Source organism: Artemia sp. Qi Xiang Cuo, chromosome 10 (assembly GCF_049724085.1).
Source record: "Artemia sp. Qi Xiang Cuo chromosome 10, ASM4972408v1, whole genome shotgun sequence".
Taxonomy (NCBI): Eukaryota; Metazoa; Arthropoda; class Branchiopoda; order Anostraca; family Artemiidae; genus Artemia; species Artemia sp. Qi Xiang Cuo.
In genome coordinates, this window is record NC_142803.1 from 38406622 (window position 1) to 38472446 (window position 65825).

At 36.8% G+C, this 65825-nt stretch overlaps 1 protein-coding gene and 1 pseudogene across 2 annotated transcripts; one reads left to right on the forward strand and one right to left on the reverse strand.

The window, feature by feature from the left end:
* Positions 1-15339: 15339 nt before the first annotated feature.
* On the reverse strand, positions 15340-60072 carry LOC148947729 (uncharacterized). Of its 2 annotated transcripts, XM_089096231.1 has the most exons (3): positions 59907-59944; positions 59666-59856; positions 15340-16083 (listed from the first exon to the last, which is right to left on the reverse strand). In XM_089096231.1, the coding sequence occupies exons 2-3, from the start codon at positions 59825-59827 to the stop codon at positions 15463-15465; spliced, it is 783 nt and encodes a 260-aa protein (XP_088952357.1). In that variant the 5' UTR covers positions 59828-59856; positions 59907-59944; the 3' UTR covers positions 15340-15462. The 2 variants fall into 2 exon arrangements, with proteins under 2 accessions (XP_088952357.1, XP_088952356.1); XM_089096230.1 differs by having other exon boundaries at positions 59666-60072.
* LOC148947730 (uncharacterized) lies at positions 53617-54946 on the forward strand (annotated as a pseudogene).
* Positions 60073-65825: the final 5753 nt, after the last annotated feature.

The window sequence follows — 65825 nt, forward strand, 5'->3', positions numbered from 1 at the left end:
GAAAACCTTAGCTAATGTTGCTATGTGCTGACCTACGTTTTCTCCCATGCTTAAACTATCATAAATAAAATGAATGATATTTTTTAATCCTCTTAATAGATACAATAGGGGTCTACATAGTGCGCTTGAACTTGTCTTAAGTCCAAAATGGTTCTCTTAAATATTCGTAGGAACCACATTCCGTCATAGAAAACGCAGCTTTATAGACATCTTTTTCGGCTATTTTCACTTGGTGGTAGCTTTGGGTAAGATCCAAAGAAGTAAAGATTTTGTTTTTGCTTGAAATAGAGTCAAGAATTTCATCTATTCTGGGTAAAGGAGATTTATCACTAACTACTTGTTTGTTAAGGGCTCTATAATCTACAATAAGTCTAAGATCACCATTTTTCTTTGGTACCAGGACCACTGTTGCAGAGTACGGACTCATACTGGGGCGTATAATTTCATTTTTTTTATCTAATTCATGAATTTTATTTTTTTACCATTCCTTATGCTTATACGGCACACGATATGAATGTTTTGCGACAGGATTACCAGTTGTTAAAATTTAACTTTAGTAAAATTGTATCAGTCCGATGTCATCTTCAGATGCGGAAAATACATCTTTAAAAGTCCATAATAATTCGCACATTTTTTCTTAACTTCTAAGTCCGTAATATGATCCATATTAAATTTGTTTAAGAATTGCGATTTAGTTAGGGGGTATTTGTTAGTTGAGGTTTTAATGCCGTTAACTAGGTTTCTTTTGGAATTTCCCCATCTATCTAAATCATTGCCCGAGATAACTTGGATTTGAACTAAACAAGTCCCCTTTTTTATTGTAATTGTATCATTTTCGTGGTTATTAGTTACCCAAATAAAACTTTCTCGTAAGATATAATCTGTTCCTCATATAAAAGATTTTCGGGAATTTCATTTGACGGGATCGTGAGCCATATTTCGGATATGCTATCCACTGGTTCAATCATCTGTGATATTTGAATTCTTTGCATCGTTTTGGGAGAGATCTCTGTTTTCCGTCTTGCGGACCCCTAATATTTTTCTTTTTTTTCATTGTTTATTAAACTTAGACTGGCGCTATGCTGCGTCATTGCGGCATCTTGCGACGTCACATTGGGTTTTACTATGTTTTTCCATAATTCCGCTATTTTCTTGATTTCGTTCGACCTATACTGTCGCATATCTCCTATTTTTATTTTTGCAGATTCAATACACTTATTATTTAAATTTACTTCATTTCTGCAATGTCTCTCAGAATAATTGAACAAATTTCTGATTATGCCATGTCCTCCTTGCGAGACATGAGGTTCAAAAGATTGCGACCTTATACCGCCAGAAATTTTGTTTACTGTTATGTTTTCTTCGTAACCTCTGTTACAATTTCTTAAGGTAGAAATTCCTTTCCCTTCCTTCGCCGGGTAGACAAGCCTTTCGTTTGCCACGTCTAATAGTACTCTATTAGACCTTAAAAAGTTCGCGCCGATAATGGCTTCATACGGAAAGTTATCGCATATTATAAAATTTGTCGGAAAAATTATATTTTTCGTACTTACATTCAGGCAAATTAAACCTTTAGCATCTAATTTATGCCCTGTCAGATTAGTTAAATTGGGATTATTTAAATTTTTTTGTTGCCAACTATATAGGGGCAACATATTAAATGCGCATGAGTTTTTGATGTTCGTCGTAGCACCAGAATCAATTAAGGCTTTAAAGTAAACATTTGCTACACAAAAACCATTAAATATAGGTAACTTATTATTAATATCACTACAAGACAGTACTACTATCGGTTTGGACCTATAAGACATTCTGGGCGCCCTCCGGGTCCAATTTATTTTTCTGAAGGGCATAAATATTTCCCTGAGGATTTGTTTCATGCGTCGGTGCCTGTAATAGATATTCAGACATTTGATATTCCGTAGGCATATCGAATTGGTTTCCATTTTTCTGCTTTCGCCGTATATTATTACGGTAGTTTGGATTTTATGCGTCAGTGTTGGCTGGTGTTGACTACCAATGCCATCGACTTGAAAAATGTTCATTTCCTGTGGACCAATTAATTATTTGTTGTCAGATTGAAAAATGTGTATTTCCCGTCGGCAATTTTTGGGATTTCTATAAACCATTCTCACATTATATTGGCTTTGGCGAGTATTTGGGTTTTTAAATCGGTAATTAACTTGTCTATTGGGGGAGGATCGTATAAATTTTGCTGGTATATGTCATAAGGTACCGCTTGTTGCAATCTTCTCTGGCTATAATCTAATGAACTACTTGTGCCAAAATTTGTTCTTCCGGACAAATGATTGCCATAATTTGGCGTGTTACCGACAGCAATATCTGGTGTGCGATTGGGGACATAAAAGCACTCCTTCGCGATGTACCCATGTCAATTAAAAACATATCAACTTATTATAGTAAGGTTATTTTTACAAGTAAATTGTTTGACAGGCTGAAAACGCACTGGTTTTGACTAATAGGCTCTTGCTTTATATTTCTGTGTGGCACTGGAAATTAATCCCCTGGAAAGAAATTGGGAGATGCCTAATCGCCTTTGAAGGTCAGGCTTGCGTTTGGTTCGCCTAGGCTGTTTATTTTCGTTTTACTGTGATTTGCCACCATCGTATCAACTTCGATCAATCGCCCTATCTCCTGAACTACCAAATCCAAAGTCTGAATGTTTTTGGATGCTACCGTTCGATATAGGTTTGGGGGTAACGCTTGCAAAAACTTATTTAGTATGACTTTTTCTATCAGTTCTTTCTAAAATATTTCGTATTTCGCATTCACCGGAATCTGTCTACTATCACTATATGCCCTTACATGGGTTAATTTTTCAAAGCACACCACCGCTTGCTTTAATTTGTGTTTGGGAATAATTTCGAGAAATCTGTCTTTAACTGCTGTTAACGATTTGGCCGTCGTAATTGTTAGTAGGCTGGTGTCGTTACCCATAGTTAGTTCAATCTTCTATAGGAAGGTTATGACCTGTCCATTTAATCTTAGTAAAAGCATGCCGACTAACGTGTTTAGCTTTGTTTTTGTTGATTCTACAAACTAGAACATTGGGATATTAAATTTATCGATTTCTGCTTATCCATTGTATTGTGCAAAAGACTTTGCTATTTCTACATTTTTCGCGACTAACTTTTGCACCATTAATAGTTCGCTTAATTCTTCTGACATTTTTGCTTTTGAATTAACTCAAAATGAATTTATTGTTTCACTTAACCTATTTTAGGGGAGGCTATTATCTCCTATGAGATATTTTAAAGGGTTTTCCTATAATAGCTTAGCGGTTATAGGCCTAATTACTTTTCTAATATGTCTGTATCTCTCCAATGATTAAATTTAAATTACAAAGTTTGTAGCATAATTAGTTCGCATGCAGTTCCTCCAAGTTTACGACCGTGCCATATGTAGCGGTAAGAAATTTATGACTGGTGTTAATTGTGGTTATAAGGATTTACCGCGTTAAATTAAATATTATACTTTAAAGTTGTGAACTTACACCATATAAGGTTTCTGATACCGCCACGCATAGCGCTAAAGACTGTGCCATCGAGGACTGCGTCAGTTCTTCCGGGGTGACTTTTCTTAAGCTACTTAATAGGCTAGGCAAGCTATAAGAATAATGAGAAAATTAAAAGGTTCCGCCGGGGAATTTTACGATCGCATCATCTGAGCCTCTATAGCTTATCTCGTGCCGTTGAGGGCTAAAACGACTACTATAGTTCTCCTCCAACTTTATGATCGCGCCACAGCAATGAGGGGTAAAGTTAATTTATGACCGTGCCACTCTCAATCTTTGAGAGAAAATAAAATATGTAGCTATATAAAAGTAACCTCTTTTCCTTGGGTTATCTCGAAATCAATTACCTCTAATGTTGTGTAGAAATCAGATTCCTGGAAGCGCTACCGATGAAGACATACGAAATAATTACCTGCCGTGCGATTAGATACAGACATATAAAATAAAATAAACACAAGTAGAAAAACAATAGTTTTATTGTGACTTACATATTAGGTGTACAGCAGTGGTTCACTTCAACTGGCAACAATAGTGACTGAGATAACAATACCATAATAATGACTGAATTGCAATGCCTGAACGCCGAAATGATTTTGATCACAATAATGAGAGCGCGAAAAACACTTTTCTTCGGTATATATCCTAAGTCCTGATCATGTGCCGTGAGAGCTACCCCACGATTGGTCCAAGTCCTGTGGAGGGGGCCGCTATTTTTTAATTATGTTCGCAAACTCACTACATTATGCGAAATACCTATCCAATCATTTGTTTTAAATATTTCGATGATTTAAACGTTCACACTGCTCTTATAAATAAAACTTCATGAGAAAACATTGTATCTAGCATTTTTTTCATTACAAAATATCTTAGCGAAATTCAAAACCGTCTCCCGTGATTAGCGCCAAGGTTTGGCTGAAACTTAACATGCAATTTTTCTTTTTGCTGACTAAGAATTTAGACTCTTGGAAACGGTATTTGAACTCAATTAGGGGACGTTTAATTTATGTCGGAATTATCTTTAGAAAAAAGGAATTTTATTTTTTGTATTTTAAATATATCACGTTTTACTCACGGTACACAGTAAAATCCTTAGAAACCAAGCAGTGAGGTATTTATGGGTTTGAACCAGTAAGAACACCAACCAAAAAGAACCCCAACCATCAAGGACCCCAAACCACCAAGGACCCCAACCTTCAAGCGTCCTAATACCCCCTCCCCCAACTTTTTAGCCCCTTCCTCCATTTTGTATACTTTTTTTGAAGTTTTTTTTTATTTTTCATGTTTTTAACAGAAATTTTTTTTAACATTTTTTATGTCTTAAAGTGACATGAAATATACTTAAAACAAAAAAATTTATATTTAATATATTGTAAATACAAAATGAGAATGATACAGATATGTTAGTCGTGATTTTTACTATTAGAAAAATAGTGTTTGTAGTAGCACTTTTCTTTTTTTTGAACTGAATTTTTTTGGACGGAAAATATTCAACTTTTATTTCTTATATTTATTCGGCTGTACCAATGGTGGTCTATGACTGTCATTGACACTACGCAGCTGTACCAGTGGAAATATATGGCTGGTCATCGACACTATCTAGTTTATTGTATGTATAATATCAGAACTTCTCGTACAGTGGAAGGATAAACACTTGCATAACATTTTTAAAAAAGTGAAGATGAATTATTCGAAAAAAGTGTCTAAACAAGATAAAGTCATCGTTTCGTTGAATGCTGACAAAGACAAATATTTGAACTACGAAACAAGCCCTAGGGGTAACACTATTGGAAACGTATGCGTGCGTTGTCTTGCCAGTGAATTTAGATTTCTTTGGACTACCGAAAGTATTCAACATTGCTGATGGTGGATATGCGAGAGTGAGATCTCCAGAGATGATAGTGATCAAAGAGTAATAAAAAAAGGTTGAAAATGAGGATCAACTTCTTGCTCTTGGTTCTGGTAACACGTTACCTATTATAGATCCTATAGCCCTTTTTCTGGTATTAATATTCAAATGAAAGGAAAGGGAAAAAAGAAAGGCCTACTGCTGCACCAATGTTACAAACCATATCTTGTCTACGTGTCGGAACTGTTACCTGTGCACAAATGATGTGATACTAGACAGCGAAATCGAAGTTAAAATAAAAAGGACAATTGTAGACAATATCACTAATGAATATAAGGATGATTTGATCGAAAATAAAGCACATGTGAACATTATTACTATCATTGATCACATACCGACAGATATAGTAAATGAAGCCACTATACCGAAGACGAAACGTATATTGAACCTGTAGCTGACACCACAGTAAATATTGTGAATAACTCGAAATGGATTAATGGTTAATCTAGTGGTTATGAACTAAGAGAATAGAATAACTACACTATCAAGAAAGAATATTTTGAATTATTTTATGGAACAGATTCAAAATGTTCAAAGTTGTTCAATGATATTAATAATGTATAATAATAAATGTAACATATTTATTATGTTAATATTCTACATGTCGTTATTTCAATAAAACATTTTATACATTACTTTGCTATTTTTTATTATTTTTAGGGCACGCTAGCACGTCAAATGTTTAGATTGTTTATTAAAAAGTCTGAGATGTAAGAAAGGAATTTTCAGAGACATAAATACTACTACCATCGATTATATTCAGATTTTTTTTAATTATATTAGAAATTGAGATAAATTAATAGAAATTAATCATTTTTCCAAGGTATTTTTTTCAATGATGTATTTTTCAATGGTTAATTATTTTTCATGAGGATCTTGTTAATCTATCGAAAAACATAGGTCTACTGCCAAGTTATTTTGGGCATATTTTTCAAATTAATCCCTTTTCCAAAGGTATATTTATTTTTCATGGATATATTTTTCCATGGATAATTCTTTTTCATGAGGATATTTTTAATATATCGATATACAGAGATCTACTTCCTAGCTGTTTTGGGTATATTTTTTCAAATAAATCATTTTTCCAAGGTATATTTTTTTTTCAAGGATATATGCTTCCATGGGTAAATATTTTTCATGAGGATTTTTTTAGTATAACGATAAAAAGAGGTCTACTTCCAAGCTATTTAGGGTACCATTTCAAACTGAATCATTTTTCCATGGTATATTTTTTCATGTATATATTTCTCCATGGGTAAATATTCTTCATGAGGATATTCTTTCATATATCGATAAACAGAGGTCTACTTCCAAGTTGTTTTGGGTATATTTTCAAATGAATAATTTTTCCAAGGTATATTTTTTCATGGATATATTTTTCCATAAGTAATTATTTTTCATGTGGTTACTTTTAATATATCGATAAGCAAAGATCTACTTCCAAGTAGTTTTTGGCATATTTTTCAGATGAATCATTTATCCAAGGTATATTTTTCTATGGATGTATTTTCCATGGATAATTATTTTTCATGAGGATATTTTTAATATAAAGCTTTTAGGCTCTTCTTATAGATGACAGCAAGCACGCTCAGACACACAATCATAGTGAGAGAGACGTGCAAAAAGTTAGGTTCATTTAGGCTTATTTAGAGTGGAGCACCATTTGAAGTGAACCTAACTGAAACTAACTTTTTGCACGTTTCTCAAGACTATGATTGTGTACCTGAGAGTGCGTGCTGCCATCTATAAGAAAATCCAAAAAGCTGTATATTAATAATATCCTCATGAAAAATAATTATCACTGGAAAAATATATCCATGAAAAATATATACCATGGAAAAATGGTTCATTTGGAAAATATAACCAAAACAACTTGGAAGTAGACCAGTGTTTATCGATATATTAAAAATAACCTCATGAAAAATAATTACCCATGGAAAAATTTATTCATGAAAACAATATACCTTGGAAAATGATTCATTTGAAAAATATAACAAGCACGACCTGTAATTAGAACTTCTTTAATAGAAATAATAAATAATATACTCATAAAAACGATCACCCATGGAAAAAATGTATTCATTAAAAAATATACCTTTGAAAAAAGATTTATTTGAAAAACATATACCAACCATAAATTCTACGTAGAACTGCGTGAATAGATATATTAAAAATATCCTCATGAAAAACTATTATCCATGGAAAAAATATATTCATGAAAAGAATATACCATGGAAAAATGATTCATTTGAAAAACATATACCCAAAATAACTTGGAAGTAGACCTCTGTTTATCGATATATTAAAAATATCCTCATGAAAAATAATTATCTATGGACATATATACCCGTGAAAAAAATATTTAAAAAAAATGATTCATTTGAAAAATATACCCAAAATAACTCGGAAGTAGACCTCTGTTTATCGATATATTAAAAATATTCTCAAGAAAAATAATTACCCATGGAAAAATATATCCATAAAACAACTATACCTTGGAAAAAGGATTAATTTGAAAAATATACCAAAAACAACTTGGAAGTAGGCCTTTGTTTATCAATATATTAAAAATATCCTCGTAAAAAATATTTATCCATGAGCAAATATATCCATGAAAGAAATACCATGGACAAAATGATTTATTTGAAAAATATACCCAAAACAAATTGGAAGTACACCTCTGTTTTTCAATATATTAAAAATATACTCATGAAAAATAATTATCCACGGAAAAATTTATCCATGAAAAATAATTACCCATGGAAAAGTATATCCACGAAAAATAAATATAACTTTGGAAAAATGATTCATTTGAAAAATATACCCAAAACAACTTGAAAGTACACCTCTGTTTATCGATATGTTAATAATATTCTCATGAAAACTAATCATCCATGGAAAAATATATCCATGAAAAAAATTTGCCTTGGAAAAATGATTCATTTCTGTTAATCTTTCTCAGTTTCTAATAAAATCGCTAAATCGCTAGTATAAATCGCTAGTAGTAATATCTATCCGACATTTTATTGAACAATCTAAAAGTTTGACGTGCTAGCGTACCGTAAAAATAATGGAAACATGGAAACGTAACAAAATAATGCATAAAATATTTTTATTGAAATAAAGACATGTAGAATATTAACATAAAAAATATGTTACACATATTATTATGCATATTAAAATCATTAAACAACTTTGAAAATTTTGAATCTGTTCCAAAACATAATTTATCACGTTCTCTCTTGATAGTGTAGTTTTTTTCTTCTCTTAATTCATAACCAGTAGAATAATCATTAATCCATTTTGAGTCATTCGCAATTTTTACTGTGGTGTCAGCTACAAGTTCAATATGCGTTTCGTCTTTGGTATTAGTAGGTTTAATTACTTTATCTGCTGGTATGTGATCAATGGTAGTAATAATGTTCACTTACGCTTTATTTTCCATCATTTCATCTATATATTTATTAGTAATATTGTCTACCAATGCTCTTTTTATTTTGCTTACGATTTTATTGTCTATTATCACATTATTTTTATACACGCGAAAATTCTGGCATGTAGACAAGTTATGGTTTATGACCTTAATGCACCAGCAGGTCTTTCTTTTTCCCTTTTCTTTCGTTTGAATACTAATACCAGGACGAGGGTTATAGGATCTATAATAGGTAACGTGTTACCAGAACCAAGAGCAAGAAGTTGACCCTCATCGTCAACTATTAGTTTTAGGTTGGCATTTTCTATTAGCACTATCATTTCTGTAGGCTTCCCTATCGCAAATGCACAATGAGTAATGTTGAATGGTTTCGGTAGTCCAAAGAAATCTAAACTCTCACTGTCATGACAACGCACGAATACGTTTCCAATAGTGCTACCACTAGTGCTTGTTTCGTAGTTCAATTATATATCTTTGTCAGCATTCAATGCAGCGATGACTTTGTCATGTGTACACACTTTCTTCGAATAATTTATCTTCACTTTTTTTAAAATGTGATGCAAGTATTTATCCTTCCAATTTACAGAAACATACTGATTTAATACATACAATAAATTAGGTAGTGTCGATAACCAGCCACAATGTAGTACTGGTACAGCCACGTAGTGTCAATGAGCAGTCATAGTGTACCATTGGTACAGCCGAATAGATAATAAAAAGTTAGATAATTTCCGTCCGAAAAATTCAGTCCAAAAAAAAGAAAAGTGCTACTACAAACATTATTTTTCTAATGGTCAAAATCACGACTAATATATCTATACCATTCTCATTTTGTATTTCGAAAATATTTAATATGATTATTTTGTTTTAAGTATATTTCATGTCATTTTAAGGCATTTAAAAAAGTTGAAAAATTTCTACGTTAAAAAAATAAATAAAAAATATAAGGAAAAAAAATAAAAAATATTAAAAAAAGGGGGGAAGGGCCAAAAAGTTAGGAAAGGGGGTTTTGGGACTCTTGAAGGTTGGGGTCCTTGATGGTTGGGGTCTTTGTTTGTTCAAATCCATAGCCACCTCACTACTTGATTTCTAAGGATTGTACTGGATTTCTAAGGATTGTACAGGATTTCTATATCAAAATTCTTTTCTGAACGCCTACGACTTTATTAAAATACTCCATACTCCAATAGCAAAACTCCAATACTCCAATAGTAAACGATATTTTATATTAGCCGCACTGCTCACTTGGTACTTGTGTATTATAGCGACCACAGACCAGAAGTGAAGCTAGGTCAATCGACTCAATGGACTTGTGAAAGGATGAATATATTTTAATCATGTTCTGACATTTATGTAATGTGGCATGGGAGTCACCATTCCCTCAAACGTCCCTTTAGTTGAAAAGCGATTAAAATTTCAGCCCTTTGAGTGTACTTGAATCAAATGACTTCTGAAGGTTGAATATATCCTTATATTCTTGCTCAGGTATGAATTATTCAAATGAGATACCTTTCTGTATTACAGAATAAATTATGTACTGGGTGTACATTATAATTTGGGTCATCTCATTTGCACAAAGGTATCTCATTTGCACAATGCTTATCTGTATTGTATATCATTTTGGTCGGTTTATACGATGTGCCAGTCGCTTTATACGATGTCCCAATCGCTTTAAACGATGTCCCAGTAGGATCTAAAGGGTCATTACTACTCATGGCCAGTGATAGACCTTTGAGAGCCTCATAAATCAATCTTTTATTTTCCGCAGGTAATTTCCGCAGGTTTTCAATGAAGTGCCGGTTTTTATAATTCCAGAAATATAGCAAACTATCAGGATTCAATTTATTTGAGCTAGTCTTGAAGCAATTATTTGTATTCACTTTAAGTTTAAACTTCACTGTTTGGTTCCTTAAAAAAAAACTTTGGATTTAATAAATTAAAGTTGAGATTCTCCTTTAAATGCCCACAAATCAAAAAGTGAGCTTTATGACACTTTCTACGGTCATAATAAAAGAAATGCCGGGATGTCTAGGTTCTGTTTTATCAATGAAGTATGACACGCTACCAAAAGTCATGCTTTTTGATAATTCAGTGGGGACCAAATGAAAACCAGAAACTTTCGGATGGGATGAGTACAGCTTATGAAATAGGATTGAGAGGAAATAGAAACTTTATGAAATAGTTAGGTACTGAACAGATTGCGTTCGAGGAGGACGAGTGGTCGGAGGAACTCCGATCACTTTCGATTATTAAAAAGAGCACTAGCCCGCTCAATTTCCAATAAAATGAGCCCTTTTGGAAGTTTCTACGACAGGGCTTTCTATAAAAACCTTCCAAGAGCATAACTTACAACCCTTGCCCTGACGGCTGTGGGGGGAGGGGGGTTGTCATTCTTAAAGACATAATTTCCAGACCTTTCAACTACGTTGAACAAAATGGCTATATCAAAATTTTGATCGGAAGTATGTGCGGAAATGATGGGAATGGGGGAGGGGGCATTTCCCTCCAATCACTTTCAACTGTTGAAAAGGGCACTAGCCCTCTCAATTTCCAATCGAATGAGTCCTTTTCGAAGTTTCTATGGCAGCGCTTTCTATGAAAACCTTATATACCCCCAGCAGGGGCGCCAATTAGGGGGGGCAGGGGGGGGGGGCCATGGCCCCCCTCTAGAATTTGAAAATTACCTTCTTATTTATATTTCACAGCTATTTTCTATTTTAGCTATGTGCTATATTAAACCAGCAACTGGTCCAATAAATACGACCAACAAACTGGTGCCCTAATTATAGAATCTTGTTTTGAAATGTCTAAGAGCGAGCGCGTCTACACTATTTTATTTCCGAGTAGGGTTCAATCAAAACTAAGCTTCATGTGGTCAGTACCCGTTTCGTTCTTGTTCTTGTGAAGAATTCGTTGTAAACTTTCAGTTTTGTATATTGCCTTTTTTAGTAGCTGGGAAAGGAAATGTGTTCTAGGGTTTCAAGGGGTTTTGGTCAGCAGATTCTTGACGTTGTTGAATAGTTTATGGGATGACTAGTCCCAGTGGAGTGTATGGGACTGTCGTGAACAGGAAATGTAAGTGATTGGTTTATGGGGTTTCTAAGCGGGGTAGTTTCATTTTAGTAGCTGGGAAAGGAAATGTGTTCTAGGGTTTCAAGGGGTTTTGGTCAGCAGATTCTTGACGTTGTTGAATAGTTTATGGGATGACTAGTCCTAGTGGAGAGTATGGGACTGTCGTGAACAGGAAATGTAAGTGATTGGTTTATAGGGTTTCTAAGCGGGGTAGTTTCACCGTGGAGTATGGGAGTGATTTTCTACGTGTTTCTTCAGTTCTTCTCTTGCCGTGTCTGAGTGAAGTCATTGTCTACTACTCGTTTAACTATGAGTAAAAAGCGACAACAAACTTTGGATTTTTTTTTCGGTGAAAATTCGGAAGAAAAATGAAGAAACTTTAGTGCAAGAAACTGGCAATAGTGTCAGTGCCCAAAGTCTCGGGTTAGTTGAGATAAATTCCCCCACCTGTGACAGAATTTCGGAAACAAGCGGAACAATAAATGGCTCAGATCAACATGAAAGTTCGGTCTGCATCGCTGAACCCCTTGCGGGTTCCAGTAGCAGTCAAGAAACTCTCTCAGATATCTCTAGGACGCGTCACGACAAACCAGCTCAACCTATTCTTGAGAGATATCCGGCTTCCACTTCTAACGGAAGGGAAATTCAGTGCACATTACTATAAGACTTATGAATGGATTGAATACTCAAAAAACTTAAATTCCGTGTTTTGTTTTGCTTGCCGCCATTTTTCTATGGTGATTCTAAGGGCTGGAGAAACTGCCGGAAAAGGGGCTTTCATTGAGTTCGGATTCTGCAAGTGGAAAGACAGTTCTGCTCTATCAAAGCAACATGATGGTTCTGAAAGACACAGACATTGTATGTCAGCATGGACGGAATTTAAGACAATGAGTACTGATACCTCGAAATCTATAGCGAATGCCTTAATTCAATCCAGATCTCAAGAGGTTCAGGAAAATAGAGATCATGTGAAGTACATTTTTAGCGCTATTTGCTTTCTTGGCCGCCAGGGTCTTGCTTTGAGGGGTCATGACGAATCAGAAACATCTGCAAACCGGGGTAATTTGGTTGAATTGATGGAGGAAATGTCTAAGGGCGACGAAAAGCTGAAGGCCAAGTTACAGCGCCGATATGGTTACTATTGCAGCCATCAGTACCAAAATGACGCAGGTACACTGATAGGAAATGCCTTGCTCCAAGATATTATTTCAGAAGTAAAATCAGCTAATTACTTTGCTATTCTTGTCGACGAGACAAAAGACGTTTCTAGAAAAGAACAATTAGCGATCCTACTCAGGTACATATCAAATGGAAAAGTAGTGGAGCGACCAATCGGCTGCTATCACATGCACAAATTAGACGCCGAGAGCTTATCCACCTCAATTTGTGAAACTATAGAAAAGCTTGGTGTAGATTCGATGCTGTGTTATGATGGCGCATCCGTTATGAGTGTGGAATTTAACGGAGTTCAAGCAAAGTTTAGGGAGAAGGTGCCTCATGCAGTTTATGTACACTGTCACGCCCACAGATTAAACTTGGTTTTGACTGACTGCCTAAAAAATATCAGCGAACTTTCTGAATTTTTCTCTGTGGTGTCACAGAGGTTTTGTTTTTTCTCTGTGGTTTCTCTGTTACGCATTTATATCATGCAGCAATACTCTTCACGAGATATTTGTGGAATCCCAACGTATTAGCAGGCAAACATTCTTGGAGCTAGAGAGGACTGTCCAGGCTCGCTGGTTTTACACAGTCCGCTCTATTTCGAAGGTGAAGGCCAGATTTGATTGTATTGTTGCTGTGCTAGCCGCAGTCTCTGATAGTTCCAACGGCGAGGCAGCGCGTGAAGCAAAAGGACTACTGGACAAAAGCAACTCTGCCTCTTTTGTTTCAACTTTACAAATAATGGAAAAAGTATTAGTCATTGTAAATTGTTTATCAGAGCAACTTCAATCCGGAAGTTTGTTGATTTATAAGGCACTTGCACTGATTTCTGGGACATATGAGACACTCTAAAAGCTGAGAAATGATAACGAATGGAACAACTTAAGCAAAAACATATCTGAATTCTTAGCCTTAAACAATATCCAGGAATCAAAATCTCCACAATCTAAAACCAGTGCTGGAAACAAGAGAAGTCAAGCCATTTCCATTCGTCTCAAAGCCTTTCTTTCAAACTCAACAACCGGTAAACACAATATCAGTCAGCCAGTTGAATCAGACTGCGGTAAACTTCTGTACTTTGAGGTAATAAATTGTTTCACGAGTGAGATGGACCAACGTTTCATGCAGAATATGCCTCTGCTCGATGCTTTATCTGCCTTCGACCCCTCAAGCTCCAATTTTCTCGAACTTTTGAAAGTGGAAAGAGTTATGTGTCATTATTAAGAGATTCTCGGTGTCGACGACCATGCCATAGAATCCCAGCTTTCTATTGCACAGCTGCGTCTATCAAAAGTGATATTTCAAAAATAGATCTTCTCCGAGCTATCAAAATCTCATACGACCTCCCATTTGCTTATTCTTCAGTTCTAAAACTGATGAAGCTAGTTGCTACTTTGCCTTTGACCACTGCCAGTAATGAACGATTCTTCTTGGCATTAGGGCGTGTGAAAGACTATCTGCAATCGACGATGAGAAACGACATACTCAGTGCTCTCATGATAATGGCCGTTGAAAAAGAGGAGGCCAAGAAACTGGATTTGGATAGATTAGTCGTCGATTTTGCCAAGCAGCGACCTCGCCGCTACCCCCTGTTTTAGGTGTGTTTGCTAAATGTTGTTCTTTTTTTGCATCTTAATTTTAAAAAAAATCGAAAAAAAATCCTTGCCCCCCCCTACATTTTCGTGAATTGGCGCCACTGACCCCCAGGGCATAACTTAAAACCCTTGCCCTGAGGGCTGATGGGGGTTGTCATCCTCAAAGACATAATGTTGGACCTTCCACTACTTTGAACAAAATGGCTATCTTAACATTTTGATTGTATGTTTTTGGGGAAATGGTGGGTGTGGGTGTGGGGTTAGTTGCCCTCCAATCATTTTCAACTACCAAAAATGGCACTAACCCTTTCAATTTCCAATCGAATGAGCCCTTTTTGAAGTTTCTATGATAAATCCTTCGATACGAAGTGCCCTGGTCTAAGAGCAAAAAATAAAGAATATATTGTGCCGACATCGTTCTTTACTTAAGCAGAGCTATTGCGCTGCGTATGATAGAGTGAGGTTGACTGATTGGTCAATGTCTCAAAGACTCTATTTTATATTTAGATTTACAATAATGTTTCAAACGTAAAAAAAAAACGTCACCTTGTGTTAGACCTTTTTCCTCAGCTGGGTTCTATTGTTTTACCTTTTCAACAACTTCTAGCACAACTCCTCTCTTGATTCTAATTTATCAGGGTTTGATTTATTAATGCCAAACACTAATACAACAAATAGGTTTCCCAAAATTATATGCAGTTGCAAAATCACGATAAATACTTTTATACACACTTTTCGACTAATTTGCACTATTATTCTGTTACATATAAGAAGAGGAGTAATTATCCTTTTCATTTTTTAGGACATCAAATGAATGATTACCGTTCGTGCCAAACTGGGATTTGTGACAACCGTCTACTATATCCTTTCTATTCGCTGATGACTGAGTAGATGAGGAAGACTGGACATACGGCATTGGTGCAACTGCACTGCTAACACTACCACGTGAATTTGGCCTCGAATAATCGAGAGACAGCGGCATCAACAAATGGGATCCATAACTCCCTGTTTCGGCTTTGAAAATGATTTCTCCGATTTCTTTCTTAACATAGGCACGAGTGATCTTATCCATCGATCGAAGTGTATTCACAATGTATACCCCATAGGATTCTAGGTCATCTCTATTTTCGCGAACACCTGTACGTAAAGTAGCATATCTCTCTTCCATACTGCAATGTTCGTTTTTTGCACGTCTATTATAAGGACTTTCTTTAATAGATGCAATCTCCTTCTTTCTTTTCATTGAGGAATGTGTCATAATCACATTATCTTCTGCATCAGCACCATCAATGGCTTCTTGACTACCAGCAAGAAGCGAATCTGCTTCATCGCTGTATTCGTCAATATCATTTCTCTCGTCAATACTTATTCCTAATCCACCCTGAAAGGAAATTATTATTTTAAAAACTATGTGATAGTAAGGTATTTGTTATCCATTGAATAGTAAACTGTATAAACAAAAACAAGTTAATTCAAACGATAGAAAATAGCAGCATTTAAGCTTTACGCTAAAGTTTGATCAGTCCTTTCTTGAAAGCATTTTAAAGAGAGAAAAAAGTATCAAGTTTAAAACTATATTCATTTTATCTGCCGATCGACTTACAAAACATTAGAACTGAAAATTATTAATGAGTGAGCCCTTTGGCGAGGAAAAGCTAAAATTAAGCCCTTTTATTCTTGAAGCAGCGTGATAAAAAAAGATCAATTTTCTTATTACTTTGCTTTTGCGCAAGAGGATTCATTCTTGAATCATTGAGAGAAATAAAAGCTACATTTTAACGTAGAGAGAGGAGGATTGACTAGGCGGCGATTGATTAGGGGAATAGGCGGCAACCGAGAAACTGAGGAAGTCAGATAGCAAATTGAAAGATTGTAGAGTCCCAGGAGGTGACAGGACATCAGCATGAACGATCAAAACCTTACCTGGTTCCGACATAACTGTGTGGATTCCATCCTTTGTGCGTATTAAGTTAAAAAAACACAGTTTTTCAACTGAAAGTAAGGACTTAAAACGAACAGAAATTATTATGAATATAAGGGGGGTTGCCTCCTCCTCAACAGCTCCCTCTTCACGATAAGATTTTTTTCAGTACTTTCAAAAAGCTTCTTATTGTTCTAATTAAAAGAGCCTTGTGTTTCAGGAGTCGTTCTTAAAGAATTGGGAAAAAATCTAAACTTTAGCGCAAAGAGTGAGGTGTTGAGGAGGGGGTGATCCTCCTCATATACGCAATAGTTTCTGTTTGTTTTAAGTTTTAATTTTGCACCTTACTTTCAGTTGAAAAAACTTGTGTTTTAAATTTAATTCCTGATCGATTTTTAAATAATTCTGGGAAATCCGGATCCCCTTCCACGGAAAATTTCCATCCCCCATGAAAATTTCATCCATGGAAAGATCCTCCCACGTAGCCCCCCCCCCCCCCGACAGGAAAATCCCTCCTGAAAACGTCTGTATACTTCCCAATAATCAATACTATATGTAAATAATGGGCAAAGTTCATAATTTGCAGCCCTTCCCCCAGGGACTGTGGGGGGTGTGGGCTAGCTGCCCTCCAATATTTTAGGCCACTTCAAAAGGGCACTACAACTTTTGCTTTCCGATCAAATGAGCCCTCTCCCAATCTTCTACGATCACTGATTCACTGGTTCGATATGCTCACTCCTGGGGAAAAAAAATAAACACGTATGCGTGATCTTTCTTCTGGTAAAAAATGCAAAATTCCACATTTTTGTACTTCGGAGTTTGAAATCTCTAGAGTAGGGTTCTCTGGTATGCAGAATCTGATGGAGTAATTTTCATTCAGATCACTTGATGTTTTGGGGGCGTTTTCCCCCTTTTTCAAAAATAAGGCAAATTTTCTCAGGCTCGTAACTTTTGATGGGTAGCATTAAATTTGATGAATTTTACATATTTTGAATAAGCATCAAAATTCGATTCTTTTGATTACCTATTGTTATCAAGACTCTGTTCCTTAAAGCTTTGGTTACTATTGAGCCGCATCGCTCCTTACTTACACTTCGTTACCACGAACTGTATGATCTGGTAATTAGAGGTCGTTCCCAAAGAAAATAAAAATGCATTCACCAAGCTTTTTATGAAAGGAGGCGCATCAGAATTCGATAACTAGAGGGGAATCCATCTCCTTTCTATATTTTGAAACTATTCTCACAGATAGGCCTTTATCACATCCACACACCTACAATAAGCACCTGCAAGAAGAACAACATGGCTTCCAGCTAACATTAAAATCAGTTCAGTACCGTTCAGTTTTCAATTGAAACTAAGGAGTGACATTAAAATTTAAAGCGAACAGAAATTATTCCGTATAGATAAAATCGATCATGGAAGCGTTGTTTCTACATCAAATTTGAATCAAAAATAAGCAAAGATTAATTTCAAAAAACAAAGTTTTTCCGAGGGAAGTAGAGCGAAGTTGAAACTTAAAACGGACAAAAATTATTTCCTCACAGCCTATCTAATATATATCAATAAAGCTAGTACAAATAAATCAACTAATTGTGTTTCCCTATGTTTCTAGGATTATAGAAACTAGTGCTTTACTGAAGCTACAAAGTCAAGTACAAAAAACAGGAATATTGGTTTGGGAGTCAAAAGTGAGTATGTAGCCTGAGCTTTTTGTTCATTGAAAAACAAACGTTCCTGAAAAATATGTATTGTTTTGTGAAGTATCGATAATGAACTTTATGTGAAAGTTTTTCATAACTGTCACGGTTGTCTACACTATTTTCTAGAGGTATCTTATGTCCCTAGATCGGTGATGATTAGAAATTATACTAAAAATAAGTTTTCAACTGAAACTAAGGAGTGACATTAAAACTCAAAGCGAACAGAAATTATTCCGTATAAATAAAAAAGATCATGGCAGCTTTGTTTCTACATTAAATTTGAATAAAAAACGAGCAAAGATTAATTTAAAAAAAACCAAAGTTTTTCCGAGGGAAGTAGAGAGCGAAGTTGAAACTTAAAACGAACAAAAATTATTTCCTCACAGCCTATCAAATATATATCAATAAAACTTGTGCAAATAAACCAACTAATTATGTTTCCCGATGTTTCTAGGATTATAGAAAACTATCGCTTTATCTGGCTAGCTGTAAGAGTCTTTCTCCATTGATGCATCAGCCACCAACGGCGTGGCGGCCAATAACTGCTGCTGTGTCGGGGTCTACTTTGCCGAGCCGGGCGAGTAGGAGAAGGGGTCCGACTCCGAGGATAAGTGACGTCACAGCAACAAGCCCATTGAATACTACCGGGTGTTACATCAGACCAGACTTCTGCGAATTACTAGCATTGGATTTGCGCAATAGCCCCAAGAGGTCTTAGCAACCACATTTGTCAGTATACTTGATATTAATGTGAGAATAGAATTCAAGGAGTGAAAACAGTTTGACTATACTCGTTTATTTATTTGGCAAAATATATATTTGCAATAATGAGCGGAATGTTTACACTATTAGAAGTCGATAGTGGAGCTGGTAGCAGCAGCAGCAATGATACAAGAGCACCAAACGTTGTGGTAGAAACCACGAGAGGATCTCGACTTTGTCTCCAGTGGGAAGAAGTGTATGCAAGATACGTGTTATCTTTCGGTAAATCTAAATTGGAGGACCAATTATGCTTCGCTGCGAAAGTTGATATAGTACATATACATAGACTTCAAAGTGCTTTAAATGCAATAGTGAAGTATATTGAGGACAATAAGTTATATTGGTAATTGTATATGTGTAATATATTATTGTTGTAATTGTGCTCACACACACAATAAAATTGTTTCGAAATAAAAAATGCTTTCTTTTTGTGAGATTTTTATTTAAAGCATGTTATCGAATATTCTTGAAGTAGAACGAATCGTGGTTAGTCTAGAGTCAGCAGTGAGTGTTAGGATTGAAAATTGAATGAATTTGAGAAAGAGAGAATTAAGTCGAATTCTGGGATTATGGAAAAACGTTTGATTCTAGATGACGATGTTTTCGAGTTATCTCTTCAACGGAAGATATTTTCTCAAAGAAAACTTGATATTATAATGGGGAATGTTTTTCCCCCGTTCGATTATTGTATGAAGCTTTTACAATGTTGCTCCTCTCCAGTGTTACCAACACCTCAAAACAAAATGTACCACAAATTGCATGAAAAATGTATCAAAGACAAAAAAAATTGTTCCATATCCAAAATTTTTTTCCGCGTGTTACGCTTCGCGTAACACGCGGATCGTCTGTGATGTAAAGTACTATCTATGAAAATTCTGTAAAAAGCAGTTTTATTCACTTCATATCTTCATTTCTTTGTTTTTCTTTCTCTTCTAATACAGTAAATTACTCCTGCCTGCACAACGTTGTTCGGAGTAACATATATTATTACAGAAACATTTTACTACAGGAAAACAAAAGTAGTTTCGGCCTTTTACAACCATTTATAGCACCGCTTGAAATTGATCCCAAATGACGATTTTAATACACATCAGGGGCTAAAATTGCATTTTAACCTTGTATTCTTACATATTGCGGAAAAGGAGTTGCTGAGACCTGATTTTTCATTTAATAGTTTGCATAAAAATCCCCTTTTCCCTTTTATGAAGATCTCGATAGAGGGGAGGATTGTTCCCGTAGGCCTCCCTAATATAAGCTACCGCCTACAAACAATACCGGAAAAAATTATTTTTAAATTGAGACTTACTAAAGAAATGACTGGGGGTTATGGTGGTCTAACACGTACTGGAGATTTTAATGCTGAAACAATATTTTTCTCCAAAATGCAATTAAAAGATACTCCACTCACCTTGTAAGGTCGAGTCTGATATATCCCCACAAATGGTACAATAGAGGCCATGTCTTTCACTATTTTTTAAATCACCTTAAATCATCTTTTATTTGTAAGACTGGAACTGGATTTATAAACTTTGTGATATCTGAGGTTCCAACTCGTCTATACTACAAAAGCTAAACATCCGAAAAGATTAAAAACAAGAGATTAAACATCACTATCTGAGTCAGAAGCCATGGCGGCACTTACAGTTGCAGATTTTCTGTACCCTTTTCCAGTCGTTAGAACCACCCAACGATTTTAGTAAAACCATAATTAATCCACTTTATAAGAAAGGTGATAAAATTGAGTGTGGTAATTATTGAGGCATTAGTCTCGTCTCTGTAGGTAGTGAATTACTTAGTAATATGATACTTCTGAAACTGAGAGATGCCGTAGACAAAGTTTTAAGAGAAGAACAGTGCGGTTTTAGAAAAAGAAGAGGATGTGTCGACCAAATTTTCACTCTTAGGCTAATTATTGAAAAATGCCCGAGTTTTCAAACACCTTTGGTCTTCAGTATTGTAGATTACGAGCAAGCATTCGATTCCGTTGATACAAGAGCTTTAGTAAAGGTTTTTATCCTTGAATGGTATACCCGACAAATACATTAAAGTGATTAGTGTTATGTACGAGAATAACACTGTTGTGGTTAAGGTAGGAAATGAGGTTGGCAGCTGGTTTTGTATTAAATCAGGAGTTAAGCTGGGTTGTGTGCTGTCCGCCTTTATATGGATTATTTTGATGGACTTTGTCTTAAGGAGCACAGGAAAGGCAATGGGAGATCACGGAATCAACTGGGGAAGAAAAATTCTTCTGAACTTTTCCAAATCCTGGAAATATTTTAATTTTAAATTTTGAAAATTTTCCGATCCTCTTGAAAAGAGTTTATCATTAAAACAATGCATTGTATTCTCTGTTTTTAAACAGGTTTTTTTTACGATTTAGCCAACATGCTTCAATAAAAAACTCTTTTAGTCATCAATGCTGATCTTCAAAATTCAGAAATTTTACAAATACAAGTACCAAACAAGAACTTCACTGGTCAAGAGATAATTTTTTTTTTTAATTACATTATCAAACAGTTCGTGGTAACGAGTTGTAGGTAAGGAGCGAACCGGCTCAATAGCAACCGAATCTCTAAAAAACGGGATTTGTGACCATAGTACCAGATCATCAGCATATTGTAGATTCGTGTGGGGGAGGTTAGTATCCCAGAGATATAGGGCAAAGAGGAGGCAGCTGAGGACTCCTCCCTGAGGAAGGCCTTTGGTTATTGTCTTTTGGAGTGAAGAGGCTGAATCTACACAAACAATGAAACTTCGCAATTCTATGAAAGATTTTATAAAAGATACTATCTTGGGGGGTAGTCCAAGGTTTGCAAGTTTAATTAAAAGGATTTTGTGGTTCAGATTGTCATATGCCCCTTCAAAATCTAGAAAAGCTTCAACTAGGACATTATTTTTTGAGAATGATTCATTTATTGCATTTATTAACAATATGAAAGCATCTGTTGAGGAATGGTGTTTCCTGAATCCAGCTTGATTGTGAGGGATCATATTATTTTTTTCAACAAACCAGAGGAGTCAGTAATAGATAATTTTCTCCATTATTTTCCCCATCACAGGAGTAATCATTATGGGCCTATAAGACTCAGGGTTATTTTTGGGTTTATTTTTCTTTAGGATTGGTAGGAGGGACAAACATTTCCAAATATTGGGGAACATAGACGAAGCCCAAGCATGATTATAACAATTTAGAAGATCCTGTTGTTATGAAGGGGTGAGATTTTTTATCCATGTAGGGTGTATATTGTCATAGCTACTGCTAGTCTTGGTCCTAACATTATGTATTGCATTATTCATTTCATGGGCTAAAAATGGGCTTGTTATATGCTCAGCTCTTGGGTCAGGTTGGTGTTTTGGGTTCACGGGAATTGAGGACAGTTTGATACAATTCTTTGATGCTAGTCTATTAACAAAAAGAGTGACAAATAGCTTAGATTTTTCCTTACCATTGTCATAATGGATATTAATATGTATAAGCTCATACAGGAGTGGCTTGGGGGAAGTCTTTTTCCCATAGATGTGGCTTATGAATTTATGTATAATTGGCTCATGTGTTTCTCTGCAGAGATTATTTTCAAAATTATTCCAGTAGTTATATTTAGCATTTATTATCGTCCTTTTCAGATTAGATTCTACTTGTAATTTTTTAAAATATATAGTAGGTGATGGTTTTTTAAGAATGCCTTTATTGCTTTCCATTTATGTTGGCACTCATTTGTCCACCATACTTTGGGAATATGTTTAGGGAAGGTTTTCCTGAGTGTGGTCCTGGGGAAAGCATGATTAGCTGTATTTATTAGTAAAGATGCCAAAACTTCAGCTTGTGTGTCAACTGTTGCGTTTGAAATGCATGAATTTCGGGTAAAACTTGTAATTTCATCATTTAGATTATTTTAGAACATAGGCCAATTTGCTTTAGTGTTGATATATTTGGAGGTATGTGATAGGATTTCAGCAGGTTCGTTTAGGGAGCAAAGTATGGCAAAGTGGTCAGCACATAGTGTATCAATTTGATTTATATAAATTTTGTTCAAAATATTTAATGACACAATTTTTAGGTCAATTGTAGAGAAACTGCCACTTTTGGGGTTGAAATATTTATTCAGGTTTGGAGGGGTAGCAACAGCTAATTCATTATTATTTGAAATCATACGCTCAATGAACTTACCAGCTTTATTTGCTGGTTTAATCCCCCACAAAAGGCTTTGGGTATTAAAGTCTCCACAAATAATGGTATTATTCAACATATTAGAATTATTTATATAGCTGAAGAAATCCATGGCATCTGTAGTTTGGCCATTAGGGTTATAAAAGCTTAATATATAAGTTTTTGTATTATTCAGCGAAACACTGATACCAATTTCATCGACATCATTTACAAAATCTGGAAAGTTGATGCCACAGAATTTTATATTATTTTTAACTATTAAAGCTACTCCACCTCCTTTTTTCTCTGATGATCTATCCTTTCTAAGGATAGTGTATCCCAGAGATTTAATTTGTTGATTTTGGGTTAAATGAGTTTCCTGGAGGCAAGCAATATTGATGGAATTATTATTCATAAAAGATATTAATTCATTTAACTTATTTTCTGTAAGTGATCTTACGTTCCACTGGAGTATTGATATGTGTCGTGTTGTTGATTTATTTTTCATATGACTGTGTATCAATTTTCACCTTTGTTAATAGTAAAACAAGATCTTTTTTTGCTTGAATGAGCATATGATTAGGGATGTAGATTTTTGCCAATTCAGCAATGATTTTTGTTTTCTGTTGTTGTTGTATATTCATGGCCTGACATGCCATTGCAGTTTAGAGTGAATAAGCATATATTTGGGGGTTGCATGTTTGGTTGTGCATCCAGTTTGTCAGTTAAGGGATTAATTTCTGGCAGTGTTTCTGGTTTGTTTCTTGTTGGGAGGGGGTGCCAGGCCAACCTCATCTCACTAGGCAAGGAGGCTTGTTGGCTTGGTGATTCTTTTTGATAGAAATTTGAGCTAGGGGGTTTGATGGATGGTTTTTTGTAAGGAGTACTTCATGTATTGGAGGCGTTTGAATTTAGAGTTCTATTTAGTTTCAATGTGGGTTTTATTTTGTGTGATTGTGAAGCATTTGACTCCATTGCTGCAAAATGGTATGATCTTGCCTTCTCTCTTGCTATGTAGACCGTTAGTACTTGTTTCTTATATGAAGGATATTGTGATTTATTGGTGGATTCATGTGGGCCTTTACAATTGATACATGTAGGCTGAGTGTTGTTGCAAGTTGTCAACTCTTTAGGATAGGACCCTTTACAATTACTACAGGCAAGGAGAATTTCATTGCATTTATTTGTTGTGTGTCCCAGTTTCAGACCCTTCTGACACTGGATAGGTTTTGGCTTCGATTTCTTGTGCGGTTCGATTTGCCCAACTAGGAATAAATTTTCTGGGATATTAATTTTTCCTTAAGTGTAAAAAAGAAAGATCCACTTGTTTTTAGGCCATTAGAGTTGGGTTTACCCAGTTGAGTGACATCTTCTACAGGGATTGCGTTACCAGCCCTATCTGAGAGCTCTTCTTTTAACTCCTGAATTGGTATTTCTAGGGGAACATTATATACTACTATTTTTGTTGGGGATTGTTTTGGGTTCCGTTTAGATAAATTAATTGGGGTATTCAGAAGAAATTTTAGATTAAGTAGTATATCTGCTGATTTCTGATCATGGAGAGCTATTAGGAAAGATCCATCACGGTGAATGTTAAGAGAAAACATTAATTTTAACATTTTGAAAATTGCAACCCTTATTGTAGTAATCTTTGTCATTTCAAAGGGGGTATTAGGAGTAATTTTGAGGTAAATGCCTAAGTTTTTGGAAGGAGAAACTTGGACAGGGGGAGGGGAAATACTTTTGATTAGGGACGTTTTTTTCTTTTTTTTGGAGCTCCTAGAAAGGACCTCTTGAAATCCATTATCAGCTCTAACACTGATCATTGTCTTATTCTTAGAATTTGAGTTTTCATGTGAGCTTTGTGATAGAGAGCTTGACCAGCCAAGATGGGGCAAAAATGGATCAATTTCATTAGTATTTAGGGTGGGATCCGGAGGGACTTTTTTTAGGGGGAGTTCTTTGCATTGCCTATTGGAATAAGCTTTAAGCTAAACAGGAAAAGATAGTAATATTATACAAGACCGTCTGTACTCTACTGTGGGGAAAACTTCACCATCCATAAAAGAAAACACCACAGTTTGGCCCTGAGGAGGATTTTGAGCACGATGGGTTCGGTACAACTACTAATAAGTCGAGACAATAATTCACAAGAAATTCATTTTTAAATTTCATAAAATGTTGCTGTTGTGTGTTGCTGTAGATCTAAAGATTCTCTTCCTGGGTCTTCTTCTTCTTCTGCTTATTGTACTTTTTGTTTTTTTCCTTCTTTTCTTTGACAGGAGTGATATCTTTAGTTTCTGAGCTGAGTAGACTGATGAGTGGTGTACTGTTTCTCAACCTTTTTAAACCTTTTCTATTTTGTCGAGATTTCAATTGCTCACCAAGGCTTTGCGCACTAAACCTAAGATTGTCCGAAGCCCTTTTTTAAATCATTGCCAAAGCTCCAATCGTATAGTGTAGAGAATGCAAAATCTGTAGCAGCCGGTACAATATATTTTTAGCCAGAGATAGTGCAGAGCGAAACAGCTTAGCAAACCAACAATCAAGACCATAGCCAGATATTGATGAACGACCTTTTTAATAGTCCATTCCATTGCCCAGTTGTCTTGGTCCAAGAGTATTAACATAGCAGTCTATATCAGGACAAATGAATACCACTTTTCTATTATACATCTTGTTTTGGAACACCGACAACGATGGGTCAAAAATGGAATGTAACCACAGCCAAACCTTTTGATATTGCTATAGGATCACCTAATGCAGTTGTGAGTGTTAACTGGTAGAGTTCCAAATAGGAAGTGTTTACGGGGATATAGTGAAGATGCTTCATATTGTAATGATGAATATGATATTGATTGGTTTTTGTCCAAGAACTCGTAGAAGGGTGAACATTGCTATTACCAAGTCTGAATCTTTCAACAAATGAAGCATATAGAAATATACAAGTGTCCGAGGAGAAGGCAGGCGGGTAGTCAGCAAAACTGACATAAGTGTTTCAAACACTTTTACCATTGATTATATTAAGTTTAAAGCCAAGAACATCTTTTAGATTATCATTGAGAATAACCTTTTCACTGGCAATGGGTGAACTAATGTAGACCTTGCCCTCTTCCTTTGAATAGTTGAAATGAAAGGCTCCTTTTTTACGAGCGAAAATTCTTTTATTGATAGGACGACATAAATCATTCATACAACTGAGTTCCTCGTATGGTCATTCAACACATGGATAATCCAACCAATTCATCTCTTGAATTTTATGTTGTTCGCTAACGGGTGCGCGGCCAATCATAGGGTCTAACTTTTATATCATATTTGCGATCGTTTCTCAGGATATCTTTTCATAGGTATTTTTGAGAATACAGTCGACAAGAGCCACTTCATTAGCGCCGTTGAATTTGATAGTGGAAGAGAGTTTTGTCCATAAATCACTTGTTTTATTCAAATCACTGCATAGTGGATTAGATACATTGGACTTGAATTGCACATAGAAATAATTGGGCATTGTTAATGTTTTCAACTGCAATCCGAGAATCAAAATCAGAGTTGTATCCTAGCCATCAAACAAGCAACTGTCTCTTGTCCCTGCGAGTACGGCTCTTTAATATCTTTTTAATTTGATAAATTTCACTACTGTTTCTAACTTTTTATAGTTCATAATCATAAAAACTGCCGAGAAACATCTTTGGTGTCTCGCAGACGATATGTCGTGGGTTTTCGGTGTCTAGGATTTTTGACACATTAAAAAGTTCAATGGACCATAAATAATTCCCTATTTTCAAAAATATTGCTGGCTCTATTAATTCGAACACTATCACAAACAATGAATTTTTTTCTTCACAATTTTTGTCACTGGAATATTGTTTAAGAAAACTGTCAAATGTATTTTCACTGCAATGAACTTCCTGAAGGCTAATATTGGGCAGAAATCGATGAGGTCGTTGGTTATATATTTGCATGATTTTATCTAAATCATGAATAAAAGCAGCAGTATTTTTCAATGTACAATATTTCGAAATTAATAGACGAATCGTTCTTATCAATCGTTCAGCCAAGGCAGCCTTTATTGGACTGTAACTATGATAGAGCTTTTTACTATATTTCAATATAACCTTTTGCACATATAGATTAACAAATTCGCTACTAAGATCACTGTGAACTTTTTTATTGTTATCTTGTTCAAGAATACTTTCTAAAGCCTGAGCAGGTTCAACACCTTTCTTTGATCCCAATGGAATAGCACAAGAATAGCAACTAAAGACACTGATTGCCACTAGAATATACTTTTAGGGTGTATTCTGTCGTCTCTGAATCTCATTTCGAGTTAAAAGATCTGTTTGCATTATATGCAGTGGGAAAAACGCTTTAGTTTGTCAATATTGTTTGCCACGAATCCTGTGATTTCGATGTAGAGAGTAACTCGGTTCATTTTCTAGATACTCTTTTGCATTTTTCAAAGTGCTGTTGACACCAACACTGAAGACTTTATAAAGTGCTGTAGGGGAGCTTAGACTTCCCGCTTCACCAATATTTTCGTAGACGTGTTTTAAAACTTCAACCATATTGAACGCATAAATACAGTGTAATGCCTGCTACCCTTTTGTGCACTGGAGGGCGGTGTTTGAGACGGTAAGTTGATATCAATACGTCTTCGCCTTTTTCTAGCCATCATCATCGTCGTAGGTGTTATCAAATCATTGCTGCTGCTGCTACTAGGAGTGCTAGTATTTTCCAAGATTGATTTAAAATTTTCTTCTTCTTTTTTAAATGGTGTTGCTGCTGACGGTGTTGATGTTACAGGGCTGACACCTCTACTATCTTCCTTTAATTTATTTAGAATTTGCTTATTTCCAATAAGACTTTTGGGAAAGTTTTATGTATTTAAAAAGCTGTATATATCATTGTCAAATGATAAAAGGCCTTTACGATTTTTAACCATATTACAAATTAAATCGGGTAGATTTTAACTTTTTTCCTTAAATATAACTCGTTTCCCTGTTTTATCGACTTGAAATTGATGACCATAACCACTTTCTAATAAGAGTTATGTTAATACTCTTTTACTCTGATCCCGATAGTTCTGAGGTGAAGTATTTCCAACAGTTATCACTATAGAATTCAAGTCCTCCTCCTTTGATTGTGCTGTTGTTGTTAATGCAGAATCTTGAGAAGATTCTTCCTTTTGGGGGGTGGGTATCAATGACATTGACGGCGGGTCTCTCACGTTACGGTCTATGTTTGTCCACACGACGAAGTGCATCTTGAAGTAAAACTAGATTTCTATCATCGGCAATATTTTCATAATTAATGAATTTGCTTAGATTGTCCTCAAAGCGTTCAATTGGTGAAAGGACAGGTTCTATTTGAGTCAATTTGTAGGCTTTAGCCATCTAGAGAAAACTGTTTACAAGTCCAGCAATTATTGGCAGTAAAAGTGTAAAAAAGCTACCACCCACTTAAGAGAGACGTTTTCTTTTAAAATCTCTTACTTTGTTTTTTCAAGTCAAGGCACGTACAGAGGAGAGATTTTGCTTTGTCTGTTGTCCAACACCTTCTGGCAACTGTAAATTTACCTCAGTTAAATTTAAACAAAGTTCAGATATTAGATTAATAAATTAATAATTCCTTACTGTCATGACAATGCATGCATATATTTCCAATAGTGCTACCACTTGTACTTGTTTCATAGTTCAAATACTTCTCCTTGTCGGCATTCAATGCTACAATAACCTTGTTATGTGAACACACTTTATTCAAATGCTCCATCTTCACTTTTTTCTAACATGTGACTTATGTGTTTATCGTTCCACTGCGTAAAAAATACTGATTTAATACATGCAATAGACTAGGTAGTGTCGATAACCGGACATAGAATATCAGTGGGAAAGCCACATCGTGTCTCTGACCAATCATAGAGTACAATTGTGAGAGTCGTAAGAAATTTTTTCATTTTAATATACGTACAAAAAAAAAAATAAATAAAGTTGAATAATTTCAAAGTTTTTAAAAAAATAGGTTGTTTTTATGAAAAAAATATTTAATTAGAACCATCAGTCATCATCATTATAAGTATCCAAAACTGGACTTACGTTTCACGTTTGAACTAGAGAATTGAATTTTCCATAATTTTCATACAAGAAACTAGAGTTTACGGTCAAAACCCCTTATTAGCTCAGATTTTACGGAAATAGTTTTATTTTTCGATCCAAAAATAGACTTAAGTTTCACATTTGAATCAGAGAATTGTATTTTCCATAATTTTCTTACAAAAAAAAACTAGAGTTTACGGTCAAGAGGAAGGGTATTTGCCCTCCTCTCTAGGTTCTTATAATGCCTTTTTTCCTGTATTTTCATTGAAAAAAAAAATTAGCAAAAGCAGCAAAGTGCCCCGCTGCCCTATATTAAATTTTGAAAAGAATTTTGCCCCCCACCCCTCCTACGTTTCATTAATTGACGCTATTATAACAGGCCAATTAATAAGATACTCATTTGTCTCAAGATTACACTGCAGAAATACACCTTAGAGTTAGTGGAGATCCAGAACTAATAAACGATATTACAAACATTAGAAAATTATTGGTGTTGCCTACAGTAGGGAGCATTTACAATTATCACTCGAATTTCTTAACCCTGTCCTCTACAATTTGTAGTCTGGCCAACTACAAAATAATCAGCTTCACTTTAATAATTTTTCTTTGCATTATAATAATGGATAATTTGTTTCAAAACCGAAAATGGTCATATTGAATTGTGCTAGTTTCGCCAAAGTTAAAACAAATTAAGGTATTTCAGACTAAAAAAAACATTACAAATGCTTAATTTTCATCTTTAAAGGACGAATGAAACTTCTTTATGTTTCTACTGTACAAATATTTAAAACTGTTTTGTGTTTTCAGTAAAGCACTAGTTTTCAATAAAGGTATAGGGAACTATCAGCAGATATTATATTTTCACTAATTCATAGACATATATTGCAAAAGGTATAGAAGTGGTAATTTTGTTCGCTATAAATTTAAATTTTACTTCACACTTTCACTAGAAAAAACTTCTTTTTTTGTTAACTAAATTATAAAGAGCACTTCAGCGACCGTATTTCCCGAAATAAATGGAATCAGCATGCTCGGAACTATCGTTTCAATAAGACAAATTATTTTTTATGAGTCACTATCAGACAGCTTTTATAATATTTTTTCCTAAGATGGGTTGGACACCTCTGGGCCGCGTTGGAAATTTTTGTTGTGGGTGGTGTTTGCCTTGTGCGCAGCTTTTCTCGTGGTTTGGTTTCGGTTGGTGGGCGACAGTAGTAAGCTATCTAGTACCACGACGAGTGATTGCGTAATATGATTTACCAGGGGGCAGTCACCTATGGATTCTACGAGTGATTGCGTAATATGACTTACCAGGGTCAGTCACCTATTACTACGAACGGTACATGCATTACCAGACGGGTTTTCTGAGGTAACACCCATTTCATTGGGTTAAAAAGACCTCACAAGAAAAAACCACTCAAGTATAATAAAGGGTTTTAAAACAAGCCTCTACAAAAATAAACCGATGAAGAAAATAAAATTTTCGGTAATATTTAGCAGTAAGAAGAAGGAAGGTATAGAAATTAATAATAGGAGCACCTTTAAGCCATTATCCACATCGCACCTTAAAGAGCAATAAACTTTTTGCCTTCAAGCAAGAGGAGGGCAAAATTTGACCTCTTAAGCATTTATAGAACAAAATGGAAAAAGTGGATTGTTTTTTTCATGCAAAATTTTGCCTTCTTTTTAAGAAAGAGCATTCATGCAATTATCTTCCCTCCGAAAAGAGAGCAAGATGAAACGAAGCCGCATTGATGTAAACTGCAAGATTATCCATTATCATATAGACTGGTTCAATTATACATGCTCTGAACCAGCCAATGACCACAGAATTTTTAGTGCCAGGAGCCTCTAATGCCACTGTTAGCTCTGCGCACCCCTCTACACAACCTGGAGGGAAATTAAAAAGAGAGTGGGCTGCCTCTCATAATGCCACATCCCAGTCTACTCAAGATCGTGAGGTTGACCCCATTCATGCTTTGCCAGGGACTTCAGGTGTAGAAGCCCAGTCAGAATTTGTAAGTATATATATAATTTTTTTTTCTTTCCGTATTTTCAAAAATAAAGAAAATTTTCTCAAGCGCATAACTTTTGATGAGTAAAACTTAAATTTGTTTCTAAACTATTCTATAATAATCCTATTTCATTTTCTATTATTTAACAAATTAGCAGCACATAAAAGAATGCTTATAACACTGAAGTAGCAAATAGCTTATCATACATTTCTATAGAACCTCACCTGTAACTTCTCTTTCAAGCAAGATGTTTTCTAATGCAATAATCCATTATTTCTTTAAACAAACTAACTATATAAAAAACAATTCACTATTTCACAGTTGACAATTGAACAACCATTCTTAAACTGGGATATGTTTTTGCACTAAGCTTTTGCGCGTATCCGGCTCTTATCAAATGTCCCATCAGTACGCTTGAATTTTTAATCCGAGGGGTATAAATTTAATTTTTAATCCTTCGTTGCAAAACGGGGTTTCAAATAACAGGATATTTATCTTTGATAACATATTAACACAAGAAAAAGGGTTTTTTAATAATTTCCAAATATGTCATTGCAGTGATATAAAAAAACATTGTTTGGGTGAAACTGTTTTTGGTCATTTCAAGCAATTATTTCGACGAAACAGTTAGGGACATTTTAAAAGATGTTTTCGAAAAGAATTTGAGGCTGAAACTCTAGGGTCGTTATAATACACAAGTTCTATTTGAACATTGTTGTGAAGTCCAATACCCCAACTCGAAAGCTTCGATCCTCCTACCCCAAAAAAAGCTCCCGATTCCCAAAGGTCCTCCCCGGGGGCTCTAAAAAGGACCATTCAGCATTTTAATTGCACTTTAATTGATGATATGGAAGGAGAAAAAAAAGTTCTTCTCTCTTACAATGATTTATTTAGTCCAGGTTAACTAAGTCCAGCACTTCAAACAAATCCGTTGCCAAAGGACGTCGAAAAATTCAGATTCTCGAAATAGTAACACCGACACCAGCAACCAATGTAAGGGATTCATGTCCATTAACCAAATCTGAAGAGCAAGGTTTCATAGAACACATTGCGTCGGCTGAACGATGGTTAGATTTTATTGAAAGTTATATTCGAGAGGGCCAAGCACTAGAATTAGAACCCTATCTTGCGTTTTTATTCTGAAAATATTTGGAATAAAATCATTAGTTTTATATATGATTCTTTTTTTCTAACTTATCCTCTAAGAATAAAGCTTAATTTTTCTGACTAAAACAATATTTATTTGTAACATGTTCAGTTGTCATTATGAAAGACATATGACAATGTAACTTTTTTTTCTTCTTCTTTTAATTGTTCAGGCGGTGGGACTATGACTATGAAAAATTGACATAGTTTATTAACTTTATAAAAATAATGTTTATTTTACATAAGAAATAAAACCTTTTTTCTACAAATTAATGGTATAGCACCACTACAAGCATTGAGTGATGAAACAACTGAATTTGCAGAACCAAATCTTCCACCACCAATAGTGTTCAGTGATGAAGCTAAATTAGTTCAACAAAATATTGAATGGCAAAGGAGTTTCCTTTATGAGGTTTTTAGGGAAATGGCTAGCCTAGACGACTTAGCCTGTGATATTGAAATGCTTGAGGATCCGGGGTGGGCAGATAGTTTCATGCGTGAGCATTTAGGAGATGTTACTAGTGCATCTGAACCGGGTACTCATAATAGAATTCCATCACACGACACTACATTCTGTTTCAACCCATCTTCTTAAAACATCTGGGAATTTGCACTAGGGGGCCTAGCGCTATATACAACAGTTATGATTTCGCTGGCTGGGAGTGGTGGTGTTATTGAAAATTCATTATCGACCTGTACTATACCACTTAACAGTATATCTAGTGGTAGTTAAGATATAACAACAACAACAACAACGAAAACACTACCAGTACCCCTGCTTCCAGATTTTTTTCTGTCCAACTCTGTTTTTTACCAAACACTGGTCTACAGCACCAAATCCGGTGATCCGTTAAAGGCTCTAGTGTCGGAATCTATAATAACAGATCCCTCGATCATTATACATTCATATAATGATAAGATTTGAGCCATCCTTGAACAACAGAGGGAGTGGTGGCGAATGGGGGTCAGTTTAAATGCATCAATAGCACTAAAAATATTTTTTCTAAATGAAAATGCGGGTGAGATGTATTCGAAATACTTGCACACAGAGATGTTGGCAATTCACCCGCCTTTATCAAATTATGGGGAAGGTTTTCTAAATTGGGCTAATAGTATTCAAAGTAAGTAGGAAAATTATAACGAGGGGGGTAGTGGATCTGTGGTTTTATTTATTGAAAGTTTAAATGTTAATATATGTAGGTTTAAAAAGGATTTTATTGTAAGAGGGGGAGCGGGAAAGATTGAATTAAAATATAATTCAGATTTAGAGAGGTGTAGGAGGGTACAACGAATCTATTTCGATACAAGGTTGCTGTGTATCAAGTCTGTATTTTTGAGTGTAACATACAGGCCCTTCCGTGGTAATGCATCTATGTAGAAGTTGGATCAAATGACAGTTAAGGGTTGGCAGGGTTCAACGTTCCCAAAAGTAAATTTTATTGTTTAAATGGTCAAAATCCCGTGACACTAAAAGAAATAGATATTTTTTAGCGGGCTAATGCACATTTAAAGATTGGTGTCACGGTGTTACAGTATGAAACAGAATTTGAAGAGGGTCAGCGTTCCGATAAGAAGGGTGTATTATTTCTAGTGCGAGCTCCTTCAATTGAATCAGTAGAACATTGGGTGTGGCTTTTATACACCCCACCGATTCAATTGGTCATTTCAATCCAATTACGGATATTAGTAGGGTCCTAAGTGAGGGTAAAAAGCGGAATGGTGTTTGTTATTACTGTCCAACATGTCTTTCAAGATTTTGGACTGATTTAAAGTAAAAGCATCACATGAAACACTGTAAACGTCATGGATACCAGGCTGTGGAGACGGTAAGCGGAGATAGAGTCATCTTACGTTTTAAAAAATTTCAAAACACGCTCCTACAGAGCAATAAGCTCAGTTTGAACTGTGAAGCTAAACTGACAGATGTGTGCTATCCGTCAAATTCAAATTTTGTTAAAATAAAATGAAGAAATAGGGGTCTCTAACACTCAAATGCAACGAGATTCAAATAAAACCATGCAAGTGTTGGGTGTAGTTGAGATATTGAATGACGGTGAAGGCTGCTCGTGCTTATCATTTGTCGGTCTTATCATAACAGCGAACAATGCAATTTCGCACCTTCGTTATACAAACTATCCCATGCTCCTATCACCAGATGACATAGTGGCCATTAAAAATAGTAAAATGTGTTGGGTTTGCAAGGGAGAATTTGATGATGGGGAGGAAGGTGATCGACCATGATCATTTGTGGCAGGAAATTACATCGGGAGGGAGTAACTTTAGAGGGGTAGTACACCGGTCATTCAATTTAAACGTTAGAAAACAATATTTCATACCTCTTTTTATACACAGGTTAAAGTAAGACTTAAAGTTTGTTCTACCGGCATTGACTTACAGTGTAATGAATGAAATTGTGGATAATGTATGGGTAAGATATCCTTTTTTATATAAAATTAAGCTCACCTCATTGGAGATACTGCCGGTGCTATTAAGCTTGCGGGAATGAGTTGACAAGGGTCACAAATACATGAATAAATTTCATCTCGTATACTCTGTCAGTTTCTTCCAAAATTCCCCAATTCAATTGATCCAGATAAAGGCAAAGGACACATTTGATAGCTTCCCCCTCCTCAAACAGCACTACCCCGATGATGAAATGTATGATTTATTAACTTGTAAGGGTATATATCCATATGATTATTACAACTGTGGCTCGAGGCTAGTTGAGTTGTCATTACCACCCATTGAAACTTTTTACAATTCTCTTACTGAGAGTGAGTGCACCACTAGCGACTACGAATTTGCTAAGAGGGTTTGGGCAAAGGGCGGATGTAAAAAAGGTGGGATTATTGTAAACTATACTTGGCCAGTGACGTACTCACTCTTCTGGACATTGTGTGCAAACATACAGATAAAATCTATGGGGAATTTGGGTTGGATTTAGGTTATTATTTTTCCGCTCCCCATTTGGTGATAAACCTGATACTTAAAATTAGAAAAGATAAAATAGGCCAGATTACTTTTGCGGACCAGAAAAGGATTTGAGTGCGACAAATGAGGGTTAGGGGTGACTGCACCAGAGACTGTACCATGAAAGCAACCCTGACGAAGCAATCCACCGAAGCCAAGACGAACGCAGTTTTTTTGGATATGAATCATTGTTACCCATCGACACTGTCTCACGACTGTTTACCATTTGGCAATTATAATTGGCTTGACAATCCGTCTGCTTCGAATTTCCCCGACATTGCCAGTGTTGAGGAGAATGGGGCACAGGGATGGGTTTTTGAAATTGACGGTGAAACACCAATGGAAATCCATGACTCGGTAAAAGACTTTGTTTTTACGTGCATATATAAACCGGTGGGTAGGGACTCTCTGAGCCCCTACAATTTATCATTAGTAGAGAACGGAAGTATGCACTGGGTAGCTTCAAACCAAAAACTAATTATCGACCTCAACCCGAAACATAATATCGTTGTTCCTCACGTGCTATTGAAAATGATGGTGTCCAATGGTTTCAAGGTCAAAAAGATTCATAGAGCCTTCCAATTTAATCAAAAGCCTTACATGAAAACGTTTATTGACACCTTTGTCAGTAAGCGTTCACAAGCTAAAACGAAAGTTGAAAAAGAAGTCTATAAACTCATTTTGAACTCAGCTTTCGGTAAAATATGCGAGAGCATACGACACAGAAGTCGATGTGACATTGTAACCAACCCTAAAGATTGTGCTAGAATCATTGCGGATCCAAACTTCACATCATTCTCAGTCATAGACTCTAATATGGTGATCCTACATCGCAAGAAAAGAAACATTGTATTAAATAAAAATATTGCAGGCGGAAGTGCAATAACTGAAATATCCAAGAAACTCATGTTGTAATTTTATTATAATGTATGCAAGGTAATGTGGCCGATTGAGGGACAAATTCAAGTGTATTACGGGGACACTGATTCACTCCTGTTAAGTCAAAACTGAAAATCTATTGAATGATTTGGAAAATGGCGAGTACATTAGCTCACGAAAGGAATATACTAATTGGAACGAATCCCTCTACCCAGAGATAGTGAAACGCCAGGCCCCAAATCAATTGTTAATGCTAAAATCTGAAACGGGTAGCGATCTGATATCCAGTGGTGTGTTTCCTGGTCCGAAGGTATACTGTGTGGAAACGCACAACAAGGATATCAAACAAGTTTGCAATGGGGCTACACACTTTTTAAAAAATAATTTTGACATGAATGTGTATAGAAACTGTGTGAAACGTAGTCTAGTGCCAAGAGCGAAAGTCATGGCAATTCGCTCTTTACAATATAAAAAGTACACACTTATAGCCGAGAAAAGGACCAGGTCGGCCATATTGGACAAATTATATGTACTTAAGTTTGGTTTTAAGTTACTACCAGACGTTAATTATTTAATTTCAGCCCGTTTTTATGTTATAGATTAAAGAAAATAGCTTAGTCTAGAAAAATTAACTTAAATTCATTTAAAAAAAAAGTATAAATTGGGTGGGAGGTTTTTTTTTGGGTAATTGGGTGTTTTTTAAATTATTTTTTTCTTTATCACAAACAATTTTCAATGTGTGTGTGTGTGTAAGGCAGATCAATTTCCACTATTTAATGCCAGCCCCAGCCCGGGCCCGCCGCAGCGGGCCCCCGCTTCCCGGCGCCCGGCGCTTCCCGGCCTACCCCCGGCCGCCGCAGCGGCCGCCCCCCGGGGGGAGGGGGGATCCCAAAATTTAAAGTGTTGTAAATAAAAGTGATATTATTATTTTAAGTGCTATATTCCAATAAATGTTGTATTTTTTCTATAAATAAACAAAAAAAAAGTGCATTTATTAAAGCGTTTTTTTTTCTAGTGCTTATGTAAATGTTGTATTTTTTATTATAAATAAATTAAAAAAGTGTATTTTTTTCATGTTTAATGTGCCTTTTTCAATGTAGTATTTTTTAAAAGTATTGTTACTTTTTTATGTATAATAAAAGAAAATATGGTTCTTTATTCGTCTTCTTGTTCTCATTTTTATTATTATTGAAAGGAGTAGTAATAGGGAAATTATTTAGTCATTAGACAGCCATAGTCTACAGTTAGTTTTCTAGGTGAACTGTTAAAGGGAACATGTATCAATTTAAAACACCATTCAGATCGTTTCTGTGTGGACCGTCAATGTTGGGCAAAACAACACTATTAATTAAAATATTTAAAAATTGAAATAAAACGTTTCTGGAAAAACCGAAAAAAATCTACTATTGTAACAGTATTTGGCAGGAATCACATGATAAAATAAACGAATTGCCACGACAGGATTGGTGCAGATACAATTCATACAGGGACTTGATGTTTTCAGCATTATTGAACAAAACTAGTGGTTGATCATTGATGATCTTGCTGAATCTATTGAACAATAGTCCCAGGAAACGCTACAACTGTTCACTGTTCGCTCTCATCATGAACAGATTTCCGTTACTCTGGTTCTACACAATCTGTTTCATCAGAGCAAATGTATGCGAACACTTGCATTGAAATGCACCTACTATATCATCTACAAATTTGTTCGTGATTCTAGCTCGCTAATACTTTTCAATAAAAAAATCTATCCAGGCTCCCCCAACTTTCTGTTGTCAGCATACAATTAGGTAACTAAGAAACCCGATGGATACATCCTATTGGATCTTAATCAAAATACACCCGAGGATCTGCGTGTACTAACAGATATTTTTGACAATGAAATTACAGTATATCTCCCCGTGAACACTAAAAAGACCTATTAGTTCCTATCATGACACTGAAACAACTCCAATAAAATAGACATCTATTTTCAGTTCTAAGCAGTTCAAAACCCCCGCTTAGGAAAGCCATACTCAAATATGGTATTGGCAATGATTTCATTAATCTAATATCTGAACTTTGTTTAAATCTGACCGAGGGTAATGTTCAACTGCCAGAAGTAGTTAAGCAACAGGCAAAGCAACATCGTTCCATTGTACGTACATTGGCCTCTAAAAAGAAAGGAAAGAATTTTAAAAAGAAAAGACTTCTTCAGGCGGGCGGTAGCTTTTTTACACTTTTACTGCCAATAATTGCAGGACTTGTAAATATTTTTCTCTCGTGAGAATGACAAAACCCTATAAATTGACTCCAATAAAACTCGCTCTCTCACCCGTGGAACACTTTTAGAACAATCGGAGTAAATTGCTTTACGATGATTACATTAAGAAAGTTAAAAAACTGCTTTTACTTCAAGATGCACTTCGCCGAGTGGACAAACATAAACCCTATCACGTGAAAGCCACTGCTGCTGCTGCTGCTGGTATTGATCACCAAAAAGAATCATCTCCTCAGGATTCTGCTGGAACATAATTAAAGAAGGAGTATTTGTATTAAATTTTTTTGAAATTTGGAAATATATTCCCCCACTAATATCTTGAACAATTTAAACGACTCCCAGTCCAATCTCCTGGAAAGTGGTCAAGATCATATTCAAGTTGAGAGCAATGGGGAAGGGATTGTAATTCAGGGCAAGAGATATAATCTACTTGATTTGATGTATGACATGGTTAGAAATCGTAAAGGACTATTATCATTTGACACTCATCTATACAACTTTTTAAATACATTAAACTTCCCCAAAAGTCTTATTAGCAATAGACAAATTCTAAAAAAATTAAATGAACATGCATCATCATCATCATCATAATCAACAACATTGACACCATTAAAATAAATATGGACTTGAAGAAGAAGAAGAAGATTTTAAATCAATTTTTGAAAATACTAGCATACCACTGATAGCTAGACAAAAGCGAAGACGTATCAAGTCAACTTCACCATTACCACCACCACCACCAACAGCCAGTATACAAAAGGGTAGCGGACGTTACACAACGTGTTTACGTTCAAAATGGTTGATGTTCTGAACGGTGTTTAAGAAAATATTGGAGAGGCGGGGAGTTGAAGTTCCCCAACCACTTTTTCCAAAGTCACTGGTGTTCAGACTAAAAGTGCACAAGACTATCTACAAAATAAATCAAGTTACACTCTGCATAGAAATCATAGACTTCGTGCCAATCAATATCGAAAAACTAAACCCTTTTACCCATTGCATATAATGCAAGCAGATCTCCTGACTCTAGATGAGCTACAAAGACGTCACAATACACCGCACAAGTACGTCCTACTTACAGTCAGTGTTTATAGTCGTTATGCATACGCAATTCCAGTGCGATAAAAGAGAGGTGGTGAAGTTGCTCGGGCCATTGAAAATATTCCCGAAGAGTATTCATATAAAAAAAATCTAAACGGATCGTAGTAGTTACTTTTTGAATCCCCATGTTGCAAAAGTACTAGAGAAATATAGTACACTGCTCTATCATAGTAATAGCCCTATAAAGGCTGCATTGGCCGAACGATTGATAAGAACTATTCGACTTTTAATTTCAAGATATTGTACATTGAAAAATACACCGGCTTTTATTCATGATTTAGATAAAATCATGTTGATCTATAATCAACGACCTCATTGGTGATTGTCCAACTCTACACCAACGAAAGTTAATCATTCTGATCATGATACAATTGACATCTTTCTCAAACAGTATTCCATTGAAACGATTGTCAAGAAGAAGAAAAATAAATTCAACATTGGTGATACTGTTCGAATTAATAGAACAACTAATGTTTTTGAAAAGGGGAATTACTTGTGGTCCACCGAACTTTTTAAAGTGGCAAAAATCCTAGACACTAAACCCATAACTTATCATCTGCGTGATACCATAGATGAAGAGATCCTCGGTGGCTTTTATGACTGAACTGAAAAAAGTTAAAAATGCTAGTGAAATCTAGAAAACTGAAAAGATATTAAAGACACATACTCGCAGAGGTAATAAAGAGTTAATTGTTCAGTGGATAGGATACAATTCTGATTTTGATTCATAGATCCATATTGATAATATTGACAACACCTCATGATTTCTATGTTAATTTCCTGTCCAGAGTGTCAGATCCTCTCTAAAATGACTTGAATATAACAAGTGATTCTGGGACAAAACTCTCCCCCGCCATCGAATTTGATGTTGCATATGAAGTGGCTCTTGTCGATTGTATTCTCAAAATTACCTATGACATCCTGAGAAAGGATCGAGTGTATGATATAAAAGTTATACCATTCAATTGGACTATGAATGGGTTGGACTATGTTGACTATGAATGGGTTGAAGCACTTAAACCTAGTGACTTTCCACATGCCAAATTGAAATATATTGAATATGATAATATGGGAGATTTGTGTCGTACAATCAATAGAAAAATCTTGTATCGTAGGAATGGTACATTCCATTTTAATTATTCATTGGAACATGATAGGATTTACATTAGCTCACCTGTTGACACTGAAAAAATTATTCTCAATGATAATCTAAGAGATGTTCTTGGCTTTAACAGAATATGATCCATGGGAAAAATGCTGACACCGTATACGGGATCGATCAAGTTATCTTTGCTTATTATCCACCTGGTTTCGCCTCGGACTCTTGAATATTTATATATGCATCCTTTATGTAAACATCGAGAGTAGTTAATTCAAATGTCCCCCTCCTACGTGTTCTTGAACGAAAAACAACTCATGAACTTGTTCATCACTATAATATAAAGCATCTTCAGTATGTTTTTGTAAACACTTCGTATTTGGAAATCTGTCAATTAATACTAAGAGGTGAATTGGGTGATCCTCTAGCAATAACAAAAGGCTTAGCAGTGATTATATGTCATTTTCGACTCATTGTCAACGGCAGTACAATCACCTAAAATGAAAAATAGAAGAATTCCATTTGTCTGCCCCGATATTGATTACTATGTTAGTGCTTTGAGTCCACGTCAAATAGGCAATGGATCGGAATATTACAAGGGGCGTACTTCAATGTCTGATTACGTTCTTGGTAGCTGGGTTGCTAGGCTATTTTGCTCTGCACTACCCCTTGCCAGAAAATATCTTGTACCTGCTGCATAAAATTTTGCTGCCTCCACACTACAGGACTGGGGGTCGGGCAAGAATTTCAAGGAGAGTGTTAAGGAAAATTTTAGATCTTCAGCAAGAGCCGTTTGATTGAAAAGGATACGTTCGCGTCATTCAGTTATCAGTCTCCACCCAGGCGGGAGGCGAAGAAAATCACCCAAGACTTCGGGGAATGGACCCACGCCGAGCAATCAACAGAAGAAGAAGAAAAAGAAAAAGATTGGTAGCACTTAGGATGATTACGACGTTTGGAACGACTTCTCGCACTAACAAGGTCGCGCGTCCATCGCTCGGCTCCTCATTGAAAATATACAAAGCTGACCGTGTGGAGGTTAGGGCCAAGTATGTCTAATTTTATCAGTTTAACCACATGCAATCAATCAAGGAAAATATACACTGTTAAATATTTTCCAATGAAGACTATTTCATTGATTTGTCATCAACATTTATTGATTTAAATGTTGTGGTGAAAATAAAGTCAGATTTTACAACTCCAAATGCCGGCGATGGTCTCTCTTAAAAATGCTGTATTCTACAAGACCTATTCAAACAAACTATTGTATGTATTAATAAAACATTGTTCAGCAATGGCAATAATTTATCAAACTATGAAAGTTACATAAAATGTAGGAGGAAGACACCAAAGGAATGCAAGTAGTTGAGAGGACAATCAATTGGGCTATGGATATTGATCAGGTGTTGATACTGACGGTGAGTTGACTACTGCAGTGACCCAGAAGTATCATCTGGTTGCAAAATTAAATCAGGAGATATTCAATATATCCCAATGGCTAACTTCCAATTTCAAGATTGACATGACGCTACAGATGGCCCTATCGAATTTCATTTTGATAAAAACACTTTCTGCAGCTCCCGATGCAAATCTCATTATCACATCGGCAATTCTCCACGTCCGAAAACAACAGGTTATGAGCTCTGTTGCATTGACAGTGGAAAAGCTAAGAACCAATGGTAACAACATTAAACTTCTTGTTCCCCTTACGATCACCAATCAACGTTACATTGCCACTGACTCTCGTAGCTATAGCGATTCATTATTTATCAATGAAGAAATCCCATCAAAAATGGCTTTGGCCTTTGTGAAAAGTACTAATGCCTTTAGATCCTGTACTGATTCCCCCCACGATTTTAATTTTTTTGGTCTGACTAGCCTCGTGTGCAAAGTGAATGGTACACCACTGTACACTCTATCATTTGACAAAAAATCCTATAGAACTCTGTACGAGTTGACTATGCGGTCTTTTTATAATGATTCTCAACTGTTTGAAAATGGAAAAATTAATTCAGTGTTTTAGAAAAATCATGGGTCTATTGTTTTGGACTTGTCAGGGACTCAGGATATGAGTATAGTACGAACAGGGACTGTGAGTTTTGAATTTACATCTGCCGATGCCCTGACTGAGAGTATCACGCTAATATTACTGAGTCAGTTTGAAGCCTATTGGGAAATCACCCCCGACGGCAGTGTTCTACTAGACCTAGCACCATGAACAGAAACCAAATAATCAACGTATTTAGAATGGATCCATACATGTCCCAGTACAAGTCCTAATGCATACCTTCGGACTTCATTGAAAAAATTCCAAGTGTTAACAATACCCAAATCATTGTTAATAGCAGTCCATCGACTTTGACGACCGGTCATTGGCTATGCATCTTTCAAACAGCGAAGAACATTGAGTTTTTTGACCCTCTTGGCGTATCGTAAAAATTCTGCACACCATACATCAGCAACTTTATTGAACACAGGGGGTAAACCATTATTTAATATCATCAAAGAGTAGAGGATTTAACGACTAAGACATGTTGCTTTTATGCACAACTCTTTTTCATGTTCAGATGTCGTAGCTATACCTACAAGCAGTTTCTCGACATCTACGTCGGCTTACCTCAATTGAACGACTTTCTAGTGGAGAAAATACTTACAAGTTTATTTAATATTAGTTTTATTGCCCTTAGAATAAAATGTTCTAAACATTTTGGTGAAATTGTATATCGATAAAAATCTACATACACGATGAAACGACATTTTTACTCTTAATATTTCATCCATTACTAGGTATTTGTCTCCAATAACTAGTGCAGGTAGATTATCCGAATTCAAAGTGTACTGATACTGATGTACTGTAATGTCAGGGTCACATTTCCTACAGTAGAGTTTGACTTCACTCTTTTCATATCTCTTTATACAGTCAATGATACTATTCTCATTCATTATATAGGAATCACAGGTTTTAAATTACTTATTTGAAGTAATTTCACAAACAGTGTCCTCAAGTGCCGAATCACACTCTGGCACAGCCAAATAAAAATCAGTGAGTTTATAATTGTAAGATGCAGTTTCCTTACAACGATGACGTAGAAACCATATTCTTTTGTTGTTCCAACAGTTGAATCGTTGACCCGGTTTCTCCTCCCAGAACAATCTAAAACCAAGACGATACCAATCTCGTAGCAATAAACTAAAGTCACGGTTAGGATTCTTTCCAATCATACCGGGATATGTATTCTCCCACTGATTACATTTATTATAGTGGCAATTGGAGCATAGATGGCCTCTAGGATGAGATTCACACACATCGTCAAGACAGGAATTACCACCTTTAATTTGTACAGCATATCCTCTCTGCAATTTACAGGGGTTGCATAATATATACTTTTCATCATACTCATCAATCATTGTGCAATTCTCACATGATGACCAGCTGCCCAGTGTGTACATACATAACGGACATGTATGGAACATTTTGTGATGTGTTGACACTCTCACTACCACAATGAAACTGACCTAGCAACAACAAAAATTGTCTGAGAGAGAGAGAGGAGTAAACCATCCTTGAGCACCGTCTTTCTCACGAAAAAAAAGTCCTTAAATTTCAAAACTAATGTTTAAAAGAACATCCACGATATCATTTTGCCGTGTCGTGATCAATATACCAATAAATTGTGTAAATTCATTTGAGCCACGACGTAGAAGCTTCATACATTAGTCTAATGATGGATAATCAGTTTTCATTATACCAACAAGCATTCCCCGAAAAAATATCTTCATTTGAAAAGACAACTCTAGAAAATCATCATCTAGAATCAAAAGTTTTTCCATAAGAACTAGATTCCTCATGATTCGCTCTTTCTCGAATCTATCCATTTTTTAGAGTCCTAACTCTCTCACAACCAACTTCAGACCAACCAGAATTTCTTTTTGTAATCTAGAAAATGTACGCTAATTTACTATAGAAAGAAAAAAAAATCATTGATTTAGAAACATTTTGATTGAACATAATTATAATAATAATATTCACAGATTCATTTTGTTCTCATCAATATATTTCAATATGAAATCTTATGCTGATCGAAGTTCATTTATATGTAGAATATTCATTTTTCCAGCAAGACATAGTTGTTCCTCCTGCTTAAACTTGCTTAATGATATCACGTATCTAGCATACATACTATCCCATTCAAGGCATAGTCTACAGCCAGCGGTTATTTTCACAGCTACATTGGATAGTTGAATATCGTTGCTGCTGATGCTGTTGGTTCCATCATTAATCTCCAATAATGTAAATGCACCAATCGTTTTTTCTCCACTAATATCCTCTCAAATAAACTATTCTCTCTCTCTGAATTCAATTCTCTTACTAATATGAACTACAATGAAAATTACTCCTTATATTTGAATCCCATTACTAATCAAGTTACTGTATATGGAGTAGCCACCGCTCTCTCTCTGATTGGCCCCAAAAAATGGGTGTTACCTCAGAAACCCGTCTGGTAAGGCATGAACCGTTCGTAGTAATAGGTGACTGACCCTGGTAAGTCATATTACGGAATCACTCGTCGTGGTACTAGATAGCTTACTACTGGCGACAGTTTCTCATTGAGTGCTGTTTTGCCAAGTGGTGCCTATTTGTGCCATTTGGGCGCTTTTTTGAGCTGATTGCGCATTGAATTTTTCAAACTGGCGCATTGCGCCGATTTTGCGCATGTCAAAAAAATTCGGCGCAAAGTGGGCGCATTTTGCCTTCACAGTAACAATGACAAAACTCAAAATCATAAAGTCTAGTGTTTACTGACAACTTCTACTGACAGATTCAGGAATATGTCAATAAAGACAGATGGAATCTTCAGGGCCCCGTAGGGATTTTCATATCGCTTTCCAGGCTCCATGACGACCTAAAATATAAATTATGAAAGCGTGCATTATCCTTTGGGTGAAAAACCATATATGGGAAAGTGGTCAAATTTCGATAAAAAAAAATACAGAAAAGAGTAGGAAAGGCTAACCTTTGTTCGGCATAGCTCAAACAGCTCTTTCTGCCTTATGCCCGTGCCACATTATAGTCACACTTGTCGATAAAATCAAATTACGCACGACTACAGCGCCAATTCCGTTCGCCGTTTGTAATTTCTCTAGTTGAACATTGTTCAACTTTCAAGCATAAATTTCTTGACTGACCTATCAGAGTCAACGTTTAAGGCATACTTTTTGAAACTAGAAAAGATGGGAACTTAGAACAGCGATTTTTTCTATCTGGGAGAGGAATTTGACAAAAGTTAAGGAAACTTAGCATTAATAGAGATCAGTTGGACACAAATTACTGTTGGAGCAAACTCTTTAAACTAATTTCTTGCAATTTAAATTTTTGCTTCTTAAATACAAGTGTGACGCTAAAATCAAGAAAATTACCATGTCATTCATGATATTTGGCTTTCTTTATCGATAGATGTGACTATGATGTTGCACGGGCATTAAGCCTACCCAGCAGCAACTCCTTCGTCGAGAGAGTATTTTCTGTTATGAATATTGTCAAGTACAAAATTCGAAACAGGATGCAGCTAAAAATGCTTAACTCTATTGTGACTATCCGAATTTAGCTAAATTGCCAGGTAAAGTGCCGCAGGGACTTTGATTCTACACCCTCTATGTTGAATAAATTTATTATTGACATCTCGGCTGTGGCAAACCAAAAGGCGATAAGTTAAATGTTCTCAAAAAATGAGTTTTATCCCTATCCCCATCAAACAGAACACGCTCGATCGATTGATCTCTTCAGAATGTACGTATCTCCTTTCGTTCCCAATATATTCAAAGTTTTGTGGTCCGTTAAAAAGGCGTTATGGGCATTTCTCGGGCTGTCTTGCAGGCCAAAAGGAGTTAAGCTCACCAACGGGCCGGTCCTGCACTTTTCTCCTTTTGGGCTGCTGTGGATACCAGTAAAATAAGTTTTCAAGTTGTCACTTAGCGCCTTTGAATCGTCCACGCCGGGATTTTCCCGTCACTTTCATTACTGTCAGAAGAAAAGAAGAAAACTAGACTATGATTACAAAATGAACAGAGAAAAGCGAGAGGAAAACAAGACTTGGCACAGCTAACCTTTCTCCTGAGGTGTTTGAGTTTCTGTTCGTGCAGTGTAGAGAAGTTAGCTCAAGTAATTTTGGCCATTACATGACGTAAATAATGGTGTATGCTCCTAGTTACTGAGAGACTACTGCAGTGTGAATTCAGGCTACTCACGGCTTCACTACCAGCGTAATGAAGAGACAGTTTTGCTTCTTGCATTTCTAGGGCACAGGCTGCAGCCTTTTTGGATATCCTGTATAGGAGATCGATGCAGGTTCGGACAGTCCCTTAGGTATACTGTAGTGAAAGGAAGACATTGGTACCTCCAGATTGGAACAACTAGCCAAATTTCTTGAGATTTTTTGTGAAAATCCGAACCTACGTAGCCTTACACCTTAAACAAAAGTAATCTTCTTTTCTTTCTTCCAAGGCAAATTAAAAAAGACCAGATGAAAATGGAAATGATGCGAGTTTTCCGGCAATGCAACCAAAACTAAAAAAGATCAGGATAATTCCAAAGGAGCCTGTAGCAGTAAGAGAGCCTCCGGAAGTGAGAGAGCCTCCGGCAGTGTAAGAGCCTCCAGCTGCAGTGATTGAGCCTCCGGCACAACAGGAAGAAGAATATGGATTTGACAACACTCTGTTTGTGAAATACTGGCTGGAGAAGTAAGACTTTAATTGGATGTGAAAGTAGATGAAATAATTGAACCTGTTCATAGAAAGAGTGAAGATCTTTCCAATCTCAGTATTTCTCAGTCAAGACCTTCAGCTTCGAGCTTCTTGCAACAGATATTCCTTCGGCTTGAAACTTCATTTTACAAATGTGTTAAAATGGAACTGGAACGCTCTTCAGATTGTCCCCAAGTTGATTTGCTTGATTTGAGTTTACTTTCTGAGGCACTGTAATTTGACCAAGACAGTTCTGGAGTAGTTTTAAAATGAGCTTCTGCACTGAACCGTAGTTGTATATCCTTTGAAAGTCAGAAGCTGGTAGAACAACAAGACCTTGAAGAGTTTTTTGGATGTGAAAGTCGCAGCAAATACGAACTGTCTGAGTCCAAAGACGATTCAAGCTCAGAATGTGATAGAAAATGTGATATTACTGTCGAAAAAAAAATACAAGATACAAACCAAAGAAACCTGTCCAGAGTCTTCGAGCCAAACCGTTGGAGGAAACTGTTCTTCATCTCTACCTGCAGTTTCTTGTATAGCAATCACTGCAAATGACCAGCATGCACTGTGTGGTGAACCAACCCTGCCTGACCAGCTTTCAATGCCCCATCAACTTATACTTGAGGATTCAGATCAAGCAAGGTCTGGACCAACGTTTGAAGAACCAGCGATGACTAATCAGTATGTCCTTCCTTATTTATATACTTATACAGATTCTGTGTATATAGCAAAATCGCTTTTTAATAAAAGCGTTTCGTAAAATAAGAAGAAAAGAATGTAGAAAAATAAAAAACATGTCCCTTTATTTAGGTAGTTTTTGACATCCACAAATGCAAAAGATCTTGCAAGTCACTAAAACTCGAGCAGCGGCGTTTAGTATACAAAATTTACATAGCTCTTGGCTATGCCGAACGCACAGCCTATATGAGATCGTTTATTACGACAATGCAACCAAACCGGAGAAAGAAAAACCCTGAAGGGATGAAAAAACGAAAAGTAACACTTCTGTTCAGGCTACCTACCAATGATGGACAAGATATGATCCCTGTGTGTCAAAAACCATTTTTAGCCACCTTTGGCTTTAAGCACACCAAGGTTCTCGAAGTTGTTGTTGAAAGAATTCTTCGAGACGGTGTGTCATAATTTTCAAAAGAAAGAAGGGATGGCAACCAGCGCCAAGAAGTGGATAAAGAGTCTTTAAGGATGCACCTCGAGTCCTATAAGCCTTGTGGCACTCACTACCGCCGATACAATGCACTATATGCTAGGCATATATCAAGAGAAACTTCAGTTAAAGATATTTGGGAAGATTTTTGGGAGCGATTCCCAGAGGAGAATTGTTCGTTGCGCAGTTACGGAGAGATGTTGAGAGCGATGAAGATCTCCAACGAAATGCCAAAGTCAGACATGTGTTAGTATTGCGATGTTTTTAAGTTGAAGGATAGCGAAGGCTCGGCAACAGATTTAGAAAAACAAGAGCATCAGTTTCATCAGCAGATGGCTGAAAAGGCACGAATTCAGCTCCAGAGAGACGTGAAGGATAGCTTTGCACCAAAAACTTTGGTTTTCACTGTCGATTTGCAAAAATTTCTAATATTCCCAATAATGCGTGCTGTTAAGGAGTCTTTTGTCATGAGCCGCCCGGTATGTTTCAACGAAACGTTTGTGCCTGCGAAAATCCGAACCACAGGGTCGGCTCCTCTTCCAGCCTATTGTATTGTCTGGTACAACCAACTTACGGAAGAAGTGCAGACGCATTTGCTTCAGCTTATCATGCACTTACTGACGAGCATAGGGACAGAGATTAATTCATATTCTATGCTGACAACTGTAGTGGACAAAAAAAAAATTACATTCTGTTTTCTATGCTAGTGAGGATTTCGAACGAACCCTGGGCACCCGCCAAGATCACCATCAAGTATTTGACGAAAGGTCATACTCATATGACTGCCGAGGGACTCCATAGACTTATCGAGGCTAAAATTACGAAAAACAGACATGTTAAGGACTTTGGCGCTTTGAAGAAGCTGATGGAAGATTCCAGGGAAAATACTCGCGTCAGAGAGCTTTGTATCAGTTACTTTCGCGAGCAGAAAAATGAAAAGTCCTCCAAAAAGAAGAAAGATAACCAACCAGTGCTGCTACAGAAACAAGATGAAGTTATATTCAAAAAAGGTGAATCCTCTATGTTTTATCGTGAAGATTTTGACCAGGAGCTTGTCTCTTACGATTTCCTTACAGTTGCAGCGAAAAAAGAACTTGGTGAAGGATTATCAAAGTCTCTGAAACAACCGAGGGGAATAAATGCCTCGAAAAAAGGTGAGATCATGACAAAGCTGGTACCACACATGAGAGACCAGAGATCCAGAGAATCTGGGAAAAGATATCAGCGGAAGACAAAGCATCAGCTGATCTCACTTTTGAGGGATGTGAAGAACAAGATGGACTATAATGATGTTTGCTTTTTTGAGTTCCTAAAAGTTTAATTGAAGTCAAATGTTGTTCCTGTTTTCTGGTCAGTTTCCAAATAACCGAACAATCCTTTTATACGTTCTTTTACATTAAAATAGTTGAAGTTATGTTTCTGAGAATGCGATACATAGGAGAAGTTTCTTCACGATTTTTAACCCTCCTTTCTGCGTTTTACAGGCGTGGGTGGCATCAGAGAGGGTAGTTTTCAACATGATCTATTCAGTGAGTAATAAAAAAAGTGTCGGTAAAAAAGTTTAATAGCTGAAAACATTATCAAAAGTTTTTTTTTTCACATTTAAATTTAAACGGCAAAATGGCACACGCCTCCTTTTGTTCTGCCGAGAAACGCGACAAAAGGAGATAAGTGACAAAAGTAAATGGAAAGTTGGATTTTTGAAAACACCACGTGATTCAGCACGAGAAATTACGTCTGCTCATGTTCAGAAATTATTCCCAGCAACTTATTTTCGTAGTTTTAAATTCGATTATTTGTTTAAAAGGTTTTTCGCGTCTCCTGTAAAATTTACAAAATGTCATTTACCACCTTTTGGTTTGCCATAGCCGATCTATGATATCAAAAAAGCATCCAATGACAAGGAAAATGAAGATGAAACTTGAGGAAATTTTGGGCAATAGTCAGAGCGCCAGATTCTGTATCTCGCTTATTTCGATAAGTACCCATGCAGGAAGGTACAAAAATGTTAAGGGTTGATCCCAGTGTTGTTGACAACGCTGAAAACGAATATCGTAGGGCGCATGTTCGCCGTTGGGGTGTTTCTGAGATATGGGCCAAAAACACCAAATTTGGCCTATAATGTGGTTCGACGATTCTATAATTTTTTTTACAGATAAGATTGGTCAAATCCAGTGTATTCTTACATCAACTTGGGGCTACACGAATATGACTTTTGTTTGTAAAAAAAAAAATTAAAAAAATAGTATACTTTTTACTGCAGTTAAAAAAATTCAGATTTTTGTCAACAAATTTGTAACAGAAAGGCTAAAAACTCGAAATTTTTGAAGATAAAGTAGTTTTTTTTATATTAAAAACCCAAAGCCAGTTTAATTCCGAACACATTGAGCTAAGAAACAAAGTTTACATTATTGTGTCTGAGGGTCTGCAACTTTTGTAGCGAGTGTACCCGATAATAGGAATTTTGTTTAGCAGCCTGATACCTAGCGGGAAGTTCTTTTTTTCATCACGTGACACTTTATCTTTTCTTTACTTTATCTTTTATCCACTCTTTTACAGAATCTGCGAAATCGTGAGAGAAAATACCACAAAGTATGCAGCGGCTGCCATTTGAGCTGACACCAAGTAAAAAATCCAGATTATCAGTCACCTACAGCAAGTGTGTGATTTTCCAGGATGTGACAGGAGATTTCCTCTGCAGGGAGAAGAATGTTGCAATCCTCGAAAAATGTGCATTACGTCTGCGCAGTGATCATTCTGCCGACCTTGCAACTGAATTAGAAGACGTTGATAATTTTTTGCAAAACAATCCTAAATGACATCCATCATGTCGGAAGGATCTGTACAGACTTGTACCAAATCAGCCAGTGAACGAACCCAATACAAGCAGATCCTCAAGGCAGGTTTTTGCACCAGAATTTGAATACCGACAGAAATATGTCATTTGTGGAAAAACACAGAAGAAAGTTAGCGAACAGAATGTACCGCTTATAAAAGTTGCTAAAAATGCTAGGGCAGACAACATTTATGCAGCCGATACACAGCTCAGAGAAGAGTTCCCGGATGTGTTCTTCCGTTTGGACAATGGCCTCGGTTGTAACGTTGACATGGTAGCAAGTGATGTTCAGTACCACAACGTGAGCTTACTACAGTTTATGAAAAATGCAAGTGCCCAGCCGGTAAAACAGAAGTACGAGAAGTGCTTTTTGGAACTCATTAAGGAATACGAACAAGTTTTACTGAAAAGAAAGACGGTGAGACTCTGTCAACTGCGCGCTTCATTTTTTTCAATCTTGTCTAGAACAGACCCAAAAATCAGAAGAAACTATCAGTCAACCCGCTAGAAAAGAAGACATTTACAGCATTACGAAATTTCTCTGAGCGTCATTTCGCAGCCGGGGTATTCTGACATCTTTTTCTTAACGAGAAAATTTTTGCTGAGAGTTTAATCGTTGCTATGAACAGAGTTCAGCGAACCGTCGAAGAGGAGTTTGTGCGTATGTGGTCCGAAGAAGATGGCAGCAGTGGTGATTCGAGCTCTTTTCAAGATATCTTCCCAGTGGTGACAGCCGAATCCAGTGACTCCGATGCAGAGTTTGATATTAGTTTGAAACAGCGCTTGGCCTTAAAAAACTCAGTTAAACCCGAACAAGTTTCAGTGAACGAAGACAGCAGACCACTTTCCGGCAACCAAAGCATTGGATCTCGGGCTCCATCGCGCCGGTGTAGCACTAGAAATAGTTCGGTGTTTGGTAACCAGGATAAAATACGCTATTCATTGCAGCCAAGATTTTGAAGCGAGCAATCACTGATCAGAAGCTAAACGCCAAAGCAGAAGACGTGCAAATAACACAAGACCAGATCTCCCAAATGATACCAAAAGAGCTCCACAACTTACTTGTTTACCTTCTTGAAGAAGAAGAACCGTGGGACAATCCAGAGGTAAAACAAGACTGTATACCAAAGACAGAACCATGACTTAAGAACATCGCCCAAGATATTTTAATTTCTGGGTTTTACGTCGAAACCCCAAAACATATTGGGCTTTCAGTTTATGTTCATCATAAGACTCGAAGCAGAGATATCCTTCAAGTTCTGAATAAAAGTGGTTCTTGGGTAGTCGTCGACTCCTAGCAACACCGGTAGACGAAATGAGGACTCACACCACGGCAGACACCGTCTATGTTCCTCCTGGCATAATAAAAGATAATGATTCTTTGATCCAATTCATGCTTGACAACCTCGACTTTCTATGGTCCTCCCTCGATGGCACATCGATGGCACTTCGTGAAACTCGATGGCACTTCGTGAAACATCACGAAGAGAATCGGTCGACGACAACGCGATTACAATTTTCACAAGATAGAGTTCGAGACATTTTCACTACATGTGGCAATCCGTTCAGCACAGTGGACTTCGACCTAGTGAATATTGTGACGTCAGAAGTTTTGGATAATGAGAAGATTGTTTTTGATGTTACTTGCGTAGCCAAAAAAGGAAAAGAGGTGGTTGAGGACTTTCTGTGCAACAGGAAAGAAGATGTGGAAAAGGTTGCACTCCGAACTTTCCCTTCAGAGAGAAAAACTCAGAAAGTGAAGAGTGTCCCTAGAACTGATCTCCTGAGCTCTGAAGTAACAGCATTGAAGAGAATCATTACTGCTCAGTTGAGCTACGCCGAAGAAGAGGAGAAAGCCGTTGCAAAGATCCTCACAAAAGAGATTCTTCCTTTCCTTCCATCAATTTTTAAACATCTTCCGCAACAATCAACCAAGACATTCTCTGGCTGGAAAATGAGGACGGGGAACAAATCTGTGCTGTTGAATTGGCTAAGAAAAAAAAGGAGGACTTGCAGCTGGCCGGCGACTTTGAAATCCAAAGAAACAACATCAGCTACAGTACACATCATTGATTTAATGTCCAAGATAAGGTCATATTGGCCTTCCAGGTTTGAAACAGTCAAATCCTTCGCAGAAAGATTGCTTCTATCGTTGCTGAATGATCTTCCAGTGGGGATTCCTGAAGTCCGCATTATCGCATATCGGTACGACGGGCTGATTGGGAAAGTCACGGACACCGGAGAGTCGATCTCCATGAAATCAGCATGCAGACTCTGACGATGGAAAGGGAAAAACCTCCAGATTTCCGCTCTTAGCAGAATTGAAGAATGAGATGCCGCACATGCAAGCTCAGCATCTAAAAGCCGGCTCCTCGAAATTTTGTATGAAACCTGGGAGCAGATGGGTGATCAGCTTCCGAACACACTCAACCTTTTTCTTTCAGGTGGTTTCAAGAGAGACTCAAAGTGTCTCTGGTCAAGCGTGGCTGCAGTCCAACTTTACCATAACACTGTGACTACGAGGAATGCCTGTCCTCTAGTCACAAAGAGGCTGATCAACGCCTTATGACACATGCCAAGTATGCTATCCGTTACGCGTGTAGCATCGTTGTGCATGCCAACGATACAGACGTGGCAGTAGCCTGTGTTAATTTTTTTAAAGAGCTTCAAGCTGAGGGACTGAGTGAACTTTTCTTGAAGTACCCGTCTTACATTATCCCAGTACACGAGCTGGCGGATGGAGTCCACTTGTCCAAAGAGGAGCAGATTTTGTTACCGTTCGTGCACTGTCTGTCAGGGTGTGACACAACAAACTTTTTCTTCGGGGTCGGCAAAGCTTCTTTCTTAAACACCGCGGCGTCTCCACTTTTGCCCAAAAAATGGTGTCTGTGGCGGGGCAGATCCAAGATGCAGAAGGGAAGCTTTCAGTCGACGCGTTTAGAGAAGTTTCCAGCCTATCAAAATCCCTGGTCATTGAAATGTACGGTAAACAGGCCGGATTCAATTCACTGGTCAGTGTAAGGGCTTACATTTGGTGCCAGAAACAAGATGTGAGAAGACTGCCACCTTCTGACGACACCTTCGAGCCATGCATACGAAGAGCCATATTCGCTACATGGATAATCTTGTCGTCAGTACAGGCTCGGCCGAGCATTCCAGATCCACTCTTCCATGGATGGAAAATGGCTGAAGGGGGAGTAGATGCGGTCGTATCAAGCTGTAAAGAAGCATCAAGCCTGGAAGCTTACCGCAGATGCAAAAGTGGAAGATGTAGGAAAGACTGTAGCTGCTCAAAAATAAAAGGATGCTGCAGCTTATGCTCCTGCCGTGGAACGAGGAGGGCATGCAGGGAATCTGACCTTGCCCAATCTGAATTTTCGGAAGAAGAAAATGAGGAATATTTTTGAAAGTTTTATTTGATACCTTTTTATTTTAATTACACCAGGTCCCTAATCAGTTACTATTGCCCAATTTTAAGGGCAGGCCGAGTAAGACAACTCCAGTGCGCCGACTGAATCCATCTGTGAAGCAGAATTCTTTCATGTAGTAAATAGCTCAGTCGTATCAGTGGCAAATCAGGTCCCAAAAAGGTAATTGCAGACTCCTTAGTACACCAGAAAACAAATTCGTCCTTTCTAAAAAAACACTTTTTTTAGTCAACATTTATTAAAAGCCTGATTTTATTTTTAATTTAAAATTAGAAATTTTGAACAGCTAAAAACTTTTAAGCATTCCTACCATTTGAAGAAAAAATAAATTCTGTCAATCTTAACGATACGGGTAGTGATCATTTCAGTGACACTACAAATAAATTCGCAGACCTTTTAGAAATAATAATAGTTTATATTATTTTTTTGTTTTATCTCAAATTGTACGGAACTGAATGAACTCTCTTTTCTAATATGACAAAGAAGTTTGTTATCTTGAAGAAATGTCGAATTTTTAGCCTTTCTTTGAGATATTAGTCGAATTTTACAGCACTTATTTTGAAACTGCAATAAATAGATAGAAAATTGTTTTTTTTTGCAATTTAAAAATCATATTCTTGTAGATCTAGATCTCCTCTTTCGATTGATATAACATTACGCCAGATTCCTAAACCCAATAACTCGCAAAAAATCCTGAATCGTCACACTTAGTTATAGGCTAAATTTGGCGTTTTTGGCCTATATCTCAGAAACACCCCAACAGCAAACCAGCGTCCTACGATATTCGTTTTCAGCATGGTCGACTACCTTAAGATCCGTCCTCAGCATTTTTGTACCTTCCGGAATGGGTGGGTGCACGATACAGAATCTGGCGCCCTGACTACAATATAGAAGGAGGGTTTGCTGTTTAACTTTGAAAATGATCTTGAATACTAGTCGAAGATAAATATAATATTTGATTAAAAAATGTAAAAAACTAATTCAAAGTTCATTAAAGTGGAAACACAAATAAAATAACATTCGGAACTGTTGAAGGACCTTGCCAAGTACAATTTTGTCTTATACGTATGTCTTTGGCTTCTGTTTCATGACATAAATCTCAGAACATTGTCTTTGGCCTGCAATTTTATAGATAGTTGCATTAATAACGGCCGGTCTGTTTTCGTATCTGTGACTTGGTCGTTCTTGTCGTTCTAATTTATATTTTGAAAGCTGCGAAATATTTTGTTCTCATAACTAAGTTTGAGAATTTACATCTCTTTGAAGCTTAGAATTGCAATGTCATAAGAACACTGTATAAAGTAGTAAACTTTAATGTCACTTACCTAAATGACATTTTAGAGAGATGTGACCATCAAAGATCAAACTTCTCTTAGTTCTTCATCAGAAAATCCTATCTATTAGTTATCTTTGTCAAATGCACCTTTAACTTCCACGTTTTTTATATAACTTATCTATATTGTAAGACCAGTATACTGAGTACCTGTTTCTTTTTTTAGTTCTTTAATCACAATTTCTATTGTTGATAGGGAATAATTCAGCATATCAGCCAGAAAGTAATGTAAAAAAATACCATCTTAGATATTGGAGAGTTTTTTTGTTAGATCTTCTTTAATTCCCGCTTTTTCTTAATTCTCTGACATACCAGAGGACTGAGGAAAATATCTTTCTTGTCAAGCCAGAGACTGAGAACAGAAAATTTCGACCACAAAAGCGCATGTAATCAGTCGAAAAATGCTCGAGTGTTTCAGATTTCGGAATTTGGTGGAGAAATCTGTCAATGAAGGCTGAATCTTATCAATTTTTAGTTCTAGTATTCTGAAAAGCGAAATTCACACAATTTGCGCCTATCTGGTAACGTTGTTTCTGAATTTCTTTTTTTTTGTCACTCATCCCTGCAAGATCTAATTTCCCTTAATTTCGAACTCCATAAAAAAAATATATAGCGAAAATACGCCGATGGCGCATTTTCGCTTCCCTTGGTGCGCTATCTAATGTGTCAGTTTTGTTGTACATTTGTTTCCCTTACAGATACAGGGGCCATAGAGCCTTTCTTGGGGCCAGAAGAATAAATTATGTTTTTGTATATGCTCGACAATAAATTGATATATTCAAACAACATCTTTCAATAATGTTATTCTTTATTATTTTACGGAGAAACGAACCGATCAGCGGGAAGAAAGGAGTGGTGCTATTCTAAAAAGAAAGAATGAATATTTATACTGGGCTGTTATTTCTCCATCAAGGGCGAGGTAGAGCAGTGGTGAAATTTCGTGAAAATCCAGGGGGTGGGCAAAGTTGGAGCCAATTTTTTCCAAATCAAGTGAAAATACGAAAACTGAAAAAAGAGCCAAGTATACTACCGTAAAGGCAAAGATATACTAAAGAAAACAGACTCGTTTCTATGGATGCTTGAATTATGCCGGCTTATCTTAGTTTTGACAAGATTTTTGAAGAAATTTAATTTCAGCTTGAGGAGCCAACTTGGGTCTGGGGGGGGACTGTTGCCTCCTGCTCAATAGCAAATTATGCCCCTGCAGTAGGGGTTAAGTGAAGAAATGTACTTTTATTATCGAGACTAGTCAGAGTTTATGATGATTTAAAGTAGTTTTCAGAAACTTTCGTTTAAATTTTCGGTACTGTTGTATTAGCTGGAACCCACGCGATAACGCGAATATCAGATAAGATAAAAACCTGTTAGTCTGCAACACGCGAGATAGATACCCGATACTAAAACAGGGGTACTAAAATAAAACAAAATAGAATAGAAATATAATGTTTTATGAACAAAATTATGAGATTTACAAATTACAATTATGCGCCCAGAACGCTGTAATGTCCTTCAAAATCGCGCTAAAATAAACTGTGCCTTCAGCCTTGACTGCCGCACACCTCATGTGCCCGGCTAAGTAGGATGTCAAATGTTGGCGGGAAGTACCACGGTGCCGTTTATTCTGCCACTTCGCTGAGCCCCACATCCTCTCAACTGGGGTGCTACCATTTCAAACAACCGTCACAAGCAACAAACGTCATAACATCCAACCGTCACAACATCCAAAAAAATTTACAAGTTTATATAATAGTAATAAGTATATAACAGTTTAGAAACAAATTTCGGCTATATATTTGCACATCAGGGGGGTGGGGATAGAGCATAGCATATATTAAATACATAACCTAGCCTAACCTATGTACCTTTTCCCCCCTAGACCCAAAAAACTAAAGTTTTAAAATTTTTGATGTTGTGACGGTTAGTGGTTTGACGGAATTTTTTGTCGATGTTATGACGGATTTTCTGGATGTTATGACGTTGGATGCCCTGACGGTTGGATGTTATGACGCTTTCTCCTCTCAACTTTTTGCGTTTGCGCCCGTGTCTGGGTCTACAAAATTCTTTTATGATTCACTGGTTTAAAACCTGCATCTTCCAGGTCACTTGTTTTATAACCTTTCCAACAATCTGAAATTATCGTTGTTCCCGGCTCTATATGCAGCTTAATTTGGTGTAGCAGTTTCTGCCGTTCGGTCGGGGACCTCAACTAAAAATCATTCATCCGTTTCCCGGCACGCTCCACCAAACACCCACTGTTGTGGTAAGTTTCGTCCAGAATCTTTTTTTCTTTCGGTAAACATGGATTTGTCTATTTCGACTATATGATCAATTCCTCCAATTTTCCCAGTTTTTCTGTTGCACAGAGAACACGCACAGTTCACAGAGGTAGTTATTCCAATCGACAAGGCAGTTATTCCATTAGAAATACCTACAATATGTGTAGAAATTCCCAGTTCTTGTTCACACCAGGCCACAGACGACAATTCGTTAGCCAAGAAATAAATGAAACGAACTGCAGTAACAAATGGCATTCTACTATTAGCAAACCACGTATTGACACGCAAACCGACTATTTCCTATATGGCCTAGTGAGACACTTCCAAAATAGTTCCTTCTCGTACAAGTATAAAGTCATGGTGTGTCCATTTTCACACTCTATTGTTTTGGGCAATAACCCTTTATCCTGTGAAAATGTAACTGCCTCTTTTTATGTCTTTCGCAAATTCCAAATTGTAGTTTTAACATCCATGTTCATTCAATCATTTATCATTGCAGCTGCAGACTAACATGTTTTAATCTGATCTTCGCATTACCACTTGGATTCCCGCGTGGGTTCCAGCTAATACAACAGTACTGAATTTTCTATTGGCAAATAACAAGAAACAAGGTGTCATTCTAAGGGTTCAAAATCAAATTGCTAAGGAAGCGATTAGTATTATTGGAAAGAGCATAAAAAGACGCGTCGAATGGTGGGCACATTCTACTAAGCAAAATAATAGAAAAACCTTAAAAGTTACCACATGAATGACATAAAGTTACAATTCGAGAGATTATTTAATATTAGTCTCAATGAAACAGTCAATTATAATTACATTCCCTCAATCAGCTAATCCGTGTAGCATCAAAAAACTGATATATCCAAATTTCAGAACATTCAAAAAGTTCCCCGATCTGAACTATTCCCCTCAGTTTTCTTTATAGCTACGCAATCTCTAAAACAAGTCTTTGTTTTAAAGCCTCAAAGCATTTAGTGTCGAGCGATCGGAAACCGGCTCTGAGTTTGTGCAAGTATGCACTGTACTTGTACTTGCTTAGTTGCGGAAGGAAGCTGATAAAATTAAGCAGAAATTAAAAAACCTACTTGCCTCTATATTTACTTTTGTTTTAGGGTGGTACTTATTGTGCAAAAATGCAAACGCTTTGTATGCGAACCAAACAGGTGCTGTATCAACATCGGCTCCTGATCCACTTTTTGTCATCGCCAGTTTGTGTCGTAATTTTCTATATGTTGCCAGTAAACTTGTCATTTTTCTCTTCAAATCAGGCACTTCAATTCCTAGTTCTTCAGAAATGGCATCCCAAGCTTCATTTTTCTTAGGCACTGACTTGTAAAATAGATGGGTGTTGTCCCACAGTAATGGATATTTCCCGTATTCACTAATAAAGCTTAACATCAGATCGTTAGTCCATTCCATCTTTACCCAGCGAGCACAACAAGTAGACTAACACACAAACTCGGAAAGCTCGTTCCCAATCAGTTGCTTGCGCGGCTTACATGAGCTCCTCAAGCATCTCTGACAGCGTTTCCACTTTTCCCTCGGTTTGGGGGGAGCTAAGAAAAAAAGCAACGCATAAAGGTATTCCCTATATATATATATATATATATATATATATATATATATATATATATATATATATATATATATATATATATATATATATATATATATATATATATATATATATATATATATATATATCTATATCTATATATATCTATATATATATATATATATATATATATCTCTCTCTCTCTCTCTCTCTCTCTCTCTCTCTCTCTCTCTCTCTCTCTCTCTCTCTCTCTCTCTCTCTCTCTCTCTCTGTGTGTGTGTGTGTGTGTGTGTGTGTGTGTGTGTGTGTGTGTGTGTGTGTGTGTGTGTGTGTGTGTGTGTGTGTGTGTGTGTGTGTGTGTGTGTGTGTGTGTGTGTGTGTGTGTGTGTGTGTGTGTGTGTGTGTGTGTGTGTGTGTGTGTGTGTGTGTGTGTGTGTGTGTGTGTGTGTGTGTGTGTGTGTGTGTGTGTGTGTGTGTGTGTGTGTGTGTGTGTGTGTGTGTGTGTGTGTGTGTGTGTGTGTGTGTGTGTGTGTGTGTGTGTGTGTGTGTGTGTGTGTGTGTGTGTGTGTGTGTGTGTGTGTGTGTGTGTGTGTGTGTGTGTGTGTGTGTGTGTGTGTGTGTGTGTGTGTGTGTGTGTGTGTGTGTGTGTGTGTGTGTGTGTGTGTGTATATATATATATATATATATATATTCTCTCTCTCTCTCTCTCTCTCTCTCTCTCTCTCTCTCTCTCTCTCTCTCTCTCTCTCTCTCTCTCTCTCTCTCTCTCTCTCTCTCTCTCTCTCTCTCTCTCTCTCTCTCTCTCTCTCTCTCTCTCTCTCTCTCTCTCTCTCTCTCTCTCTCTCTCTCTCTCTCTCTCTCTCTCTCTCTCTCTCTCTCTCTCTCTCTCTCTCTCTCTCTCTCTCTCTCTCTCTCTCTCTCTCTCTCTCTCTCTCTCTCTCTCTCTCTCTCTCTCTCTCTCTCTCTCTCTCTCTCTCTCTCTCTCTCTCTCTCTCTCTCTCTCTCTCTCTCTCTCTCTCTCTCTCTCTCTCTCTCTCTCTCTCTCTCTCTCTCTCTCTCTCTCTCTCTCTCTCTCTCTCTCTCTCTCTCTCTCTCTCTCTCTCTCTCTCTCTCTCTCTCTCTCTCTCTCTCTCTCTCTCTCTCTCTCTCTCTCTCTCTCTCTCTCTCTCTCTCTCTCTCTCTCTCTCTCTCTCTCTCTCTCTCTCTCTCTCTCTCTCTCTCTCTCTCTCTCTCTCTCTCTCTCTCTCTCTCTCTCTCTCTCTCTCTCTCTCTCTCTCTCTCTCTCTCTCTCTCTCTCTCTCTCTCTCTCTCTGCGTGCGTGCGTGCGTGCGTGCGTCTCTCTCTCTCTACAACAACAACAACAACAACAACACAAAACAAAACAACACCAAAAAACAAAAAAGCACAAAATTATAAAAAAAAAAAAAAATAAAAAAAAAAATAAATAAAAAATATATAAAAAAAAAATAAAAAAAAAAAAAAAAAAAAAAAAAATAAACAAATTAATAAATAAAAATAAAATAAAAAAAAAAAAAATTTAATTTAAAACTAATAAAAAAATCTCTCTCTCTCTCTCTCTCTCTCTCTCTCTCTCTCTCTCTCTCTGCGTGCGTGCGTGCGTGCGTGCGTGCGTGCGTGCGTGCGTGCGTGCGTGCGTGCGTGCGTGCGTGCGTGTGTGTGTGTGTATATAAATATATATATATATATACATAATAAGAGGAAAACTTGGGGCAGATAAGAAAGTTTAGCACACAAGATGCAGTTTAAGTTTTTGCATAATATATCGTTAGTAATGTAACCAGAACATTTTATGTGGGGTTATTAGCGGCTCCTCAACATGTATTAAATAAGAAGTCCAAGCTTTTTTCAACTGAAAGCCAGGAGCAACATTAAAACTTAAAACAAACAAAAATTATTCCGTGTATGAGGGAGGCAACCCCCTCCTCAATCCCTCGCTAGTTATGTTAAAGTTTTATAGTCATTTAGAAAAGCTCCTTATTCCAAATAAACGGCATTTGTGTCTCAAGAGTTGTTCTTGAGGAATTACAACAAAGAGTAAAATTGTGTAAAGAATGAAGGAATGGAGAGGAGACAGTGCCCTCAAATAAGAAATAATTTCTGTTCATTTTAAGGGCTAATGTTGCTCCTTACTTTCAGTTGAAAACTCATTTTGTATATAATTTCTGATAGTTTTTCAAGTCAAGCCGGGAAATCCCCGTACCTCTCCGTAGGAAATTCCCCCCGCGAACTTTCCTCCCCACGGGAAATTATCACCGTGATGAATATTTTCCGCATAAAATTATCCTCCAAAATTTTTTGTAAATTTCTCAATAAGAAAAACTATATGTAAATAATGGACAGAGTGCATAACTTACAGCCCTTTCCCTGGGGGCTCAGGGGTCATGCCATCCATAGTTAGAGGCATAGGGCATCCATGGCCATGGCATATCATTTCCATATCATTTCCATGGCATAGGGGGTCATGCCAGAGGCATAGTTATTGTACCTTTCAACTATGCTGAATCAACTGGTTATCCAAAAATTTTGATCGCATATCTTAGGGGGGTGAAAAGGGGGTGTGGGGCCTTGTTGCCCTCCAATCTTTTTTGGTCACTTAAAAACAGCACTTGTACTTTTAATTTCCGTTCGAATGTGCCCAGGGGCGTAATTGGCTATGAGGCAAGGGCAACTACCCCTACCGGACCTCAGTTTGCCCCCTCCTCGAGCTGAAATTTAGTTTCTTCAAAAATATTGTGAAAACTAAGATAAGTATTCATAATTCAAGCATCCACAGAAACGGGTCAGTTTTCCTAGTATATCTTTACCTTTGTGGTTCTAGACGTCTCATTTTTCAGTTTTCATTGCCATTTTCACTTGCTTTGGGAAAATTGGCACCAAATTTGCCCCCCCCCTCTAGGATTTTAACGATATTACGCCAAGGTAATGGTGCATTATATAGACCTTTCTAAAAAGTCAAGTTTGTTTAACGCTGATGAAATAAAATAAAATAGGTTTAATATATAATAGTTTATAAAAAAATTTGAGCTATATATTTGCACATTAGGGGGTGGGGAGGGGGTAAAGCCTAGCATATATTAGATACGTAAACTAACCTCGGTACTCCCCCCCCCCAAACCCACAAAAAAAAACTGTTCAAATATCGTATATGCAATGACAAACCAACCCTTGCAATGCATTACCCTATAGCAGTCTCTTGAATTAACCCGTCGGTAGCGGGTTTTTCGTGACTGGTTTCCTTGTAAAGGCCCATCTAATAAACTGGTGCCTATGCCACTAAACAAGCCCTATCCTAATCTTCTATGACCCTTGGTTCGATACGATTACCCGGGGGTGGGGGGAATAATAATAGAAACAAACAAATAAACACGCATCCTTGATGTTTCTGCTGGCGAAAAATACAAAATTCCACATTTTTGTAGATAGGAGCTTGAAACCTCTACAGAAGGGTTCTCCGATAAGCTAAATCTAATGGTGCGATTTTCATTACGATCACTTGAATTTCCGGGGGTGTTTCCTCCTTTTGTGAAAATGAAGCAAATTTTCTCAACCTCGTAGATTTTGATAGGTATCAATTAATTTGATAAACTTTATGTATATGGACTCAACATAAAAGTCTACTTCTTTGATACATTAATTGTTATCAAAATTCGTTTCTATAGAGTTTCGGTTACTATTGGACCCAGTTGCTCCTTACTAACTGTTCGTCACCACGAACTCTTTGACTATTTATGTGTTTGTGTGAAATTAAATTATTGGAAGGATTTTTTGGGGATTCAAAGCGTATTTAAAACCCTCTATGATAATATAAGACTGTTTATTAAGTTTCAATAATGTATTCTTCCACATGAAATCCTTTATCATAGGCAGCGCAATAGCGCTGCCTAAGTAAAGGGCAAAAATGGGCCCAATATATTAGGCTATTTATTATTATTTTTTTTTTTAAGACCAGGACACTTCATACAGAAGGAGTTGTCGTAGAAACTTCAAACGGAGCTCAGTGGATTGGAAATTGAAAGGGCTAGTGCCCTATTTAATAGTCGAATGTGACTGGAGGGTAACCAGCCCCCCCCACGCCCATCATTTCCCCAAACACATAAAATGAAAATTTTGAGGTAGCCCGTTTATTTGAAAGGTCCGGAAATTATGTCTTCGAGGATGACACCCCCCCCCGGGGGTATGTAAGGTTTTTATAGAAAGGGCGGTCGCATAAACCTCGATTGGGCCTCATTTGATTGGCAATCATAAGTTCTAGTGGCCTTTTTAAGATTCAAAAGGATGGGAGGGAAGCCACCCCCCCCCTGGACGTCGTATTTTCCCGAAATGCATCTGGTAGAAATACTGAGATGGGCATTTGTTAAAAAAAAATAGCTTAAAAAACGCATAACAAGGTTTTTGGGCTTGACACAACTCCAAAGTCTGGAGGCGAGGGTTGTTAGTTATGCCCCCGGGTGTATAAAGTTTTTATGGAAATAGTGGTCGTGTGAACTTTAGAAGAGGCACACTTGATTGGAAATGTATAGTTCTAGTTTTCCTTTAAGAGTCAAAAGTGATGGAGGGCAACTAGAACCTTCCTCTCCCTGACATCCTTTTTTCCCCAAACAGCATCTGATCGAAATTGTGAGATAGCCCTGCTGTTCACATTAGTCCAAAAAGACAACACTGTAACTTCTACAATGAAAAGTCCAAGATTGTAAAGATTACAACCCTGGGCAATTGGGAGGGGGGTGGACACCCCCCATAGCCTAGGGGCAAGGATTGTGAATTATGCCCCGGGACATTTAAGATTTTTATGGAACGGGCGGTCATATAAACTTCGATCGATTGGAGCTTATTTGATTTGAAGTATGAAGTTTTAGTGCTCTTCTTAAGAGTCAAAAGTGAATGGAGGGCAACCATCGCCCCTCCTCAAGCCTATCATTCCCAAATACACATCTGATCAAGATTTTAAGAGATCTGTTTCGTTCAGCATTGTGGAAAGATCCAGTAATTATGTCTTTGGGGATGTCAACCTTTCCACAGTCCTCAAAGCAATTCGTTCATTGTTTACATATAGTATATTTTACTGAGAAAGCTAGCCTATGTATTTTGAACTTTACTTTCAAAAGGACAAAGGGCATTCAGGTGAGCCTTTCAGAGAATGCTGAGTAGAGTATTGAACTAAATCAATACACGTTATGTGTATACAGATTGTCGATAGGGTGTAACTCACAAATGACTGAGTATATCAGTAGAGTGCTAACTTATACTTCTATCGAGGCCCTAGGAATTCCTATGCTATTCTGGGGGTTTATGTTCCTTCCTATGCTATTCTGAGGGTTTATGTTCCTTCCTATGCTATTCTGGGGGATTTATGTTCCTTTCTATGCTATTCTGAGGGTTTATGTTCCTTCCTATGCTATTCTGAGGGTTTATGTTCCTTCCTATGCTATTCTAAGGGTTTATGTCCCCTTCCATGCTATTCTATGTTCCCTCCCATGTTATTCTAAGGGTTTATATTCCCTCCCATGCTATTTTAAGGGCTTTTGTTCCCTCCCATGCTATTCTAAGGGTTTATGTTCCCTTCCTTGCTATTCTATAGCGCTATGTTCCTTCCTATGCTATTATAAGGGACCTCTACACGTGATTAAACTACATGCTATTTGCTTATGTCCCGTTGGTACCATTCCAAACGAG

Coding starts and splice junctions, on each gene's coding strand:
- LOC148947729 (XM_089096230.1), bottom strand. CDS start 59,995: ATGGAATGGACTAACGATCTGATGTTAAGCTTTATTAGTGAATACGGG. Junction 16,084..59,665: donor AAACAAAAGTAAATATAGAG/GCAAGTAGGTTT, acceptor ATTTCCTTTCAG/GGTGGATTAGGAATAAGTAT.